The sequence below is a fragment of the Phaseolus vulgaris genome, chromosome 1, assembly GCF_000499845.2.
Source record: "Phaseolus vulgaris cultivar G19833 chromosome 1, P. vulgaris v2.0, whole genome shotgun sequence".
NCBI lineage: Eukaryota > Viridiplantae > Streptophyta > Magnoliopsida > Fabales > Fabaceae > Phaseolus > Phaseolus vulgaris.
In genome coordinates, this window is record NC_023759.2 from 6,186,497 (window position 1) to 6,258,585 (window position 72,089).

The following is a 72,089-nucleotide window of genomic DNA, read 5'->3' on the forward strand; positions in this document are numbered from 1 at the left end:
AGGTGGTCTTTTTATTCTTGTGCTCATTCAAACAGATGGCTCTGATACCATATTACGAAGTCGACTTAAGCCTAACTCAACCCCATAAAACCGGCTCATGAGGTTGAGGTTTGCACTCACTTATATACAATGAAAGGCTCTAATCTCTAGTCGATGTGAGATCTCCAACACACCCCCTCACGCCGAGACTGCCAACTTGTGCGCGGGACTATATATTATGGATGGTCCGATAGCGACCCGATAGCGGGTGGCCTGATAAGCCCAACAAATACTCACTAGGATAGGCTCGAAATGGCTCTGATACCATATTACAAAATAGAACAGAGATGAATAAAAGAGAACAAAAGATGAACAAAAGAGTAAAAGGAAGGTAAAAGATATGAGAATGAATATCTCTCTTTTCTTGTTATTTAAATCAAAACAAATGGTATGAATATATACAAGTAGTACACTCATTCTAGGTTTTACTAAAAAAAAAGAATTAATTGACAAAATAAAGGTTATTCACCTCTATAAAGAGAAACAACTAATAATTAGAAAAGACACTCAATTAATATTAGGATCCTTCTATAACTTTAGTATCTGTATCCTTTAATAATGTTACTAGCACTTATAGGTTATTATTATAAAATTCATCTACATCTCATAGTTACAATTTATAACTTCTTAATAGTCTGAATTCAATAAGACCTATAAATAAATTATAATTCTCACGAAGTACTAACTCAATTCTTCATACTTTCTTATCTCTTATACTCACAAATATTCTATTTGACTTTAGCATCAAAAAGTCTTTTGCAAGTGGACATTTTTTTTCTCTTCCTATGATCGATCAACACTACAAATCTCGATTTATAAAGAAGTCATTTCTTTTTCACCTCAAAACTCTTATAATCCATCTTTGTTAAAAATAAATAGTTTTACCAATTTGTGTATAATTTTATTTTAGTTTATTATGAAACTTATTTCGTTTTTCCATTTGTAAAAATGTTTATGAAGGAACTTATCTAAAAGATACTATATGAGTTTGATTGAATGACCTTCTCTATAAGCATTCTAGGAAAAAGAATAAAAAGTATATTTTTCTACAAATAAAACCTAATTCATAAGAAAATTAAAAGTAAGAATTTTGTAAAAATTGATATAAATTAACTTATAAATAAAGTAATTTTAATTCACAAATCCTTTATTTTATGTTTTCTAATAATAAGAATGGGTAGGTAGTCGGTACCGACGCTCTGTCTCTGTCTATATATTGGTCCAGCTCTTACAAACAAACACAGCTATGTGTATGTGAATATACGATCATGTTTACATAACTGGATAATGACTTTTCATTTTTCTGCATTCTCTTCATTAAAAGCTTTTTCTTCATTATTTTATTTTTTAGATTTTGAACTTCAAATGAAAATTGTGTTATTATTTTAAATTTTTGGTTTTACATTTTCAATTTGACTAAACCCACTTATAAAGCAGAGGCAGTCGGTACCGACTCTCTTGACTCAGGAGGTCATGGAGACATAATATCTATTGGAAAAAATTAAATATAATTTTATTATTGAAATATAATCATTAAAATATTAGTTTTGCATCACTATCTTTGAAATACTTCAAATTAGAGTATATTCTAATTCTTATACATATTCAACTTGAATTTAGTAGTTTGATACTTAAGAGGTATTTAGAAAGCCTTTTGGTAATTTTAATATCTATCCTCTTCTTGAAACTAAGTAGGTATTGTGTTTTGGATTTAAATTTATCTTTTCTCTCTATCTCTCTATGTAGAAGAAAATGACAGTAGTTTGAATAAAACAATAATTTTTTTTATTATAGGAATTTTGAAAATTATGCTTAAAATTGTATTGAAGAAAGAGGTATAAATGGTAAATATAGGGTCATGTTAATTTTGATTTAATAAGGTCTAACTGACTTCAGAGTTGTGTTTGAGTTGATCGATTTGTTTGTTGTGACGAGTACAACAAATAAATATTTACATACAATTTGAAGGCTTTCAAAAAGCCTAAATATAATGTTTTTGAATGTGATATTTTAGGAGTAATTAATTTTTTTTTTTTGAGAATTTGAAATGCATTATGATAAAATATGTTTATTAGATAGAAAATTTTAAATGAAATTAAAATTATAGAATTTTATTAAAGTAATATTAGATTACTTAAAATTAAAGAATTTAAATTTTTACCTAAAAGTAAGAATTTAAATTCTTCATATTCTTAAATTTGTATTTTGAGTCGATCAAGGTTCATGCTGATTTCACTTAAACTGGGTGTGGATAGACTTGGTTTGACTTGATGTAGGATCAACCCAACTTAGTTTGACAAGACCCGACCTGATGTCTCGATCAAGCAAAAGCCTAACTTGCGCCTTAGGCGAACCTAACTCAATTTGTCTTAGTCCCACATAGAACCAACCCGACTTGGGCCGACCTAAGCTGAACTCGATCAAACTTGACTTGACATGGGTCTAACATAAATGGACTAAACGTGATCCTGTCCCAACTAGGCTTGACTTGGACTCGAATCGATATGGGCTCGGGCCTAGGTCGACTTAGCTCAAACTGAGCCTGGACTGACCCGACTCAATCAGGCACAACCGATTCTTCTCAACCTAAGCTCAACTTGACCTAGTCTTGATCAAGTTATGCTCGACCTGGTCTTGATCACACTAGGACCCACTTAGGTCTAGCCCAACTTAATTGAACGTAGGTTGACCTTAACTCGTATGAATGTGGACTCACCCCCGACTCAAGTGAATACGAGCTTGCCCTAACTCGGCTAGACCTGAGCCCTAACTAACTCAACTCAACTTTGGTGAAGGTTGACTTGACTCGCCAGGGCTGAATAAACAATACTCATCTCACTTAGACATAATTAACTTGACCGGATGACAAGTGTCAAATTGTTGTAAAATTCATATCAAACTAGGCAAGCATAATGAGTATATTACATGGAAGAATAACCTAAAAAGCATACATTTTTTCCCAAAACAAGGTTGACTCGAAAGAAGAAGAGAAGAAAAAGAATTTGAAGAGTAATGCAAAAAACGAAGGAAAAATAACAAACAAACAAAAGTATTAGAATGATCAATTCGCTCAACGCATAAAGAAAGGACTAAGAGGATTGACTCTAGGGAGCATGATTTGAAAAACTTCAAGAATGCTGAGTGCCAAGACATGCATCGAGTGAACTAATGTCATAGATGGATCAAATTTATCGGGTTTATAAGGGTAAACGAATCCAAAAAGGCTGAGTGAAAAGAGTCATTCGTACTTAGGAGAAAGGCTTGGAGCTCACTTGGGCCAAAACGAGGTTTTAGATTCACTGGCCTTGATTTAAAACGAATCCTAAGCTTAAGAATTCTTCATGCTTAAAAATGGATTTCGTTGAACCAAGCTTGAAGCGAATCCCTGTAAAAATAAGAAACCTCGGAATCTACTAAAGCCCGAAAAAGGGGCATGAAGCCAAAAGGTTCCTTCAAATGAAGAAAGTCAATCCGCATTGGCTCTATGCTTTGTGAATATTGAATATGATGGAGCTCCTCACTAAACTGTATAAATAGAGATGTCTTGGTACTTCATTGGGGAGGTTGAAACGAGGAAACTTAAAGGCAGAAGGCAAATCTAAGTTGACCAACAACATTCAAGGATACATGTTTGATGTTCTTAGCTTCTCACCCTTGAGCTTTATTGTAAGAATTATCATGAGTTACTAAACTTGTCTTTTTTGGATATGGGGAGCAATGTAATATCTTTTGAGTTTTTTTCATTTATGAATGCTTAGTTTTATGATTAAGTTCTTTTAGTTTGATTGAATGCTTAATGCTTGATGGAGAGGAACAACCATTTATGCCTTTAGAACATGAATGATATCAAAAGGCACATTCATGTATCTGAACCCTTCCAAATCAACCAAGTATGTCAATATATTGGAATGAAATTGAGAATTGGGCTTGAACTGTTTCATCTTAATGCATAAACAAGTTATTGTAAGTTAAGGAATTGATTACAATAGTTTTTTGTTCTAGATAACCTTGATCAAGGAATTGATCTGGTTAGGCCATAAGGAATAATGAACTTGAATAAACATAGCATTTGTAAATAACAATATCAAAAGATATTTACAAAGTTACTTCAATCCCAACACTTCGTTTAATATAGTTAATTTTCTACTTTATTTTTGTCAAGTTTCAATCTTGCTAGATATTTTATTAGAATTATTATAGTTATTTCACAACATTTATGCAACCAACTTTATTCATATTTTCATTTTATTTTGAAAGTTATTACAATTCTCGTAATCTTTAGTGTTTGTGGTGTGATAACCCTCTTTCAGTTGTATTATAGTTCACCCTGTTCGCTTGTCGATATGATATTTAATAAACCACCCCATCACTAGACCCAGACTAACTCGACTCAATCAGGTCTAGGCCAACTTGACTCGATCTGGGCCCAAACAGACTCGGCTTGACCCGACTTGACACAGTTTTGATTGGACTAGACTTAACTTGGTCTTTATTAGACTAGGACTGACCTAAGCCTTGTCCAACTCGGCTAAAAGTTGGTCGGCCCCGACTCCGATGAAGGTGGACCCACCCTGACTAGGGTTGACTAGGGCTTGGGCCTACTCGGCTCGACCTGGATATAGGCCAAGTCAACTCGACCTAGACCTGGGCCTACTCGGTTCAACCTAGGCTCTAGTCCACACTTGGCTTGACTCTGACCCGGGATGACTCAGAACGACATTGCATGAGCCTGATCTAGTGCTAGCTTACGTAGGTCTAAACGGTAATATTTCTTAACTTGAAAATAATCTTGTTTAACATAAATTGAGAAAAAAAATCCCAAATATAAAATGAAAAACTCTTTCAAGAACTTTGACAAAAAAATAACAACAGTCAAGATCTATACAAAATATTATCGATATTGATATTTTTTAATTTTTAACAATTATTTGATATTTAAATAATTTTTTGAATTTTGTGGTAATTGAAATACTTTATCCAAACAAAAAAATTAAAATTTATTAAAATTGAATTGTCTTATCCAAACAATAAATTTGAAATTAGATTAATTCAAAATGAATATATTTAAATGTTTTACAAATTATAAAATTTCTTATCTAAAGGCAAGGTAATTGTTTGGATGGATGTCATGTTCAATAGACCATCTGACACTCTAACTTTAACAGAGGAAAAAATACATGAGTTCTTTAAATAAGTACTCGTACAAAAGAAAGGTAAAGTTGGTACCATCTAGTGGAGCTTTCTTATATAACCTATCATCATTAGAGCATGTCTCGACAATTATGAGTCTAACATCATTGTCAATATATATACTAAAAGACTTCAAAAACTCTTGAACATAATCTCCCTATGTATACTCAAGTGTGTAGAAAACAACTTCGCTGACTACCTGTATAAACTCGAGATGAAGAATAAGGGAAATTTTCTATCCTTCTACCTCTTAATATGATTCCAAGGAGGCTACAATCATGAGAAGAATTAGAAAGAAAAAAAACAAAGCAAAGGCATGGAGAGTGTGTAGAGAATGCAAATGAAGAAAATATATTTGCCAAAATGCTCTAAGTGAAATTCCAAAGAAGTATAAATGAAAAGGTTGAGGGATATGAAACTTTATATAACTAGAATTTAAGGCCTTTTTTTTCACAATGCTCATTCCAAAATGTTACCTCATGGAGTAACAAGTTGGAAAAAATTATGCAACTATCGTTCAAATGTTGTGACATTTCATAACCTTCAAAAATATTCATTAAGGAACATTAAAAACACATTTCTCCACATGATTGCTCATACATATGAGCATTATAGACATAGATGATCGCTTATAAATGCATAAATTTTTATACTCGACAAAGTATAATATAATTTTAAATTGGTTGTAAAAGGTTGGCTCTTAGTAAATCAGTGGTAATAAGTTGATGTTCATCTTCATAAAAGAGAAAAATCATCCACCTGCTTATTTTGTCACTTCTAAGATACTTAGATGTGGAGTTATCTCAATTCTAATTGATATTAAAACTGAATTCAACAATACTCAACAACCTCAAAGCTTTAGTATTGGACTTAGCATCAAGTTGAATAATAAAGTATTTATATATACTTATTAGTAGTTAAGTTTAAATAGTGGAACTAAATATATATTTTTGTTTAACTTCATTCATTGATGTCCAAAAATCAATAAATACACATCACAATCATAGTAAATGCATATTCTTGTTTACTCAACTCTATTATATTCATTATATTCAAAGTTTTGATTAACTTGAGCTTTAAAGATTTTTCTACAAGAAAATCTTCATTTAATCCTTAACATTTTCATTGGAGCTCACCGTGAAAGAACTCACAAGCTAAAAAAGAACACACTCCTACCACATCTAATCCCAATACTCAACCTTCCATTAGTAAAAAATTTAGTTTGATTTAATTAACGTAAAATGAGAGTTGTTTTGATTTTCATTTTTATACATTATTTTAATCATAACATTAAAACATAATTTAAAACTACTTAATGTATAAAACCAAGTTAAGATAACTAACTTATAGATTTTATATTATACATCGTTATTAAAGTGTACTTACTATTGAATTATAATAAAAGTAAATCTTTTCGAATGGGTTAGGTTCACACATTCAATAAAAAATGTGAGATTTTACATGCATTAGTCAACACCTCTATTACCATTATAGAACACACACATGGATCCAAATTAGACACAACGTAATACCAACAGTAGTGGTGATGGAGTAAAGTTTATGTGTTTGTGATTGATTGTTTGAACGAGAGAAAATTGTATGTTAACGATCAGGAACCACCTTCTATGTGACGAGTTTCTACGATTTTATACAACTTGGACATGACTTGGTGAATTATTACATTTACCAAGTTCGTACCCAAGAATATGTTCAGTCCACAATGGATGATACAGTGGATGATGATCGATTGAAGGACTTGATTCGTGATGTTGGAGCTAAGTCTTTTTGCATAAGCACATGGATATGTCAACTAATGTAGAGACTCCATTGTATCTTAGATCAACTAACTTCACACGGTTGTCAGTAGTGAATTTGAAGGCAATAAATGGATGGACAAATACAAGATTCACAAAATTACTTATGTTATTGAAGGAAATGCTTCTAGAGGGAAATACTCTACCTAATAGTAATTATGAGGCCAAAAAGATTCTTTGTCTAATGGGTATAGAGTATAAAAAGATACATGCATGTTCTAATGATTGCATATTATACAAGGAGTATGAATTGTTGAAAAAATGTTTGAGGTGTGGGTTATCATGCTACAAGTTGAAAGAAAAAGATGAATATAGTATTAAAGAGATTACAAACCATAGACCCCCAATCAAGGTTGTGTGGCATCTTCCAATCATTCTAGAGATTAAGTGTTTGTTTGGAAATCCAAATGATGTTAAAAATCTCAGATGACATGCAGATGAGAGGAAATATGATGGCATGTACTTCTATCCAGCTAATTCTATTCAATGGAAGAAATTTGATGACGAGTTTCCTGAGTTTGGTAAGGAGTTAAGAAATATTTGACTTGGTTTAGCTACAGATGGAATGAACATGTTTGGTAATTTGAGTACGAATCACAGTTCATGGCTTGTTTTACTAATTGTGCATGAAGCAAAAATACATGTTGTTTATGATGATATCTAGTCCAAGACAACCAGAAAATGACACAAATGTTTATTTAAGTCTTCTAATTGAAGATTTAAAATTGTTGTGGGATCAGGGTATTGAAGTCTCTGAGTCGATGCAATTTTTCATTTCAAAAGATGAGAATCCTATAGTGGGATCAATATCATACTAGTGGAGGCTACTGATAAGGAATTATATAATATTGAAACTAGTGACTCCCGTTCATTTATACCAATGATAATGAATCAAGATGATGATGTAGTTGATGATGTACATGCAACCTATAAAGACCACAACGAGGGAATATACAAATTAACATTAAATCCAATATGTATGAATTTAGTAATTATGATAACTTTTTATATATTTGTTCTATTATGAATTTCTTTTTTTCAATTTTATTAATGTTTGTTACCTTTTTTTTTTTTACACAGATATAGCTGACGATCAGACTTCATACCCTTCTTACCACAACTTCAGCAAATCTAGTAGAGAGCCTACTAGACTCAAGCATTTATCACTGAGACGTGCTAGTGGTGATAGGACATGATTACTGGTGTGGCATTAGGTCCTAATGATGATATGCTCAACAACTATCTTGGAGTCTTGGCACGTTAGAAGATCTCCATCTTACTATCTTCGTGGGATCATGCTTCTGACGTTGACCAGATCATGATCTGGGAAGATATCCTGGCAATGTATACATTATTATTGTTATCATATATTGCTTTTTCATATTAATTCATTAAATATAACTTCATGGTATTTTCTTGTAGACACATTTTGATATCCCTAATTTGGAGACCTTGAGTTCAAAGGTTCTATCTCGGTCACCATTATATTCCGTCAGTTTAAGTCAAAGTTTACGTCAAAATGTGTTTTTGGATCTTAAAAGGGTAAAAATTATTGTCCAAGGTATGCCAATATTGATGAGGAAACTTGGTATATATTTATAGAAAGTTGTGAAGCTAACCACTGGGCGATAAGTACAGTTAGTTATTCATTTTATATATTTTTCATAGTTGAAATTATTTATTCTTATATGATTTAATTTTTATTTTATTTTTGTTCCATTTGTCATAAGATGTTAGGAAAAAATCTCAAGGCATAACAACCCAAAATGTGACCTTGTACCTACTGCCTCGTGGGGGTTATCATATTCTTGAAGAGACAATGATAAAGGATGGAGAATGAGAAAGCATGACTGATGATTACTTCTAAGGATGATATAGGGGTCAGTTAACCTCTATCACCACCTACCCACCACCAAAAATGAAAGCAAGCTCGTATCAAAAGATCGGGTCCATATAGTTCTGAGCAATCACGAATAGTGTAAAAAAATTGTAAGTTATTTTCTTATTGTCATATTTTACGGTATTACTTATATAAAAAGCTTATATTATTTTGGGGGTCTTGTAGGATTCCTTGGTTGAGAAAAAACCCCAGGGTACTTTTATCCCTCATGGTCGTGAAGATATACTTGTTGTAGCTATTTGACCATGTGCACACCCTGGTCATGTGCGTGCTGCAAGATCAGGGTTCGCATTCATCAATTCTTTGGAACTACACCACGACATTCATCCTTCTCTGAGCTCAGCCAAAAGTGATAAGTGAATTATGATAGCAGATCATCAACAAGTAATAGAGGATGTGACCGACAATGTTACTTAGAGGGTAACTTAGCCAATTACTAAGCAAGTAACTGAGAGAGTAACTGAGCGTTTGACTCAGCCATTGAGGCAGGAGTTCAGGAGCAGCTCTAGACCTTAAGTCTATCACAATAGATGGCTCATGTCCAGCCATTTGTGGCTCCCACTAACAGAAGCACAAAGGGGAGTTGGGCAGCTCCTATTGGATCAAGGGAAGACATTGGCGAGATAAGTCAATGTGAGCTACTTCTACCCTTAGGAAAAGTTTTCAAAGGCACCACTACCTTACATAATGTGGTTCTCCCCCTTAATGTGGTAAAGTTCAGGGTAAAGAAAGTAAAGAAAGCATTCATAGCTTGACCCAAAAACCTAGTTCGACTTATTCCTAAACTCACAGTAAGAAATTAATATGTAATAATTAGTTATTTATGTATTATATTTAATTTAATGAAAATGTTCTTTATTTTGTAGCAGAAATGTTAGAAACCAAATCTGCAAAGAAATAACCAATCAGTTTCCATCGAAGATCCTATAGCTACATTATTAGAGATTGATTCGACTATAGGTAAAAATCTAGCAGAGGTTTCGTCGGATGCCACTATTTTTGGAAGAAACAGTAACATCCCTTTATACATATGCATGACTGATGTGTTAGATCTTGCAATTGGCAACCAGGAGCTGAATATATTTGTCATTCAGTTATGGATAATGTAAGTCACTTGCATTATAAATCAATTTATTTTATATAATTAAATATTGATTATTCTCTAACTAATTATATGTCTAGGTATTTGTCTAGACTTTATATTAATGAGGGAAAACATGATATTTATGGAGTTATGGATCCTAATTTAATTAATCCAACAGGAAATAAGAAAGTTGAAACTCAAACATACCTCACCAATTCTCTTCATACAAGAGGGAAAAAATGAAAAAAAAAATATTTTTCCCTTATATTAATGAGTAAGTTCATTTAATAATAACACTGTTGTGTGGTTCTGCTCATTGTAGAAGAAGTCACCCACATATCTCAAGCAAATAGTGGACAGTTAATTACATTATCAACTTACATGCGTATAATACTTAAACGTCTCCTGACAAGTTGTTTTTTAATTCATTAGTTCATACCATATATAGCATACTGAGAGGTCGACAGAGTTCAAAGTGTCATAAGCTTACAAGGTGGATCCTAAAGATTTGGGATTTTCATCAATTAATTTTTTGTCTTCCTCTATTACCAATATTCACTTTTAATTATTATTTAATTGTAGTGTAAGAAACAATCGAGAGAGTATGAATGTGAATACTATGTTATGCAATGGATGACAATCATTATAAGAATTGACATTAATAGAGGTTGAGAGCAGATAATCATACTTAAATTAATTTTATAATAAACTATGTGTACTTTAAACACTTAAATTAATTTTATAATAAACTATGTGTACTTTAAACACTAATTATTATTTCAATTTATTTTGTATTGTGGTATTCGAAAATGATAGTTTGACAACTCTTAGAGTTGTATACAACTCTTGATGTGATAAATTTTTTAATTCATTAACTCATACCATATATAGCATACTGAGAGGTCGACAAAGTTCAAAGTGTCATAAGCTTACATGGTGGATCCTAAAGATTTGTGATTTTCATCAATTAATTTTGTGCCTTCCTCTCTTACCAATATTAACTTTTAATTATTATTTAATTGTAGTGTAATAAACAATCGAGAGAGTATGAATGTGAATACTATGTTATGCAATGGATGACAGTCATTATAAGAATTGACATTAATAGAGGTTGGGAGCAGATAATCATACTTAAATTAATTTTATAATAAACTATGTGTACTTTAAACACTAATTATAATTTCAACTTATTTTGTATTGTGGTATTCGAAAATGATAGTTTGACAACTCTTAGAGTTGTATATAACTCTTGATGTGATCAATTTAGAAATAAATATATATAATAAAGGATAAATTTGTAATTAAATGATATAAATATTAAGGAAATAATAATTATCAAATTATATGCAATTATTGTATGCAATATTGTACGATATTGTACCCAATTATATGCAATTAATTTAATAATGATAGAATCTCATTATTAGTATCCCTACCTAATTAGATTGTAATTTGGAGAGAGAAACTCCCTATATATTTACTATAACCATATACACACGAATAAGAAACATCTCTTCTTCTTACCATTTTTTATCATTTTCTTATATGGTATCAGAGCACCAATCTTGGTGCCTGGCAGCCTCTCCATTTTTATCCCCTAAATAAAAAATCATGTTTGGCAAAGAAGGCATCAGTAACGAGTCTGATAGAAACCTCGTACAAGGCTTCAGTGCCGAGCAAATTCAGCAATTGGCAAAGGCTATTTACTCGCTCAACAATAACGGTAAAAGTGACACGTTTGTTAGCTCTGCAGGTCTGCTTGCTCATAACTCCTCTTCTAATTCTGCTTTTACGAAACCATGGATTTTGGATAGCGGAGCAACCGATCACATTGCATCTGATTCACAATTTTTCACACACACTTCATCATCATTTATTTCAAATGTTAATCTGCCCACGGGCTCAACTGCGCCCATCTCATCTACAGGCACAATTAAATTCAATGACAAAATCACTCTCAAAGATGTTCTTTGTGTTCCTTCTTTTAATTTAAATCTCATGTCCATTAGTAAGATAACCAATTCATTAAATTGTTGTGTCGTTTTTACTCCACATGGTAGCGTTTTTACAGGACTTGGCTACAGAGAGGATGATTGGCTCGGGTAAACAACACACAGGCTTATACTACATGTCCCCTCTTCCAAACCAAGTCCACGCATCTCAAATATTGACCGACCCTGATTTATGGCACAAGCGCCTCGGACATCCTTCTTCGGCGTGTCTACAAATTGTATCTTCCTTACTACCTATCCCTATCAGTAAAAATCTCATTCTCATTCATAATAATTGTAGTATTTGTCCCAAAGCTAAACGGACAACGCTACCATTTCCTTTAAGCACAATAAAATCTCATTCTCCATTTAATCTATTGCATTGTGACATTTGGGGTCCTCATAAAACCCCAACTCATTTTGGAAAACGTTTTTTTCTCACTATAGTCGATGACTATACTAGATGTACTTGGTTATTTCTTATGAATCACAAATCTGAAACCCAACATCTCTTAGAGTCATTCATTACATTTGCACAAAATCAATTTCAGACATCTATTAAAACCATCCGCGTTGACAACGGACTGGAATTTATTTCAATGTATGATTTTTTTTCTCAAAAAGGGTATTGAATGTCAACGCACTTGCGTCTACACTCCTCGACAAAATGGAGTAGTAGAACGCAAACATAGACACGTTTTAAACACAGCACGAGCCCTCCTATTTCAGTCCAATTTACTATTAGAATTTTTGGGGAGAATGCGTTTTAACCGCCACATATATCATTAATCGTTTGTCATCACCTTTACTGAAAAATAAATCACCTTTTGAGCTACTATATAATCAACCACCTTCACTTTCTCACCTAAAAACTTTTGGTTGCCTCTGTTACGCAACTGTTGTTTCACCTAAGCAAAAATTTGATCCGCGTGCCCGACAATGCATCTTCATTGGTTATCCTCACAGTCAAAAAGCATACAAATTATTTGATATAGATGCAGGCACTTTTTTTACAAGTCGGGATGTCATCTTCCATAGAAAGTGTTTTCCCATTCTGTCAACAGTCACAGACACAATCCTCACCTCCATTACAAGGTATTTTGCCCACTATTGATATTGACTTACCCACTTTTGTCCAACATTCACTCGATCAACCTTTTTCTCTTACTCATCACAATGCACCTGAACCTCCATCAAACCAACCTTCTTCTCCTACTCGTCACAATACACCCGAATCTCCATCAAACCAACTCTCTTCTCCTACTCATCAGAATGCACCTGAACCTCCATCAAACCAACCTTCTTCTCCTACTCGTCATAATACACTTGAACCTCTAGTAGACCAACCTTCTTCTCCCATGCCAAGAAGTCTAACACCCATTACCAAACCTTCTACAACCGACCTTCCTGTTCGACGATCCAGTCGCACATCAACCCCACCTTCCTGGCTTCAAAACTACGTAACGGGATCCCAAGCCAATCATTCAACCACTGCCCAAGACCGACCGAATGGAACCAGGTATCCTATGCATCATTTTCTTTCTAATTTACGATTTTCTTCTACACATAGTGCATATCTTGCTAACATAACAGCCACTAAAGAACCTCACACTTATGCTCAAGCTATCCTTGATCCAAATTGGCAAAAAGCAATGGACGAAGAGCTTTCCGCCTTGCAGCTAAATCAAACGTGGACCTTGACACCGTTACCTGCTGGGCAGAAACCCATCGGATGCAAATGGGTCTATAAAATAAAGTACAACTCAGATGGCAACGTTGACAGATATAAGGTGCGCCTTGTCGCAAAGGGGTACACTCAGATTGAAGGTGTCAACTATTCTGAAACTTTTTCACCAACAGCAAAATTAACAACTTTGAGGTGTCTCCTCACCATTGCAGCGGCCAGAAATTGGTTTACTCACCAGCTAGATGTGCAAAATGCCTTCTTACATGGCACATTGCATGAAATTATTTACATGGACTTGCCACCCGGGCATCATCGAAAGGGGGAGAACATTGTATGTCGACTCAACAAATCCATTTATGGTCTCAAACAAGCATCTTGAACATGGTTTTCAACATTTTCTCATGTGATTAAATCTATAGGATTTCAACAGTCCAAGACAGATTACTCTCTATTCACAAGACAGAATAATTCATCATTTACTGCCCTTTTGATTTATGTGGATGATATTCTTTTGACAGGAAATGATTTGACAGAAATTCAGCGTGTTAAAGATTGTCTATTACAACAATTTCGCATTAAAGATCTTGGAGAACTAAAATATTTTCTAGGGATTGAATTTTCCCGTTCCAAAGCTGGTATTTACATGTCCCAAAGAAAATATGCGCTTGATATTTTGCAGGATACGGGACTCACAGGTGCTCGTCTAGACAAATTTCCAATGGAATAATACCTAAAACTCACACCAGACGAGTACAGGCGACTCGTGGGACGACTTATATATCTTACGGTTACTCGGCCTAACATAGCATTTTCAGTTCGGACCCTAAGTCAATATATACAGTATCCACGAAAACCTCATTGGGATGTCGCAATTCGAGTCCTAAAGTACATCAAAGGATCACAGCTTATTGTGACTCAAACTGGGAGGTTGTCAGACAACTCGGAGATCAGTATATGAGTATTGCATTTTTCTTGGTTCTTCTATTATCTCATGGAAGTCAAAAAAACAGACAAACGTATCAAGATCATCAGCGGAAGCAGAATACCGCGCGATGGCCAATACTTGTTTGGAGATAGTTTGGTTGTGATATTTGTTGCAGGATTTAAAGGTGTCATGTAACTTGCCAGCTCAACTTTTCTGTGACAATCAAGCGACATTACATATAGCAGCAAACCCAGTATTTCATGAACGCACAAAACACATTGAGATAGATTGTCACATTGTGCGAGAAAAATTACAAGTTGGGATAATCAGTCATTCATATGTACTGACACAGTATCAGCTCGCATATATTTTTACAAAGGCACTAGGGAAGGAACGATTTTTGACGATACGACACAAGTTAGGGGTTTATGATCTTCACCTACCAACTTGAGGGGGACTATTAAGGAAATAATAATTATCAAATTATATGCAATTATTGTATGCAATATTGTACGATATTGTACCCAATTATATGCAATTAATTTAATAATGATAGAATCTCATGATTAGTATCCCTACCTAATTAGATTGTAATTTGGAGAGAGAAACTCCCTATATATTTACTATACATGAGTGATGTAACCATATACACATAAGAATAAGAAACATCTCTTCTTCTTACCATTTTTTATCATTTTCTTATAATAAAAAAATATTAAAATAATAGTATTGGGAGTTGTAATGTGGTTGTATAAAAAATTGAAGTTGCCAATGTATCATTATCCTTGTGGTATTTTATGGATGTTGAACCACGAAATTCGACCTCATTGGACTATGTGAGGAATGATTGGGCCACATATTTCATTAGGCTCGGTAACACTCTAGGATAAATGATGAATAATATAAGTTTAGTTTATATCTTCTTAAACAATATGTTGTATTACATGGTTCTAATGTTAAGAGACTAGACAAATAGATAGGAGTAGACAAAAATATATATTGATGAATGTAAATGATTTATCAAAATATATATATATATATATATATATATATGATTGTTTGAATAAATGTGAATATGGTTGTATGATTGGTTAGACTTTTAAAATAAGTTAACTAAGAGAAGGAAACATATTAAACAAATTGAACTAAAAGAAAAAAAAAAATCATCATAGACTACGGTTATAACTAAAATCGTAATTGTCGTCTATAGTGTCTCATACAGTACGATTTTGATTATAACCGTAATTTATGATGACTCCATATAAGTAAACATAGAAGATCTAGAAAATGGTATAAACGATGGTTTTGTTCATAATTGTCGTATATACCTTCTCTGAACTTCTCTGGAAGATCTTCTATGTTTTTGTTTCACTTACAATACAAACACTGGTTCTATTAATAATCTGGTTGTTGTGTTATAAACTGTGTTTTTCTCCATTAATACAAGTGGTGTGACAAAGACAACATACAAAATTTCTTCCATGTTTTCAAGTCATAGAAACTATGATAGTTTAAGGCGAAATACACATATTTAGTTTGTTTATAAAGTCATAATTAATTATAACAATTCTTAGATAAGTCACAATCACATGAGAAACGAAGGAATCCTGAGTAAGAAGACCCATCATGAAGGAGATGACCAAAATTTGTAGAAACCCTAAAGGAATGCAGTGGCTTTTAGTTGGCATGCATCTAAATTCGTGTCGGTTAAGCCAACCAACAACAATTGGTGTATCTTAAAAAATCGAGAATTTAATCATTAAATATTGTCGGTTTAAATATTTTAGATGATTAATCAATAAAAATATTATTAATTTAATATACATAGTTTTAAGATAATGTAATTAATAAACTTATTAATTATTATTAGTTGTTAAATGATATTCTAAAACTATTTTATAATTATCTAGACCATATTTAAAAAATTAAAAACTTGTTATCATTAGGGTTTAAAAATATCCACAGAAATAGTAAACCAACTCAAACTCACCTTAACCCAAATTATTTTATCCAAACTTATTTTATTGAGTTTTAGACATGTAAATATAAGGTGTAAGTATTTTTGTAAATATTTTAAACATATGTGGTTGGATATCTTAAAGGTCAAACCTAAATATTAATATTTATTTTGAACGCTTAAGATATTGGTTTTACGCTGATATCCTAAGGTTCGAAACAAAACTGTTTTTTCTTCCAAAAAGTTTTCATGTTAGACATCACTGTGGTACTTGACATCTTAGATAGGCTAACATTTCTAGTAACAACAATCATTTGTCATCACATGAAAAAAAGTATTATTAAAAAAAGAAAAAGAAAGAAAATACAAAAATATGGGGGGACTAAACCAAAACTCATATGTTAACAAAAATGATACATAGGTAGACTATACCTATTAATAAAGAATTCTAAGAACAGACTAGATGGAAACATTTTATACCAATGAAATGATTCTTTATGAATAAATCCTAAATTAACCAATTTATCAACACACGCATTCCCTTCACGAAAAATATGAATAACCCTAAACCTGATTTTTTCACAATAATTAAGACAAATATTTCATCGATTACAAAGCATCCAATGAACATTTGTCCTAGCAGTAAACGCAACACAAATCAAGGTAGAATCACATTCCAGTCAAACATTAGTAAGTCTCAACTTTTGAACTTCCTCCAAAGCATATATATACAACTTGATTGTCATTAAATTAACCGAATCTAACGTAATATTGATGAATTGGTTCAATCTAGATTTAGTAGACACATGACATAGATTCGACCTCATTGAATCTAACCTAAACTATTTTAATTAAGCTTGGTGACGGTTTGGAAAGAATCCAACCTAACCCTACCCATGTAAATAAATAAATAAATACTATACACCCTAGCTATATGAATTATGTATTCTCCTTCACCCTTTAAATGATAAAACTATCAAAATATCATAACTCTACTCAAATGGGGTCTCTAATAAAAAAAAGTATTTGTTATATTTTAATATATATATATATATATATATATATATATATATATACTTATAATAATTTGAAGAACTGAATATTACCTAAGAATTTTTTTTTCATATTTATCGTGGCACATGGGAAATGAGATATTTGTACAGGAATGTAGAAAAATCAAGAGATGACAATCATTCATATTTTAAAAATAGTTATGGAAGTAGAAGGATGTCGCAAAAACCGTGTTTTAAAACATAATCTAAACGTTCAAATTATGTTTCACAAACTTCTTACCCATTTATTTATATATTTTAAATCTATCCATTTCTGTAAATTTGGAAAATAAAACCATTTATGTTAATTTTCCGTTGAAAGACCTTCATGTATTATAGGATATATATATCAAATAGGCCCCTTTAGACAGTAAATACTAAAAATTATTGAAAACACAGAACAAAATTACACAAAAGGAGAGGATTATACACAGTAGTCGTCAGAATTGTAGAAAGGTCTAAAGTATTCTAATAAATAAAGAAAACCTTCTACACAAACTATATCATTGTGTTCTTGTCTTTAGAACTGGGATTTGCAGCTTGAACCAGATTTTCTTGTATCCTTAGCTCCAACACTTCCTTGATGTGCCCCTACAAGGCTACAACTAGTTGTTAAGCAATTAATAACAAACTGAACAATAAAAACCAATTAAACTTCAATGCCAAAGAACAAAAGGCTTTTTTAATGAAAGGTCAGGGTCAGCAAAAGTCAAAAATATCAAATATAATCCATAATTATCTAAATATATATTAATTTAAGTATATTTAAATTGATTTATGTTAAATTCAAATATCCAAATTTTTAGATTTTAAGTCCAATCCATTAATTGGATTTAGATTTTAAGTCGAGGCAAGCCCAGATTCAGTCAAGTCGCGACAGGTCCACATTCATTTGAGTCCTAGGGATCCACATTTAGCCAAATTGGGCAAGGCCTAGGTTGATCCTAGTCCAATCAAGATCAGATCAAGCATAGCCCAATCAAGCCAAGTCAAGTTGGGTCAACTCGAACCCAGGTTGAGCTAAGTCAGGTACGACCTAGGTCGAGTAGAGTCAAGTCGGCCCGAGACTAATTCTAGTTGAGTCGACCCTAGCCCAAGTTGAGTCAAGTCGGCACGACCCAAGTTGAGCCAAGTCAACCTAGACTCAGGTTGACCCAAACCCACGTCAAGCAAAATCAACCCGTGCACAAGTCCAGCCGAGTCACTTTAGGCCCAGGTTGAGCCAAGTCAGCTCAGTCCAAGTCAAACAGAGTAAGTCCAAGAATAGGTCAAGTCCAGTGAATCAATTTAGCTCGAGCCCAGGTCAAGCCAAGTAGGCATTGGCCATACCTAAGTCAAGTAATGTCGAACCAACCCTAAGTCGAGCCAAGACGGCTCGGGCCAAAGTTGATTAAAGTTAGTCCAAGTCTATGTCAAGCACAGTCAGCTCGGGCATAGGTCAAGTCAAATCAACCCGAACCAACTATAGTTAGAATTGGCTCAGACACATGTCAAGTCAACTAGGCCCGAGCACTAATCGAGTTCTATCAACCTAAGTCGATTGTGTCGACCCAAGCAAGATTCGAATTGAGTTGACCCATGTTGACATCAAGTTGAGCTGGTCGGGCTTGGCCCAGCTAAAGTCGACTCAACCCAGGCCTAGGTCGAGCCAGGTTGGCCTAAACCCAAGTCAAACCGAGTTGGCCCGAACCCAAGTTAACACAGGCCTAGGTTGCGCTGAGTCAGCCCATTCCTAGGTTGAGCCCAATCTTCTCGAGCCGGGTCGAGATGAGTTGGCCAGGTTTGGCCTACCTCAAGTCGAGTTGGCCTCAGGCTTAGGTCGAGTTGAGTTGGCTCGAACCTAGGTCAAGTTGAGTCAGTTGAGCCTAAGTCAAGTCAAGTAGGCCAAGACCTAGGTAGCGTTGAGTCAGTTTAGGTCCAAGTTAAATGGAGTCAGCCCGGGCTCAAGTCAAGTCAGCCCATGCTCAGATCGAGTTGAATCGGTGTTAGCCTAAGCTTAGGTCAAGTTGAGTCAATCTAGACTAGGTCGAGTTGAGTAGGCTTAGGCATAGGTCAAGTCGAGTTGGCCTAGGCCAAGGTCAAGACAAGTTGACCCCAAGCACAGGTTGAGCTAAGTTAGCCAGAGCCTAGGCCAAGACAAGTCAATCCGGACCCATGTCGAGTTGAGTCGACCCAAGCCCAAGTCGAGTTAAGTTAGCCCGAGGAGATTTCAAGCTGAGTCAGGGCGAGACCATGTTCAGTCGTGTTGGGCTAGGCCCATGTGAGTCTAGGTGGGAGCAAGATAGACTGGATCAGGTCTGACCAAGTCAAGTTAGGCTTGTGTTGGGCCGAGACATTGTTCCTACATCGGATCAGGGTCATGTCAAACTAAGTTAGGTTGATCCCACATCAGGCCAACCTAAGTCAACCTATGACCAAGTTTATCCGAGTCGGGATAGGCCGACCATCAATTGAGTTGGGCTAGACCCAAGTCAGGTCGAGTCTAATCGGGAGCTGAGTCTAAGTGGGTCAAGGTCGAGTAGAGCCCAAGTAGGATCGAGATGGATTGAGCCAAGTCAGGCATATGTTGGGCCGAGACATTAGGCCCACATCGAGTTATGGCCATGTTGAGTTGAGTTGAGTCAATCCCACGTCAGGCCGAGCTGAATCGACCAAAACCCAAGTTGAGCTGAGTCAACTTGGTCCCATGTTCAATCGAGTTATGTGACTGTTCCGTCCGATTGACCGGGACGTCTTCGTGCGCGACCTCAACCGTCAGCCAAGGACTCCTTCCCACTGATTGCCTGTGTATTCCTGCAAAAAAGAGGACAAAGAGGCGCCCTAGCGGCCGTTTGCACTCCGACGCTCAAGTCAGCCAACAAGAAACACCAAAACTGTTCACCTCCGTCTCTGAGCGCCGCTTATGGCACTCTGAAGGTGGTAAGAAATAACTATGTGTAGTGTGTCTGTGTTCTCTCTCTCTGGCAAAAATATTCTCAATCCCTTGTTCGTAACCGTTGAAGTACGAGCAAGCAACTAGAGAGCTCTGGTAAATTTGCAGAAAGTTCGAACCCTCTTTCCAACATTCTCCGCGCTATTTAAACTACCTAAGCATTTAAAGCGCCTTAAAACGCCTTTAATTACAAACGTAACGCACTCAATCAGCGTATTTAATCAGAAAACGTAGCGCATTTAAGACGTTGAAACGCTTGGGAGCCATTATAGCACCTGAATGCTCGAAAGGAAAACTGTATTGAAGGACTTTAATTACCTGGCACCTGACTAAAGGGTGTTTCTATTCTGGCATGGCTGTCGTACACGTGGAGGTCCTCACGACGCCATGACCCCATCTGGGGGCGTTTCTACCCATCTGGGGACGTTTCTACGTGTGAGTCCTCCTGCTTGAGACTCCTCACTCTCCTTTACCCATCGCCGTTGTTCCCCTAGCCGCGGCCTCGTCACCGGCTCCAACCCCCCCTGACAAAGGGAAACGGGTTTTGGAGATTCTATCAGATGATGAGGACTCAGAAGGCGTGGCACCCTTCAGAAGAAGAAAATCTGCGCGGGTTCCTCTTTTGGTAGAGGCGTCGCCTCAGGGAGGGAACCCCTTCAGGGATGACCCCCCGAGTGCGACCTCACTCCCTCCCATGACACTCCAAGAGGAAAGGGGCAAAGGCGCTGAATCTGCCCCGCCTCCGAGAAGACATTCTTTAACAAGATCAGGGGTTTCAAGGGTGTAGGGACTGCCAGAAATGCAAGAGTCGAGCGAGGGGAGCGGATGCTGAAACAACCCTTCGTGAGAAAGAAAGGGTGCAAGAAGAGAGAACGTAAGTAGGTTATGAAGAGTGGGAAAATGATGAGGATAGTTTCAGAGTTTGAAGAGTTAAATAAAGCGGTTAGAGCGCCAAGCGACGCGAATGGGTGCACCGCACGATTGATCCACGTGGCATAAATGAAAAGATGACCCTGGCACCGCTGGTGAAGATCTGAAAGCGTCGTATCAATAGAGTATCCAGTGGTACGATGCGCCGTCGAAAGTGGGTCAGGGGCACAACAGGAGTCAGAACTCAGTGAAATGACTGAATGTCCCATCAGCCATACAGAAAGCGACACGTGGATCAAGTTGAATGACTGAACGTCTCGTCAGCTGTACAGGGAGCGCCTCGTGGAAGATACGGGAAGGGCCTTGAGCTCTTCGCTGCCCCCCAGGCATCGACCAAGCCCAAGGTCAAAGTCAATGTCAAGTTGGGGACGACGCCCAAGGCGACATTAATATGAGACGCCTGAGGCGTCGCCTGGAATCATGAAGGACAACGCCAGCATGAGACGTCGCGGGCGTCGCCAACCCAAATATCAGCAGGGTCGCCTCCCCGATACCCACAGGTAGGAAAGACTGTGGAGGGAGACGAAATTGAAGGAGGCAGAGTTAGTTGCTGACGTTGCCTCCCCGATACCCACAGGTAGGAAAGACTGTGGAGGGAGACGAAATTGAAGGAGGCAGAGTTAGTTGCTGGCGTTATCTCCCCGATACCCACGGGTAGGAAAGACTGTGGAGGGAGATAAGATCGCCAAACGCCAGCGAATTGTTGGCAGGGTGTTCCCCGATACCTATGGGAAGGAAAGACCATAGAGGGAACGACCCCCCCCCCCAAAGCACTCGACGTTTTAGACACCCGGGGACGATACGGTGTTGTTGTAGCAGGCCTCTCCTTAGGTGTGGGCGCCGGGGGCTAAGGATCAAGGAGAGAACCGTTTCGGTGTTAGAAACACCTCGTGGACGATACGGCGTCACTAGGTGAGCCTCCCCACGGGCGTGAGGGTTGGCACGCGACCTTTTCCGGTCATACAAAGCCGCCCAGCGAAGCGAAAGAAGCAAGTATAATGCAAACAAAGCAATCGAAGCATAAGAAGGCAAAAGATGAGAATGAGATCGCACAAGCAGAATCGTATATGGCGAAGACACAAAAGCGATCATACGAACACCCAAATTTGTAGCAAGAGTACAGATGGTTTAAAGAGTTACAAGTTTAAACAGAGAGGGTCAAAGGCAAGCGTAAAGAATAAAGGAATTAAGCTCGAAGGTGAAGGTGGCGGGTGAGAGACAGCGGTTCAGTCATCCAAGTCCATGGGCACGACCTTCCCGTCGACGACATGGTGCGTGGGGTCGCAGTTCGAAATGTTGATGCCAGGGTTCTCGCAGGACGCCTGGGTCAGAGCCTCTTGGAACCCCTCCTCAAAAGTACCCGCCATCTCCTGGATAAGGGACTTTTTCTCCTTCTCTAGCTCCTCAACGGCGGCATCCCCAGAGGTCACCTGCTTCTCCAGAGCCTCTTTCTCAACGCGAAGTCGACTGACCTCGACCTGTAGTTTGTCGTAGTCAGCCCGGAGAAGGTCCATAGCTTTGGCCTGGGTGGCCATTTCCCCCTCCATCCGCTCCGTCTTGTCAGCCTGCTCACGGCAACGGTCCTTCAGGTCCTTTTGAATTTCTGCATCAGCTTTGAGCGATTCCTGAAGGCCCGTTACCTGGACTTGGAGGGCGACTTCACGAGTATAAAAGCCAGCCTGGAGCTCCAATGCCTCTGCCAGTTGCCTCTCAGTTTCTGCTTTGGACTCTTGCGCTTGCTTCAGAGAGGTTTGGTAGGTTTCGTTCTGGCGCCCCAGGGTCCTCATTTCCTCCTCCAGAGTAGTCGCCTTTGTTTCCAAGGCCTGGAGAGTTTGAGCTTGCATGACCGCGTTTCTGGCCTGGGCGCGCCATTCGAGGGCCACCGCCAAGAAGGCCCCCAAGTAGAAGGGCATGCCTTCCTTCCTGTCGGTGCCCTCTGGCAGAGTCCCGCCACTGAAGCCCCTCATTAGATGCATAATCAGAGGAGGGATGGCGATGAAATCAGGGGCGGCAGCGGCGGAAGCAGGAGAAGCAATGGCTTCTGCCGGCGGCAGAGGCGGGGCAGATTCGGTGCCTTCGCCCCTTTCCTCTTGGAGTGTCATGGGAGGGAGTGAGGTCGCACTCAGGGGGTCATCCCTGAAGGGGTTCCCTCCCTGAGGCGACGCCTCTACCAAAAGAGGAACCCGCGCAGATTTTCTTCTTCTGAAGGGTGCCACGCCTTCTGAGTCCTCATCATCTGATAGAATCTCCAAAACCCGTTTCCCTTTGTCAGGGGGGGTTGGAGCCGGTGACGAGGCCGCGGCCAGGGGAACAGCGGCGATGGGTAAAGGAGAGTGAGGAGTCTGAAGTGCTGTAAGGCTGTGTGGAGATGACGGAGGCGAACTCAGGGGAGCTTCGGCAGTGATCGGAGGAGGCGGTGACAGAGTCGGTGGGAGAACCGGATCAGCAGCAGGGGTGGAGGAGGCGCCCGCCTTGGCGGCACGTGCCTCCTTCATTGCCTTTGCCAGCATCATTCTCTTAGAAGCGCCCATCACCGATCCTACATCAAGACAGACCAAACAGCAAGAATTAGGACCAAAGCAGCTATGCAAATTTACAACACACAGGGAGGCGTGAAATGCAAGTAACATGGCACGATATAAAGCGAGAATAACAGTCTGGGGGAACAAACGTTCGATAGCAGGCTGTCCACAACAAGAAAGATGAGGGGTGAGCCCCTTACCAAAGTAGGTGGTCAGGGCGTGAGCATTGTACTCGCTAGCGACCAGCTTCAAGGTATCAAAAACGATCCCCAACTCGGCCAAGGCTTTGCTTACCTCCCTATCGGTGGGAGATAGCTCTTCCAGGGTTTTGGCCCTGAGCAGTTTAGGGCGCTCCATCCAGTAAAGGGGAAAGCCATCCAGAGCTGTGGGATCGTGCTTGGCGCCGCACACCCTGAAGAACTTCCCTTTCCATTTCTTGTAGGAATTTTGGAAGAGGGAGAGGAGGATCCTGCCCGCGATTCCAGAAAAGCTCACCTAGAAGCTCTTCCCCTGCTTCTTCACCTCAAAGAAATGCAGGAAGACATCTACAGAAGGGGTGATACCCAGGTGTCCACAAAGAATTTGAAACCCCCTCACGAATGCCCAGCTGTTGGGATGGAGTTGGGCGGGGGCTGTATTGATTTCAGTGAGAAGTTCCCGTTCGAAGGGGGTGAACGGGAGACGCACTCCTACGCGTTTGAACACGGTCTGGTACATGAAGAAGAAGGGTTTCCCCTTTCTAGGTCTGTCGTCCAAACAAACAGGTTCGTCAGGCCTGCCGGGACGGACGGATATGTGGGCGTCGTCTGTGCGGCAGAAGGCGTTAAAGTTGTATAAGTGGGGATCCCCACGGTGAGCTTCCAGGTCCTGAAAGGAAGTCAGGCTGGTGCATTCGCTCAGGAGTTCGTCGGGGGCCCAGGGGTAGAAGGCTTTGTAGTTGGACTTGGGGGTCGTGGGAGAGGAATCAGGCTCCGCGTTCGCGCGCGTCATGATGTAAACAAATAGCTGGAGAAAGAAGAGAGGAAAAAGGGTTTAGCAAGCGTAGCCATGGCAGGGAGGGGAGAGAGCCCCAGGAAACATCACCCACGCGAGAAAACTCAGAGGAGGAAGAAGAAGTGGAGAAACGTAGTAATGCATGAATAACAACAGTCCCAGGCAGTTCAATAAATCCTATAATGCGACGAAAGGGAAGAGTCGTGAGTACTCGAAACCGTACCTTTGCTATTGGAATGGAGGCAGTAGAAGAGCGCAGGAAGGAGAGAATTGCAGTTGCAGAGAAAAAAGGGTTTTGAAGGCGATGAACAGTGCGGAGATACAGAGAGAATGAATGTAACAGTAGGGTGAGCGCGGGGTTTGGAGTAACTTAAATGTTACATTTCGCGACTCAAGAGGCGCTAACTGAGGGACGTGGGATCGTGCCACGCGTCAGAGGATCAATTGCCTAAGGGAAACGCAAAGGTCTCTGGAGGATGGCCGCGCGATGGGCCACGTGGCGCGCGATCAAGGGTAGCCCAAAAGGTGTTATCATCGTCGTTTCAGAGGAGGTCAAATCAATCAGTAAGAGCGCTCCTAGGGTTCAGAGAGCGTCACGTCAACAATTCGAGAATTGTTGAGTCAGCAGGGAATGACACGTCATCAGGATGGCACGTGGACGGCGTGGGCGAGGCTTTAGTCTTTACGCTGAAGACAAGTATTCAGCTTAAGACTGGGGGGCTTGTGTACCGTCCCGTATCCGGGCGTTGACTAAGTCAAGGTCAAAGTCAACGGCTGGAGAGTCAAAGTCAACACAAGGCGTCGCCTAGGTGGAGAGACGCCAAGTGCCAGCATCGCCAAGAGGAAGCGTCGCCAAGGCAAGGCATCGCCTAGGTGAAGGCGTCGCCCAACCAGGGCGTCGCCAGATCAAACAGTGCTAAAGCAAGGCAATCACGGTGTGGTTCCCCGATACCCATGGGTAGGAAAGACCATGGAGGGAGCGACGCCGTGGGGAGGCCTCAGGTCCCGATAACCCGGGGCAGTGAAAAAGATAAGGAAAAGGTGGCTTCAAGGCCATAGTAATAGTACCAGTGTAGGGCAGCCTGACTCGTGAAGTGCTCCTGACGCCCCAAAGACGCCTGTGGGACAGATACGACTCGAGAGGAAGGTCACGCCCAGGGCAGCCGGGTGCAGGGTACAAGAGGAAGGCAGATACGCTCTCAAAGTAAGTGACTAGATAATTGGGGGCATGAGTTGGCACCCCAAAAAGTCACCCCTACCGCAGTAGCACTCCCAAGCAGGAGGACTCACACGTAGAAACGTCCCCAGATGGGCAGAAACACCCCAGATGGGGTCATGGCGTCGTGAGGACCTCCACGTGTACGACAGCCATGCCAGAATAGAAACACCCTTTAGTCAGGTGCCAGGTAATTAAAGTCCTTCAATACAGTTTCCCTTTCGAGCATTCAGGTGCTATAATGGCTCCCAAGCATTTCAACGTCTTAAATGCGCTACGTTTTCTGATTAAATACGCTGATTGAGTGCGTTACGTTTGTAATTAAAGGCGCTTTAAGGCGCTTTAAATGCTTGGGTAGTTTAAATAGCGCGGAGAATGTTGGAAAGAGGGTTCGAACTTTCTGCAAATTTACCAGAGCTCTCTAGTTGCTTGCTCGTACTTCAACGGTTACGAACAAGGGACTGGGAATATTTTTGCCAGAGAGAGAGAACACAGACACACTACACACAGTTATTTCTTACCACCTTCAGAGTGCCATACGCGGTGCTCAGAGACGGAGGTGAACAGTTTTGGTGTTTCTTGCTAGCTGACTTGAGCGTCGGAGTGCAAACGGCCGCTAGGGCGCCTCTTTGTCCTCTTTTTTGCAGGAATACACAGGCAATCAGTGGGAAGGAGTCCCTGGCTGACGGTTGAGGTCGCGCACGAAGACGTCCTGGTCAACCGGACGGAACAGTGACAAAATTAGTTTTTATTTTTCTGTTAATTAGTTCTTATTTCAGTTTTAGTTTTCTTATCTGTTTTGGGTTTGGGTTTGGGTTTGGGCTTTGGCTTGGGCCTTATTGTTTTTTCTGTTATTCGTTTTTCCTTTTTTGCACCTATTGTATATAAAGCTTCTGCTCACATCAATAATACACAATTTTCGTTTCTCATACTAGTGATTTCTCTCTTCTCTTTCTTTCCTCTCTTATCTCAGACCTCCATAGCTTTATCTATGCCTATGTAAATGTCTCTGATACATTTTGTGCATTGTTCTGTAATATTATGTTGGGTCCAAGTCAAGCCAAGTTCAATCAGAATTAGATTAGGTTGTGCCTAGATCGAGCCAAGTTCAAAATAGTCCAAGTCCAAACGAGCCTAACTGGAATCGAGACGAACTGGGCCAGGTTGGGCCAAGTCAAGTTGGCCCCATGACCATGTCAAACTGAGTTGGGTTGAACCCACATCAGTTCGATTACGCCGATCCCCCATCAGATTTAATCTAATTGATAAAGTGAATTTAATCTAGATTTAATCCAATTTAAATTGAATTGAAAAAACTCAAATCAATTTGATTTAGTTAAAATGAATCTGGATTTTAGATCCAATCTATTTTATTGGAACTTTTAAAAAATCCAATCCATGACCACCCAAGTGTGGACAGGGTACTTGTTAAGGAACACAAAATAAATACTATTTTGAAAAGTATTCCCTCCATTTCACTTTATTTATCATCAAAGCTTTTTGATAATTTTTCAAATAGATTGACATTTATATTTTTCAATCCAATATTTACTCAAATACATACTTACACAATAGTTCAACAATCATAAATATATCAAATATGTATAAAAACATGTACTGTCAAAGTATACTGATAGAAAAATGTAATCATTATATATAATAAATGTTTTACTTTTCAATAAATAAATAAATCAATTTTTATTTCCTTAGCCAGTGGCGTCAGTATCTGCCTTTAAGGAATCATGCCACAACCAAAATCATGAAATTTCAACCAGATTTGACCTATAAGAAATAAGATTTTGTATTTTGTCAACACCATCTTCATGAAGTATGATATGATATGATGCATACCTGTTGTAGAAGTTAGTCCATGACCTGGTTCAGTGGCATGACTAGAATTTCTTTGCGAGTTGCTATCATGGTGTAGCTTTACAGAAGATTTGGACGAGAATGTTGTGGTCCAAGATCCACCATTTGACCCAGCTAAAGCCATTATAACATCAGCCTGCATTCATCAGAGAACATGCAGAAGTTATAAAGCTACTTGAACATGCATAGATAACACTATACACTGATAGTCTAAAAGATTAATAGTAAGCTCATTGACTTTCATAATAATTACCTTAAAAATCATATAAACAATTATTTGATTGATCAACAGTGAAAGTTTTTTCTATGCATAAATATTAAACTCTATCATAACTAACTATGCTTCATATTAAAACTTAGCTATTATGCAAACCATGTCAATGTATTTAGTATTTTCAATACTTGTACACTCCTCATGGTTTACAGCACAAGTCTAATTAACAGCTGTACAAAAAAGTAAACCAGGTATCAATCTAGAATATACAATCTAATAGATCCTCACATGATTTGGAATTAATAGTAAAACTAAGAGATAAATTGTCTGAAAGGATATTTGCTCAAAATCAACAATTCAAGAAATATGAACACTAGGGAAAAGATTGATTGCTGCTAACACTTTAGAATTACCAAGTTGCATCTCTCAAGCAATACATTTTCAGCACTTGGAAGGACTGCTTGCAGGTGCCATTTTCATTTCATGATATTTGACCGGTGACTGGTGCCCATTTCAGTTATGTTTCTTACACTCAGACTATCACTATACCATACTGTTTGTATGGGGTATGTAGTTACCTTTAACAGTAACAATTTACCAGTTATCATTTTGAGGTTTGAAAACACTATGAGCTGTTATTGCATAACATCATTCAGTTCCCATTTTATGATCTGAAAGCTGTTAAAGTGCGTGACAAACATCATTAAGTCTCCTCTATTGTGAAGGCAATGGTTACACACATACAAAAAAGCAACACAAATGCAACTGGCATAAGAAGAAGGAAGTAGAAAATATAAAAAAGAAATAACAAATTTGAGCTTCTAAAAACCTGCTATGACAAAATCGTTACATTGAAGTTAACAATAAATATATCTGAAAAGAAAAACAGATTTCTGACTTAATAATAATAATAATAATAATATAAAAAAAAAAAAAACTAAGCATAACCACACAGATGACTAAACTTAGCTCTGAATCACCATTCATTCCCAAAGATCATAATTTGCAAACTTCCAAAACTAAGCAACATTTTGAAAATTTAATTGCAAACTGACTTTAACAGTAAAACAAAATATGCACTTTTGAACACTAAATTGAAAAACTTGCATGAATAGGTATTCTATCTCATTAAGTGTAAGAGGCTGATTAACGGTAGCCTCCAGGGCACCAAAGCATGTATTGATAGTACCTCTAATAACTATAACGAAGAAGGAATAGGTTGGCAGCAAAGACTCAATAGACATTATTCAATAATTTACAGAATATTATAGTTAGGCAAGTAACTAACCAAAGGGAGGGAAACCAAGATAGGAGGATAGCTTGTTTAGGGAATAAGAATTGGTTTGTTGGGAGAGATCAGGGTCTCTCAAATACCCAGAGAAACTAACCATTGTGTCATCTTCTACCTCTGCATCATATTGATCGGAGAGTAGCCATTGAAAAATGCAGTGCAATTTCATTTCTGTTCTAACATTTTCAATCACTGGTCCAGTATTTATCATATATACTATAGGTCAATAGCTTTTTTCCAGCAAGAATTGTAACTTGAGCACATGCAGCATTGAAGACATGAATCTCAACTGAAATCAGAATGGCAGTTAACTTCCCTAAGAAATAAAAGTTCTTGAAGAAAAAGGCTGCTTCCACAGTTTAATTAGTAAAGGAAGAGTGGTCGTTAGTCCTCACACACAAGTAAATCAAAGACTAAATTTCAAGACACAAATTTTCATTCCTAGATGATTACAAATTATAAATAAAAACTAATTTCAGTCCACATTTCACTAAATTCAGAAAACAGATAAGCCTCACTAACATAAAGAACTGACCTTATTAGGCTGTACATCATCAAACACATGAGCTTGACCTCCATAAAAAATAGTCATCTGACAGCTGGCAGATGATGAGCCACCTTGACTGCAGCCATTACCCAAATGCATAAAATCCATTTCCAAGGTAAAATCATAGAGGGCATGTAAAAATAGAAGGGCAATTCAGAAACTATATTAATAGATTTACTTGAGAATTGTGGAAGATTCTGGGTCTACTATGTCTGTCACAGGCTTTGGTCTGCTGCCACCAAGAATGGAAGAAGTCTTATCAGTGACAGCATTGATTGTGTTCATGGAACTCAAAAGCCCAGGGCCCTTGATTCCGGTTCTAGACCCTTCATCAGCAGCTAACTGAGAGATAAATGAAGGACCAGCACTGGTATCACTCTTCTTGTTTGAAGTTATTTGGTCCATAAGAGGCGCTAATTGACCAACATGAGGTGGATGCTGCATGAAAGGACCAAAATTCATGAGAATGGATCGATCCCATTTATTTGCATCAGACATAGTTCCAGTGGGAGTCTGCAATTTCTGAGAACCACTGGTTGGCTTCAGTGACTGCACAGGAAGAAACACAGCATCATCATTAGACCTTCTAAGGCAATCAGCTGTAGCTGCATTCCGGAGCATCTGTATCCAAGCCAAGTTCAAGTATTAACCAACAGAAGGCAAAAGCAAAACGTGTTTCCATTTTGGTCATATGAATGAAACAGATGAAGAATTATGTGAGACCTTCATCGACTGTGAGTTTTGAAGGGAATGAGGGACCATTTGGAAGGAATCTCTGGAGGAACCGATAAAAGTGGTATCAGAATTAGTTCTATTGTTCCTCACTACTCTGTTACCTATCTCAGTGCCACAGAAATCACTCTTTGGACCATAGAATGGAACTCCCACGAGATGATTCCCTGTGTGTCTTTCTATCAAATTGATGAAGAAAAAAAGGCATTACACTCAACTGAAAATCGAAAACACTTAAAACATCCATTTTTAATTTTCAACAATATAGTTTAAATATTTTAAAAAATAAATATCGGACTAAGAACACCAATGTATTCAACGAAAAATCCAAGAATTACAACAGAAAAAAGCAATAGAAATCGGCATCACCATTATGAAAAGAAGACTAAAAGTTGATATCATCAGTTTTTGTTATCCAGTGCACAAGGTTAAACAACAGAAACACCTAGAGTAGATTCAGATATCTTGCTCAATTTTAAATCAAAAGATTTTTATACAAGTATGAACTATTATGCAGAAAATATAACCAGCATATACCTACTAAAAAATTTAAATAAATAACAAAAAAAAGTAAAAACTTACAAGATAATGATCCTACCACATAAATACACACTGGGTGAATGGTTAACAGTGGAGAAGGAAATTTTCTAAATAAAAACAAATACTCACACTCAAACAACTTTGTTGAGAAAAGAAAGAACAACACAACCTACCAAATTCACCCAACTCATAAACTTCTCAACAATTCCAGGATATAATAATTTGCAGAATTTTCATTATTTAGTTTTTTCAAAAAAGAAAAAATTATGTATTATGAGTAAAGTTTAATTTTAGTTTTGGCATTCTCTTTTCATCAAGTCCTTACTAAAATAATATTTTTTTTTCCAAACTGAGGATAGAGAACAACACAAGTGCAAATGAAAACAGACACGAGAAACTGAAGTCACAAGCGAACAAGTAGCATCCACTGAGAAATCCAAACTCGACCCATGAAAATGCAGCAGATGGGGTTTGCGGGAAGAAGAAAAGATCGAGCTTTGAAGCAAATGGGGGTGGAACCGGCTCACCAGAAGCGAGGTCGGAGGTGGCAGCGCCGCTGAACACGGTGGTGGAAGACAGGGAGGAGGCGGTGACGTAAAGATGAGGGGTTTTGGGGCCATAAAGGACATTGGAGTGAATGGGGTTGCAGTTCTTGGTGCCAAGGAAGTCATGGAACATGGGCTTCCCGAGCTGTTGATGTTGTTGTTGGGTCACAATGTTGTTGTTGCCATTGTTTTTCTGAGCCATTCTCTCAACAAAGCCATTCCATATTCGTGTTACTCCTTCATGGCTGCTTCAGGTTCTTCTCCGCACTGAAGAGAGAGAGAAGAACAGAACACAGAAGAGCAGAAGAAAAGGAGAATAAGCGTGTGTGTGTGTGTGTGAGAGAGAGAGAGAGAGAGAGGAAGGAAAAAGAAGGGAGTATTTTAATTTAATGGAGCATGATTTGCTGGTTTTTTTTTCTTACTTTTTATTAGTAAAATATAGACAAATCTAGGTATTGTATTTTGGTATTGTTATAATTCTCCAATTATATTTGGAATATTATGAATTCATATTTAAATTAAGTGTATTACATAAAATTTACTTTGATAAAATAATATGTATTTAAATTGATAAAAGTTCAAAAACATTAAAGTTGTATTTAAATTGATAAAAGTTCAAAAACATTAAAGTTATTATTTCTCTAACCTGGAAAGTTTTTTATAAAAAAAAATTAATAAAAGTTTTATATTTAATTTTAATTGTTTATATTCTTTGTTAGGAAAATTACAAACGATAAATGATAAATGTAGGACTCAAAGATAATGTAAGAATCTTAATATTAAAAGGTTTTTCTAATTAAATAGTTAAATTACAAAAAAAATTATATTGTTTCACGTTATTATTTGGTTGCTAAATTCGTTAAGGTAAAGATGAGTTAAAGTTTTTATAAGATGAAAGTTTTAATATTTTAAGTGTTGTCATTTTACATTCAAATTTTGATCTAATAAAGTATATTTATTGTATTTAAAATACTTTTATTTAATATACAATAGACAAAAGTTCAAGTGTAAGTTCAAAATATCATTATCAAAATATATGGAGATATTATAAACGTTATTACAATGAAATATATAAGGGCTAATAAGATGAGACAAGCTTTCAAGAAAGAAGTGTTGAATGTATGTTATAAAGAAAATAAGATGATGCAACTCAGTTCTTGAGTTTTGGAAGGGATTGATGGAGGCAGCGGAAGACTTGTAGGAGATGGAGGAAAGCACCGAATAGGTTTGGAAAAGGAGGAGAGGAATGGGCGATTTTAGGTGTAAGAGGCCAAGAAAGAGGTTAGGGCAACTTCCTTGAATTTTCTATTATGCTTGGGAGCATTTTAGAAAGAGAGAGTTTGAGGGAGTTTTGCTAAAAATTCAGAAAACAATTTCATTAATCCAAGTCTAAGGAATACAATGAGGAAAACCTTTTATTTATAGGCTAAAGGAACTCATAATCATGCCTCTTTGTTAAGGCAACTTTGTGGTTCTCCTAAAGGTGCTCTAGAAACCTTTACTCAAAGGCTAAGTGAAGGTTTCTAGAGTGCCTTGGAATTATTTTCTATTGAATTTAAAGTTTTGATGTCTCCAAATCCATGAAAATTGTTTGAAGTCTAGGTTGTTGCGTGTGGGCATGGGTTATGGGTAGATTAGAATTTGTCAATCCACTCTTAACTTAATCCAAAACTAAATCAATCAAGTCCTTTCAAAAGAAAAGTGTTTTTCAAAGTAGTGAAAAACAACCTATTGATTTATCGTTTCAATCGGTTGTTTTACACTTGGTGGTTTTGCAAAGGATTTGAAAAAGCTGAAATTGGTTGACCTCACAGTCAAGGTCAATTCAATCGGTTGAATCGAGTTTTCAATTGATTGTTTTTTAAAAATCTTAACAAAATTAGTTAAGTCTGGCAAATCTATTTTCCATTATTCAAAATTGTTTTGGTCCTTGATTGAAAGTCTAAAACGGCTATTTTTTAGGCTATATAACTGGTGTTTACATCTCTAAAATATAAGAGGGATCAGATTACCAAAAAGATTAAAAAGTTTTTCAAGATTGTAAGATTGCTTTAGGCTTTGCTTTGGTTAAGAGTGGAATAGGAATTGTTGTAATCCTTTTGTATCAGGTGTGATCTTTCTTGTTCTTACTTGTATTTCATTTCATATTTGTTAAACTTATAAGGTATTGGTGTTTACAGTCAGAGGGTGTTTTGACTTGTAGTGTTTGTGTTTCAATGAGGGTGAGTGTTCTTGAAGGGTTCAAGATCACCTATTTGGTGTTTGTGTTGTGTAATATGTGGTTGATTACCTAGTGGAATACCTAGGGGTTTTTGGGAATTGGATGTAGCTCAGGTTAAGAGTGAACCAGTATAAACATTGTGTGTGAATCTCTATATACCTCACTACTTTAAAACTGTTTGATCTGTGTTTTTGTAAATTGCTGATAAAAACAATTGGTTGATTCGCATAAACAACTGATTGATTTTCTGGAATCAATTTAAAGCAATTTTGTTTCTTGGCTGATCTGATTGCTTCTTCTGTGATTCTGCATTAATCTTCATTCTTGTCCAGTATTTTCGAAAATCTTTCATCAAACAATTCACCTCCCCTCTTTGTTTAAAGCCTTTAATTCTAACATTTTCAACTTATTCTACTATTTACAAATTTATACAAGCTAAGGCAGATATTTCTTTTGTATATTTATGTGTTTGATCTTCTGCTCTTAGCTGGGAGTATGGTGGCTTGAAAGTGAAGATGGTCCTCCATCACAAGAAGTGTTAGATGACCACAATATCAATAGACAATGTTATTTGGTATACATCTCATCAATAAACGACCATATCATTTGTGACCTTAAAAGTTAATCCTTATGACATAAATATGCATCTTACAAGACAAGGAAAATAAAGGTCCATGAAGATATTATCAAAGCAATCTTTTATTAAGAAGCTTAAAGAGAACACAAAACAAAGATAAAATGAAGATACTTTTAGCCTAAATAGACACATGTGACACCAAAGGCTAGGAATAAAGAGCATAGAACTCTATGAAGAGAACTGAGAGTAGACGACTTTGTTGAAGAGGCCAAGAACAAGTGACCCAATTCAAGTAGAATAGACGCTTGATGAAAATGTTTAGTATTAGATGTATTCTTGGAATGTTGTATTGTCTAATGTCTACAATTGACTTAGAAGGAATCTCCATGAAGATTCTGAAGATTCTGACACAAGTACTAAATCATAATCAATGTGTAAAAAATTGTATTGTTAGTGATAGAAACATAAAGAGTGTGATCTAATCACTTCATCATACTACAAGTTAGAGGATGTCAACAATTATTCATCAACATTTGGAAAAGCTTTGAGTCAAAATGCTCTTATGCATGCAACCTTCAACGATTCTTTTCAAACACCTATGTAAGGAAGTACTACGATGAAAAAAAAACTAAGGTCCCAAGATATAATAAACAATCTTACGTGCATGCGAAAATGTGCGAAAAGATTTCCAATGCTACAATTAGTTAATCTTCTAAATGACAGGAAAAAAAGATCACTTAATTGTAAACTCTTCATAATTACAGAGGAGTATTCTCTAAAGTAAGGAACACGTCAATCATATTCACTTGTACATCTTATTATTGTATAGCCTGAAGAGACTATACTTTGTTCAAAGAACCCTTGTGTACTCTCATTTTGAACTTAGAGGAACTTTAAGGGGATAACTTGAAGAGATTTTGTGTAGTTATCCTGGAGAGACTTCATGTACTCAGATAGTCAGGAATAGTTTTAGATACTTATTAAGCAAGAAGTGGCAATAATAATACTTGTAACTTGTTTTATATAGTAGAACCTGTTAGAGAAAAAGTCGAACATCACATGATTTTGATTAAGGGTTAAAAACAACAAAATATAAAGCATGGTCATGATTCGTTTGTTAAAAGATTGTCTTTTGTTAAGGCAATATACGTCTAATCATTGTTAGACGGCCTAATACCCCACTAGGTGGTCTTATGAGGATAATTATGTCTATGAAGCTTTTGATGAAGCTTTTGATGATAACAAACGCTATAAGGTGAGCTAAATTTTATAACAAATTTACTTCATATGCATATTTAAATATAAATATATTAAATGATATATTGAGATTACACATGTTAGACGGTCTCTCAGAGTAAAACTCATTAGACGGTCTCACTGTGTTCAAAAGAGTTAGACAGGTCTACAATTTTAACATGTTAGACGATCTCACTATGTTAAACATGTTGGACGGTGTCTTTATGTTGAACTTCCTAGATGGTCTAAGGGGAGCTCAATTCACTTGATGATCTCAAGGAACAAAATATGTTAGATGATCCAGTCTTCTTATACATGTTAGACGGTTTGTTGTTCATCTTTGCATTAGACGATTTCGTCTTTGTTTTCGGAATAGATGATATAACACATCAGAGAGTTTTTGTACTCAATTTTTATGTTCTGAAAATGTTTACTAATGATTTTGGAATTTTTTTTAAACTCATTTTCATATCATAAATCAAAGTTTTCAGATAAACGTCCTAATTAAATTTTTCAGGAAAGTTTTCAAAGTACAAAACTAAAGTCAAGGCTCTCAAAAACTTAATATATATTCTTGATTATATTTTAATGAAATATATCTTCCAAATGAAATATATTCTATTTTAAAATATTGATATGCTTCAACCTTAAAAAGTTATGTCAGTTTGAAAGGTTTTCGAAAACACAGTTTTAATAAAGAAAGTTTTTTTTAAATAGGAGATAGATTCAATTCCAATTTGAAATTATGTTTTGATAAAATAAATCTCATATTAAGACTGGTATAATTCAACATTTTAATTTATAGTGAGAAAGAAATATTTTTAAATATTTTACCATATGGTTACAAAGTTTTCAAGTGAAGATTTTAAACTTAAATCTCTGATTCAGATTAAACATAATTGTTTCAATGTTGATTATTATTGTGAATCACATTAAAATTGTTTTCAAAAGTGGTTTCACCACTTAAGACGCGCAAAAAATATTAGAGAATTTTTTTTCTTTTGGAACGTCTAATGGAAAAATGAAGAAGCTACAATGTGAGATTTGCACAGACTTCAAGTATAGAAGAATCAAGCTCCAACATTAAAAAATATTCTAGTATAGAAGGATTTTGAAGTTCAACATTAATAGATAAACACTCAAGACGCACAATAAATCTTCATATAAGAAGTTTTCATTTAAACCGTCTAATGGCAAAAGGATGAAGTGTAGAGTGAGATTTGTGTTGTCTTTAAGTCTTACTATTAACAAGCTTCAACGATATCATTTCTGAAGATTGTATAAAGGCTTACAAGTTGAAGAAGAAAAGGAACCAAATTTAGAAAACCATTTTGTACCAAAAAAAAAAGTTTGAGCATACAAGTTCATATTTGATGCATAAAGTGTATAGTCATATGGGTTGTACACTAAACATTGTAAATCCTTCACACTGTGAAATATACCTATTAGTTTTCATTGTTCTCTCTTTAAGAGTGTTTTTAATCACATCTTCATATATCTTGATCTGAATGAAAGATTAGTATAAATTTATGTCTTGTTTTTTCATATATTTGCTTGTTAGATGCTATCCTTGTATGTTTTTTATCTGTTGCAAATTGAGTTGGGCCTCCATTCAACCCCCTTTCTGAAGTCAATTTTTCTTATATCTTTTCTCAACAACAAATAATGCAAGATGCAAGTGTTTCATCTGACAGATGATACAACATTGATGCAATCCTAGCTTGCATTGCTATGAGTCTTTTGTTTTGTATTTTGGGATTTGGAATTTAGTGAGATTTGGTGGCTAAAATGAGTGAAAGAAACTGTGAAGTATTGGTTATGGAGAATGATAATGAAGCTTAAGAGAGGTTAGGCCAACTCTTAAAAGGTTCCTTGCTAAAACACTTAAAAATAAGGTTAGCAAAGAGTGTGAGCTAAGAGACTAGTTGAGACTGAAATTTTGGCTGCAATTCAATAGTCTATTCAAACATAATTTAAAGAGGGCTATCACTTTATAGTGCTATGGGCACCCAAGGTGCAAGCTTTAACCCTAAAAACTCTCCACCCATAGAAGGACAAGTGATTGTCTCTAATTGGAGCAAATCCTCTCAAATTAGAGTTTGACAAGTGTCCTCCTCTAACTAGAGAGAATCCTCTCCATTCCCATGAAGACAAATGGCCTTTTGACATTGGTGAGAATCCTCTCCATTAAGGAGATGACATGTGGACCTTCATGTCTTCCTTGTCACTCCATGTTTTTTATTTGCACTCTAATAATTTATTTATGCACCCTAGATGGTCTAGAGTTGCATTGGGTCCAAGGAGGCCCAATTGTAACTCTAGCTAGAGTTTTTTTTTCTATTTACACCCTACTCAAATTAGCTCAATACATGACCCATGAAAATTGACCCAAAACATAGTCCAAGGAAATGACCCAAATATAAGTCCAAAATAAAGTCTATACTACTTTATACAATGTTTATAAAACTAGAGAGAAAAAATGGAAGAGCATATAACAATTAATTCTTCCTAAAATAAGGGTCTTTTGAGATTTTTTTTTTCTTTTCCTAAAATGTTTTGAGGACAGATGGATTTTCATCAAACACTATGCAATTTCTTTTTACGTAATTTCTTTTTACATTTGTTAAGCAATGTTTTTGCTTAAATGATATGTGAATAGTCTTAAGCTAACATCTTTTAGGAATATCTATATGTTTATTTTATATTGGAGGAAATATCTTAAGAAGATTCGTATAGAGTTTTTTTTATCAAATCAACGATTTCTTTCTTGAAAAGTGAGCTAAAATTGCTTGTTTTTCTAGGAGGTCAATAATAACTCTGATTTAATTTAAATTACAGCTTTTATAATCTATTTCGACATACTTTACATATTGTTTGGTTATGCCAATGACTTCAAGATGTTATTCTATGATATTACACTTTTTTATCAAAAAATGAAAAAAAGAAAGTTGTATAATTTTAAACAATTTAACCCTGAACATTAAAGAAAACAATATTCTCACTGTGCCACTTTCATATACATATGATAGATTGGTTTTGTTTTTATCTTTTAAAATCCAAATCAATAATCCTAAAGAAATTGAAGATATGTCTTTTTTATAATACAATGACCCCAATAAAAATTGGATCTAAGACTTTCTATAAATCCAAAATTCCATACACTAGATCTACATAGTGTGTTGAACATGAATGACTAAAAGAATATCCAAGACATTGAACTTCATTCTACAAAAAGTATTTTTGATGAATAAATATAATATACATTAAATAAATGCAATATCTATTATCACAATATCTTGTTGATAGAAGCTTTTGAAGTCTGATGACCTTCTGAGCAGACCCCGTGAGAGGCTGGTGGAAGCAATTGTCTGACTCAACAATTGATGACATTTTCCTGCATACAATAAAATAACCACGATTTGCGATTTCTTGAAGCGATCAGTTAGCCTTCTTATCTAGTGTGTAATTGGGATAAGTCATGTTCTTCCAAGAAACAATAATGTATGATCTGCTAGCATTCAGTTGATGCCATCTTCATTCATAAATTACCCACAATGTGGCTCAGAAGAAGCTACTTTTTGTATTACTCGTTTTGCACTTGTTAATGTAGTTATGACAGCAGGAAACCAGTTCACTGAACTCATATTAACCTTGTTGTCATGCCTCCAAATTGCATAGGGAAGTACACCAGAATGTTTTTTAACAAACGTGAATAAATGCAAACTGAATCCCATGTGTTTCAAACTGTCCATAATTGCTCCCTGCTAAGTGCTTACTGAGATCATACAAGCTTCTACTGTATTTCATTTTCCCTCAATATCCTCTATCATAGAATTTGCGCTTGAGACAGCATTTTCTGATGAATTTTTCCACTGACGAAGTTCACTTGGATCCTTACAGTCCTTCAGCATATCAGAAAATGCTTTGGCTTTCCGAATTATAGATTTTCTTCGTGTAAGAGCATCTTCTCTGTCTCCACCATAAGTATTTGGCAAGTTGTCAGAATAGGGAACCGAAGACATCAACTTACAAAGCTTTTGAGCCATTTCAGTCATACCTTGTTTCTTTAACTCAGCTTTCATTCCCTGGAAAGTGAGATACTGAGGAACTATACCCCTTCTTATCATGTCCTCAAATTCAGCAAAAGCCTCTTCCAACCTATGCATTTTGCAAAGCAAATGAATTAACATGGTACTGGTAGCCAAGTCCATGTCATATCCATTATGCCTCATTTCCTTGCTAACTTGAACTGCCAAGTCTAACTTCCCCTCTTCACATAACATCTTCACCAAAAGATGGTATGTTAACCGATCTGGGGTATAACCAGACTCAATCATCTTCCTATACAGGTTCATCCCCTCCTCAATTTTTCCACATCTTGAAAAGTACCGAAAAAAGTAGTTATAGGTAGTGGGACTTGGGATGAAACCCCTACTTATCATCATTTTAAGAATCTTACTAGCACCTGCAAGATCTGCTGCCTTACAATACCCTTTTATGAGAGAATTGTATGTTGAATCAGTAGGGCCAATTTCCAAAATATGAAATCGTTCCAACATACCCAAAGCCTCTTTGAATCTTCCAGCTTCTGCTAGTGCATCAATTATTGGGTTGTATACAATTACATTTGGTGCAATTCCTTCTTTGGTCATATCACCAACCATTTCAAGTGCTTTCTCAACACGACGCATCCGACAATATCCTTCCACAAGGGTACCATATGTCACAACACTTGGTCTCACATTCTCCTTCTTCATCTCTTCCCAAAGTCTCTCGCCCTGCTTGAGTTTCCTTGATCGAAACCATCCATTCAACATTATGTTATAAACCCGAATAGAAGGAACCCAACTTAAGTCCAACTCCTTTCTCCAAAGGAAATACTCTGATGCTTCCCTCACAGATCCTTCTTTACAAAGTGAATCCATCAATATCTCAAATAAACTCATTTCTGAGCCAGAATCCACAATTGACTTGTTATTTCTAGCAAATTCATAAGTTCTAATTGCAAGTTTGGACATACCTGATTTTTTTTTTCAAAAGGAAAAAGCATTCATCGTTAGAAAGAAACAGAACAATTTTGGACAACACTAAACACATAATTTGAGTAATGAAAATTCGTAAAACATATTGGCTAAACTACACCGTCACTTGCAGTATACCAACTTAAAATTCAACAATTTAAAAAAAAACTAAAATTTCCGATGAATTTTGACCTATTTTCCAACTATAAGAGCAACAAATAAAGAATAAAAATAGACTTTCCAGAACCAATTCCAGTACATTAAATTGGCATGAACAAATTAGCAAAGGGTTCATTAGGGTAATTACCTTTTTTTTTCAATTGAGTTTATTTGGGAAAAACATTCAGGAGGAGTACGATGAAAAAAATTCTTAGGTTCTAATCCTTTTATACTTGAAATGCATAGAAATGACACTGATAAGTCTAAGATGATTTTCATCAATGAATCCAAAGAATGTCGCCTTAACAAAATCTACATTCTAAAACTTATGTTTTACTTTTTTTCACAGCAAATTTACTTTCAAAATTAAAAATTCAAAAGTTTATAAACCCTCTTTTCAAGTCATGAAAACCAACTTCAATTAAATCCTACTTCGCAAATCCAACCCCAACCCCAAACACACACACACACACAACGCACTCAATTTGAGTTCTGAAAACTCTCAAAGCACATTGGCGAAACCGAAACTGAAATTGAACAATCGAAACCCTAAATCCAAGAACATAATCCGTTTACCTGCACGCGCATAGCGTCGAATCATGATGGCAAAGGTCCCAACAGAAACCAAGCTTTCGTTTTCCTCTTCCCCATCTCCATCGACGTTATCGAGAACGAGTTTCCACGCGGCGTCAAACTCCTTTGCCTTCGCGAGAGCATTGACGACGGCGTCAAACAGCTTCGGGCCGGGCCTGAAGCCGGGTCGGGTCTGGGCCCAGAGGAAGAGCGAGTGTAGGAGCTTGGGGGACGAGCCGAAGCGGTCGAAGAGGGCGAGAAGGAGAGCCGGGTCCGGTTCGATGGCAGAGCGGTCGAGTTTGGCGTGGAGGACCGGACCGGGCGAGACGGAAGGGTCCGTGAAGAGGTTGGAAATGAGGGAGAATGCGTTTAGGTTTGGAGAGGTAGGGTCGGGTGTAGGCTTGGGGTTGGGATGGGGAGGAGGGTTTGGGGTGGGTAGTGATGGCCATTGGATGATTGGATTTCCCGGTTCGGATAGCCATGAAGAAGAGAAGAGACGGTGTCGGGAGGGTCGGATTGAAGGGTTTAGGTTAGGAATTGGGTTTGGAACGAGAAATGAACGGAGGGAGAAGAGTGAGTAAGGGAGTTTGAGAGAACGAGAGAGCATTGAGTTGAGTTTGGAATGGAATTGTAGCGGTAACACAAAATTCGTTTCACTCTTTCTCACAATTTACACCAATTTTGCATACCAAACATCACCATTTATTTACTAATCTTTTTCTACAAACAATATATAAACAAGTTGTTTGGCAGAACATCCCAATTCAGATATAAGGAAATAACAATTATTACATTTGAGTTATAGTCTTTTTTTGAAATTTCATCACGATTTTGTCCTTAAAAGACACCTCAAATGGTTAAGGGAGGAAGGAGTATATAAACCTCGACTTCTAAGCGATGTGTGACTATTATGCATACCAGAATAGAATGAGAGTTAAATTGTGATTTTAATTTGTTTTTCTTTGAAATCTTTTCTTTTACTTTAAAATGATATATAAGATAATAAGGAACATTTTAAGAAAAAAGGGGTACTAAAGAGACACTAATAGATGTTATAGTTGTAGAAACTAATTGAAGAAAATAACAGAAGACAAAAGGTTGTAGAAACTAATTAAACGTAATTGCACAAAATTGTAAATTGCAAAACTGCTAAATTGATCTTATTCATTTTGATTTACTTCAATAATATATATAATAAAATTACTGGAAGCTAACAGCCTTGTAAACTGACCATTAATGCAATAATAACGGTAGTTTAAGGGTAATAAAATCAGAATTAATAATCAACATCCTCCCTTAATTTTGATTTGGGACAACTTTCATGCCCAACAAATGTCTTAACTTGATGAAAGCATTGATCTTTAATGGCTTAGTGAAAATATTTGCAATCTGATCTTCTGATCTGCATTGTTCCATTTTGATCATGTTCTTCCCAACTTGATCTCGCAGAAAGTGATATCGAATATCAATGTGTTTACTTCTTTGATGAAAAACTGGATTCTTTGCAAGATTAATTGCAGAGACATTGTCAACATAAATCTTAATTGGAACATCTAGATTAAAAAAAACAATTTGAGTCATGATATTGTTTTTCTCAATCGCCATCAATTCTTCATTCATAGCTTCTTGCCATTTGGGTGTTGAATGGCATCTGCAAGTCTCACGGGTTCTGAATCTGCAAGAAAAGCAAAGTGAACCAAATCTCCATTGTCATCAACTTCATCAAGATTTACTTCGCAATCTTGAAGGTGTACAGGTTGTCGTTGTTGCCTTCTTGGTCGCTCCATCATAGTTGCAATTGGAGCTGCAACTTCAGGTTGAATTACAGCTTCAGGTTGAATTGCAGGTGCTTCAGGTTGAACTGCAGGTGCTTCAAGAGTGACTCCATCTTCCACATCATCGTTCAAAACGTAAATATATCGTCTTTTTTAATCCATTTCAGTTGTTGCATTCCATTGTCATTCCTCATCTTCGGCAAATGTAACATCACGACTGATAACCACCTTCTTTGTCATTGGATTGTACAGTTTGTATCCCCATGCTTATATCCAATGAAAATGTTCTTCATTACCTTATCATCCAACTTCGATCTTGTTGCCTTAGGGACATGAGCATAAGTAATTGACCCAAATACCTTCAAGTGTTGCACATTGGGTTTGAATCCGCTCCATGCCTCAATCGGAGTTGTGTTAGGAACACTCTGAGTGGGTGATTTGTTTATCAAATATACCGCACATGTTACGGCCTCAGCCCAAAAATAATTTGGCATACCTTTCGCTTTAAGCATGCTCTTCACCATGTCCATGATTGTTCTATTCTTTCTCTCGGCAACTCCGTTGTGTTGAGGTATGTAGGGACATGTTATGTTATGTTATGTTGCAATCCAAGTTCTTCACAGTGCCTCTTGAACTCATTAGATTTGTACTCACCTCCTCCATCACTACGCACCATCTTAATTTGTCTGTCACTCTATCTTTCAACAACTGCTTTAAATATTTTAAAGCAGTGGAATACCTCATCCTTGCTTTTTCAATAGATAAATCCAGGTTTTCCTTGAAAAACCATCAATAAAGGTTAAAAAATACTTATTACCTCCAATTGATGATATGTTCATCGGGCCACAAACATTTGTATGAACAAGCTTCAAAGGAAATTTTGCACGCCAAGGCTCCTTAACGAATGGTATCCTATGATTCTTTCCAAAAATGCAAGCCTCACACAATTGATCAGGGTGAATATGGGGTAAACCATTCACTAAATTTCGTTTGGAGAGATTTTCCACACTTTGAAAATTTAAGTGCCCAAAGCGTAAATGCCATAACCACGATTCATTATTCACTATTGCATTCAAGCACTTGAAATCACCCATATGAATATCTATTGGAAACATGCGGTTTTTTGATAAAAAGGTTTTAAGAATCAAATTACCTTTTTTATCAAAAATTGAGAATTTATTTTCAACTATGTGCATCACGTAACCCTTCTCGGCCAGTTGTCCCATACTCAACAGATTACCTTTTCATATCAGGTACATAGAAAACATCATAGATGTACCTGTGATCACCATTCTTCAATGTGATAAGAATTCGCCCTTTTCCAGTCACCGGAACGAACTTGCCATCACCGAATTTCACTTTTGTGCGAAATGAGTCATCCAAATCTGCAAACAACTCTCCTTCTGACAACACATATGATTTGTGCAACCTGTATCCAAATACCAAGTCTGATTGTTTGGGGTTTCATTTGATGTGGCTGCCATTAGTATTGCATGATCCTCTTTATTTTGTATGTGATTACTGTCTTCTTGAGCACAATTGGCAGCATGATTATCACCTTTTGATTTGCACTCATTTGTATAATGGTCACATTTATGGCAGTTATAACATTCCACATTTGATTTATTATAAATGTCTCCTCGTCCTCCACGACCATGTTCTCCGCACCAAGAGTTATTTGAACATGGAATGTGATTGAAACCAGTGTTGTTTTGCTCAGCGCCTCCATGATTCTGGCCACCACGACCTTTGCTGGAATAACTACCACCATGTCCCCGTCCTCTACCTCGTGAACTACCGTGTTTATGATAGGAGCTACCAATTGAGGCTTGTGCTTGTAAAGCCTGTTCAATTGGTTTTTCAATATTATTTTCATTCATCCGCTGCTCATGCGCTCGTAGGGAACCAGACAATAACCTGTCATTTTTTAAATGTCATTGGCCTCTTCAATTGCAGCAACAACATGTTCAAATCTGGGAGTTAAAGATCTCAAAAAAATTTCCACCTTTGCCTGCTCCAAATGTGTTTCACCATTGGTCTTCATCTGATTTTTCAACACAAGAACTTTATTTATATAGACATCAACAGTCTCTGTGGTTTCCATTTGCAACAGTTCATATTAGCGTCTTAGGGTTTGAAGACACACCCTCTTGATCTTGTCATCACCTTTATAATTAGTTGACAAAATGGTCTAAGCCTCACTTGCAGTTGTTGCTCCTTCTATCTGTTCAAACGTCTCGTCATTCATCCCTTGATGGATGAGATACAAAGCCTTATTGTCCTTCTTCTTCTAATCACGATGTGCTACTCATTGCGCCTTAGTTGCATTAGCAGTTAATGCAGACACTCCACTCTCAACGACATCCCAACTCATGATAATCAAACAAAACTCTCATTTGCACACACCATCTATTGTAATTTTTTCCATCAAGGATAGGGACTGATAATTGGGTAGAGTTCATGATAACAGACTAGCTCTTAATACCAATTGTAGGAACTAATTGAAAAAAATAACAGAAGGAAAAATGTTGTAGAAATTAATTGAACGTAATTACACAAAATTGCAAAACTGTTGAACTGATCTTATTCATTTTGATTTACTTCAAGAATATATATAATAAAATTACAATTACTGTAAGCTATAAACTATGAATACTAACAGTAATGTAAACTGACAATTAATGCAATAATAACGGTAAAATAGTTTAAGGATAATAAAATCAGAATTAACAATAATAAAATATGAATTAATAACCAACAATAATAGTGAAACTAAGTTTAATTAATTAAACATCAAATTGTTATTTTTTTAATGCTTCTCTAAGTAGCTCCCTAGGTAATTTTAAGTCTCTTTAAACTTTTACACTATCCAAAGATAAAATAAAGTATTATAATTCAAAGCATTTTAAGTAAATGAATACAAAGGTTAAACTTAAACTTGTAACAGTCAAAGAAAGACTATTACTTTTTTATGAATATACTTTGTTTCAAAGATCATTAATATACGTGTTTTCTTGTAGTAAAGTTTTCAAATAGTAGTTGTCGAAAGACGTTGATGGTCTTACTTGAGAGATAGTATTGTCTCCTTTTGATGATGATTGAGAAGATTGTCATTAGCATTAAATTCCATTAGTAAAAAAATTAAAGACCTTATTTCAATGATAAAGATATAAATAAATTTGTTGCAAAATATTAAAACATTTAAGGTTTTAACTTTAGTCGATACATTGTTATGCATTGTGATACATGATATATTTTCCTTCAATCAATGTTTTAACTTTAGTTGCAAAATATTAAACATCTAAGGTTTTAACTTTAGACCTTATTTCAATGATGCAATATAAACTTTATTCGATACATGGTTTTAACCTCTTTCCAACACATTTAATCAATAAAAATTCTATTTTAAATCACAAAAAAAAACTTAGAAAAACTATTATATGCTAATTTTAATTTTAATTAAAAAAAGTAAAAGTTATTATTGATTTGATTGGGTTTTATAAAATTTTCAAATCACAAATTCAATATACAAATTGTTACGTAACTAAACAAAGAGACAACGACACACATCATCGAATTACTGTGATTCTGCGGTCAAGGAGGTATTAACACATAGGATCAAATCTATTGAAGGTCGAACACAGGTCGGTCACTTAAAGATAATTCTTGTTTAAGACAACCGATTAACCATAACACACGTGTACGAAACCCTCCCTTAATCATAAGATTAATTCAGTAAGTTGTGTCAAACACTAACCCATCTGCACAGGTATCCTGTAAATACACGTCCAAGGATGAGACAAAGATACGTATTTAATAACAATTAATACTTCAACCACAGTATACCAAACCATAACTTGAACATCTCAGTACCTTTTACAATTATTTAACCTCTAATCAAGACTAAGAATCGAGTCAAAGATGGAAACCACCAACAATTATTCAAGGAGACGATTTATTTTAGGTATCATGTAAAAACATGTCCAAGGATGAGACAAAGATATGTATTTAATAACAATTAATACTTCAACCACATTATACCGAACAATAACTTGAACATCTCAATACCTTTTACAATTATTTAATCTCTAATCAAGACTAAAAGTTGAGTCAAAGATGGACACCAACAACAATTATTCAAGGAGACGACTTATTACCCGTCTATGTAAGAACACAAACCAATAAACACCCTTGTTAAAAATTTATAATACTTTGCTTTTGTGAAAAAATAAAAAAACTATTTTCTTTGTGGTAAGCAAACAAAAATAAAATTCTGAATAATCATCTACTTAACACATGAAATTCATATACATACACACTTATTTAAGAACGAGCGAGTTCTAGAGCATCACATATAAATACAAAACGTAGCATAGAGTAAGAAATCACACACACACAAACACCACTTCATTGGCCATTGCACTTTACATCACAAAAACAGAGAGAAGTCGTGTTTGCGCGAACCATCAATAACAGAAAACAGAATGGCCTCCATGAATTTATTCACCACCATTCCCCTCACCGCCGACGGCCGGAATCCAACCGCCTATTTTCCCCGGAGGCGGACCAACTCCGTCGCTCTCGCCGCCACTTCGCAGGAATCTCCTCCGGAAATAGAGCTGGAGTTCATCGCGGTATCGTTCAGTTAATCCCATTTCTACCTAACTTCAATTTAATTAAAAAAATTGGATGTGTGTTCTCTCCTTGTTCTAAATAATTTAGCATATGCGAATAGAGTTAGTTAGGGTTAGTGAATTCGGAATGAAAAATGTGGAAATGGTTTGTTGCAGCCGAAAGCGGAGAGTGAGGGGAGGTATGCGGTGGAGAAAGCAAAAGCGATAAGCGGAGAGAAGCTGTTGAGGAACATCATGTCCGATAACAAGATCGAGCTTTACGCCACCTATGTATGTCTCATACCACATGATTTTCAATCCACCACAACCACTATCTCCTTTTGCACCACATTTTCAATGCCTATAAAATTTGATTACTCATACTATAGTTATATAAAAGGCATTTTAAACATTTAATCAAACAAAAAATTACCATTTTAATGTGTATATATATATATATATATATTATTTTAGTTTTAAAATATCTCTAGTATAGAAACTTGACCAGAATATTAAATTTAAAATCTAAATCTTGTAAAAAATATTAAATTAATTTTAAATTATAAGAAACAAAGTACTATTAAAATGTGAGTTTTATAGTTAAAGTAAAATTTGGAAGAATCTTAAAATGTGACTAACATAAAATAAAACTTGATGAGCGAGTGTCTAAATTCATAAGATTTAAAAGAAATTAAATTAATTTGTAAAAGTGCTGGAATAAATTATTTTTATATATAGAGAGTGAGATAAATTTTTTATTACAATGGCACCAATTGAATGATCACATTTATATATATTATTACATGTTAAGAAAAGAAATGTTCTTCAAAGAATTCAAGATGTGCTGTGTAGAAAAAGTGGTTCTTATAATAAATATTTTCAAAGACTGAGGTAGACGACTAAAGTAAAATTTTCTGACTAACGTTGTTTTGATTTTTTGTGTAAACTCATTATTAAATGACAACGTGTCATTTAACTAAACTTATAATATTAAATTAAACTTAAATTTTGTTATAAAAATAGGTAAATAATTAAAGTAAAATAATTTATTAAAAATATATCATATAATGTTATCAATGTATTTTTGTTATTATTTTTAATAAAAAAATCTTTCATATATTAATTTATTATCCATTGTTTTTAGAACATCTTTAAAAGAAATAAGAAACGTAAATTTAAAACTCAAACCTAATATGAATTAAATCAAATTCAAAATTAGCAAATATGATTAAGTACTTATTTAAATAAAATTTATGTAGCTGTTAAATTTTAACTTCATGAAGAGCAGGGGAAACTGATGAATTGTGGAGGAGGTGGTAGCTGTGGAACTTGCATCGTAGAGGTAAAAACTTTGGTTGTTGTCATGATAACAAGTTCCTATCTTCGCTTTCATTATTCATTGCTTTATAAGATATGTTTTCCCTTTTTTTCTGTCAAATCGGAAGATGTTTGTGAACAACTTATAAGATCTGTTTTGCTGATAAAAATAAAACCCCTTATAAGATGTTTTTTAAACAATGTGTAAATTGTCTGATTTATTAATCATGTAATTGAAAATTAACTTTCTCAATTCTGTAGACAGTGTTAACTTTTAACTAAATAGTTCTATGTTGTGTTGGTCAATGAGTTGGCATAACATTTACGAAGTATGAACCTTCTCTCTTTTTCGAGTTTTTCAAGAGACATGTATAGTTCAAGGTTTTTTACAAGGTATATACTGCATACTCATTAATCTCTAATTGCAAGTAATATTGATTCTTTTGTTGCAGATTATTGAAGGAAAAGATCTTTTAAATGAAAGAACCAATACTGAACTCAGATATCTTAAGAAGGCATGTTTCCTCTCCCTCTCAAAGTCACCACACAAGAACGTTTTGTTCAAGTCATGGTTCAATTTTAACTGGTTAAATTTATAGTTGAATTGAATAATATTAGAAGGAATGTAAGGTTTAACTGATTGGAAATCTCCTATCCTAAGTCAGTGTAGAAATTTCATATTCTGAGAAAGTAATTTGATATTAGGTCATTGAATTGAATGCACTTCCATCTTATCCAATGGAACAGACTGGTGATTTATAACCCCTTTTATACTGTAATACAAATTTCTTAGAAAGGTCATCTTACTCTTTGAGGGTGATATGATGGTAAGTTTTGAATTTTCTGGATCTTCTAATTCTAAGCTTTGGCCATTTTCAACAGAAACCTGAATCTTGGAGGCTGGCTTGTCAAACTATTGTTGGAAACAAAGAAAACTCTGGCAAGGTAGGTGTGTCTTTCAAAATCAAGGTTCACTTTACATATCTATTTTTTGTTTTGTTTTTTCTCTGCTACAATTAGGTGTTCTGTGTAGCGAGAGTGGTATCACGAGTGTAAGAGAACAGCATATACCATGATCATGATCTACATATTGGATATTTTAATTAAAAGTTATTTGATTTTATAATAATTTAATCTGATTGAGTGCCATATTTCATAAAGTTTCAATATCTGCTATTCCAATTCACTACAAGCACCATTCAAATGTCTATTCCTATATGAAGTCTACAATAGGACCCTCAATGAGAAAGACAACAGTAGAAAATATGCATATGCTAGTCTCTTTCACCTTAAAGTAAACGAAATTTAATAGAGTGGGGAATCTTTATCTTTTTGTATAGATGTCTTAAAGAATGAGACATAAAAATATTGAGTGATTACTTTCAAAATTAAGATTTAGTTTCCTTCATGTGCAATAGATCTAGTGGATTAATATATTTACTATGATGGCCTTTTAGGTTGTTGTTCAAAGGATTCCTCAGTGGAAGAAGTAATAGACCATAGCAAGCAGGATTTCCATGTGTTCCTCCTCGATTTAACAGGGTTAGAAGCACAGTACAAATCAGTGAAGCTTGCATCATAAATTCATGAAAAACTTTTGGTTTGATTCTTAATGTAAACTTGCAGATATCTATAATGTATAATTTCCCTTCATGTCTTTTAATGCTTGCCACTTAGTTTGAATTCTTTAGGTTAGTGTACAAACCTTGCTGTACAATAGCACTGTATGCTTTATCCAAAACAACGAGCCATGTGCAGAATATTTTCAAAGAATATTGCAGAAAAGTGAAAAAAACACCAGCCAGAACAATTTTGAACTTTGCAAACAAACTAAGATTCGTTATATATTATGAAATATTTTTGTCTCTTTATTACTTTGTTGTATAATCAGAGTTTACGACACTAATCGTTTTGAGTAAAAAAAAGGAGATAAATTATGATAGATAGAAGTTACAGAGGATAAGAATTATAGTACAATTCTTCTATTCATAATGTTTCTTTATTTTGTCATCTTTCAATAAGCCAAGTTATACCTGTACTATTTTATTCTTCCCTAATATTAATATTTTTCATTCTCTACATTTATTATAGAGCACTTTTTTTTCTTTTTGTAGCATTTTATTTTTGAAAAAGAGGTAATGTTAATAAAAAGATAAAAAAATATAATGAGACAGGAGATAGATCCTTCAAAAATGGTCGTAGAGTAAAATTTATTGAGTCATGACCTTTTTGTTAATTTTTTTATAATAGGATCTATGATAATTAAGGTAAATTTAAAATAAGCATGCATACAGAATGAATAGTGATATTTTATCTAACACTTTTTACTTAAAAGAGCATATCACTTCAAATGTTACAATTTGATTATAATCTACCTAGTACATAATCTTTATTATAGATTGATATCACCTATAATATTATATAATAGGTATAAATATAAATACTTTTAATACTTAATATAAAACACTTCTATATAATAATACATACCAATAAAAGTAATTAATTCAGTTTATTTTATGAAATTTTCAAAGCAATGTTACTAGTGTATCTAATTTGCTCTCATTATTAATGAATTCTAGAACTCTCTTCTCATTATTATCTGTTGATAAAAAAAAAACACATGCTCATAATATTTAATAGGGGCAAAGAAGAAAAATAAAATTGAACCCTTCATAGAAATTTAAACAATGTCTTATAAAAGAATCATTGATCTCTTTTAAACTACATCCTATATTAAGGACTTGAAAGATTTTTTTTTTCTCATTAATGTTCTCTCTTTGTTTTACTCTTGTTGATATTGATTCATTTACAAAGTAAAGAAGTAATATTTACACATAAATTTTGCACATATTTTTTCTATTATTTTACTTGTTCCTTTTTTTTATTGTTTTTCCTTTACTTCTCTTAGTATTAAAACAATTGTGAGTTGTTGATCGATTCCAAAATCTCCTACCTAATGATTCATTTTAATGTGTCTTCATACCTAGATTAATAAAACAACCTTATTCTATTTGTTACTCTTGCATGCAATTGAAGTTGAACACAAATTTAGTTTCAATGGTTATTATCTTTGTCAAAGACTTCTATTATATTCTTAGTACTCCTTTGAATCTTTCTCAATGTTAATGCAAAGTTAGTGTTTCTTATGACTTAAAACCATTTACATATATAGTTATTAGTTATCATATGAACCAGTCATAACAAGAAACTTTTGTTGCTTATATTTTAATATAAATAAATGCATATGATTGTAACAAAAAACCAAGCAGAAAAGTGAAAACAATCCTTAGTTTTGTTCTTTTCCTAATAGCAGAAAAGAAATGAAAGAAAAGGAGAAGAGAAAGAAAGGAGAGAAAAGGATAAAGAAAATTATGAATATTTTTTTACTCTTATCTTAACTCTTTAGTTTTTTTGTAAAAATTATCCTAAAGGAAGTAGATTATAAGCTTTCAAATCCGTAACACTATAGAGAGAATAACATAATAACTTATATTATCTAAACCTTATGATTTAATTTTTGGCACAATGAGCTAATAAAAAATATACTTGTGGATTGCATGTTGCTTTTGGTATGTAATATTATTTTATGAGGTGATGTCAAAGTACTTTATACTTGAAAAAATAAAAATAAAATAAAATATATATATATATATATATATATATAGTGTGGACTTGAATGATCATGATTAAACACTCATCATTGCGTGTTGTTGATGATGAAAATAAGTTTTGTAGACATGAAAAACATATGTTGAAAATGTTACTCTAATGTGCCTAATCTTTATTGCTTGATTATTTTATTAATAGAGCTCACAGTGAAAGTTTAGTAATAAATAAACATTTATTTTGAAGTTATAGGTGAATTGAGCAAAAGATGAATAAATTTAGAGTTTCTATTTTTTATTTAAAAATTATATTAATTTTTCATTATTTGGAGTTGATAGAATTAGTTATAAAAAATTTTATTAGTTTTTTAATTTTGGCATTATTTAATGTTTTCTATGGATTGCAACTTAATCTCCTAAAATTAGTTTATTTCATGTTTTTGTTGTAGTATAAGATATTTATCTTTCAATGATTCAAAACTTTATATAAAAAAAAATTTGTTTGTTTAAATTATTTTAAATTTGATTTGACCTAAAATTCAAGATTAAATTCTCTCCAAAATAAAAACACACTCGAAAGTCAAGAGGAGGTTTGATATTATATTGTGAATTACCTTATTAGATAACTTGTTGAATAAACCTTAGTAGTCATTGAATAGTCTCAACCTCATAGTATAGTATGAAACTAAGAATTTGTTGATTTTTGTAATTAATTTTGAGTCACATTTTGACGAAATGTATTATTTTTTAGAGAGAAAAATCATTCTAAGTCATTCTTAAAAAAATTATTCTTATTTTTAAATTATTATTTTAAGATAATGATTTTTTCTGAAATTATGAATCAATCTTGATTAGTGTGTGATCTTCCTATTACATTTCCTTTCACATTTTCCTTCTTTTGTCCATTTTATTGAATTTGTAAAATAGTAATTGTTTTTCCCAATTTATAATTAGACATTCATCAAGTTCTTCTATATTAGTTTATCTCAAATTAATCTTTTAAGTAATGCATCAACTAATTTTAATTTATGGATTTTTTTTTCTATTTAAAGTTTTTGTGAAACATTTCCTTGAGTATGATGGAGAAAATAGTAAATAGTGTAGCACATAGGTCAAAGTAGAGAGTTCTACCAAATGTTAGTGAAGAACAGCTGTTGTATTGACTGTGATTTATTTTGCTTAGTGGCTTTGCCAAACTTTGAAACTTGGTTGTTCTACCTGCCATTGAATAGGTTTCTTCATTCTCTTCATAAGCAACTTCAATTACACTCTTCTACTCTCTTCAAACTTCACTTTTTAAGTGATTTTTATTATTATTTAGTAATTTTAAGATAATGCACATTATACCAATAAATAGTAATACTTTTTTTTTAATAATTCACAACCAAACCAAACACCTTTTTTGAAAACTAGAACTAAATTTTCTCATGTTTACAAGTAACAAAAACACATCAAATCCTATTTTGATTTGGAGATTGAATTATTGAAGAAAAAAGTGAAACATTCACATGACATATGCTAAGGGTACTCTTTTTTTCTCCTCTTTTTTTTTGTGTATTGTGGAAATATAGTTGTGGTCTTCTAGACCCTATAGTTGAAGCTCCCAAATTTAGAATTGCTTTTGAAATTTAAATGTTGGGTTGTGACTTAAGTGTTTGAGTCTTGAAAGAAAAAGAAAATAAAAATATCCAAGATTGGTTGTACTCAACAACTAGATAGAGCCAAAAAAGTGGGAACCCTCAAATTCTTGATCTTTTATTATGTGGGGATGCATTTGTATCCTTTTCTCTTCCCTTTCTCAAACAACACACAAGATGCCAATGTGTGGCTTTGCAGACAGGGAATCATGTATCCATGGACCCTAACATTTCCATGCTAGCTAGAAATTACCTTTTGTTGGAATTATATATATGTAATGTGTTAAAATATTTTGAATTTGTCTAAAAATGCCTTTTTTTAATTTAACTAATTTTGAAGTACACAAGTTTTGGTCTCCAAGTAGTTTGGATAGGTTTTACATATGGACAAAAGTTGTTTAGATAGAGCTTGAAAGATAAAAACAAATGGTACATTTCAAAATTGAAAAAAATACCAAAAAAGCATTAAAATTTGAAGAAGAAAAACTAAAACTAAAGAGATTTGAACAAAGTGAAAAAAAGGAGAAACTTGTGTTGATTAGTGGTGGATTTATAATATGATTGAATAAACCTTTTAGGAGAAAAAAATAAAATAAGAAAGTAATTTTTTTTCATAAATTTGAAAAAGCCCATTCATTAAAAAAAATCATGAAATAAAAACAAATTTTAGAAACCAAAAATAGTTAGCGGTTATAGTGACTAAATTAGAGACCATCTTAGAAACTAAAAAAAAATGGTTTCTAAATTAGTTTCTATTACTGTTAAATAGCTTCTAAATTGGTATATAATTAGCTACCAAGGTTTTAACTATCAATTATTTAGATTCTAAATTTGGTAGCAAAAACATTTGTTGCTAATTAGATACTAATTTAGAAATCATTAACAATAATAAAAACTAATTTATAAAAATTAGTTTCTATTTCATGATTTTTATAAAAATTAGTTTCTATTTCATGATTTTTTTTAGCAGTGATTAGACTAAATAAGTTAATTTAAATTTTTAGAGAAGTTATCTAACCATGTGATTAGAATGCAATTAGGGTGTTATGATATATTAAATAAAAAGGGTGTAGAAAGATTATGTGAAGTGAGAGAAGATAATGATTGTGATGAGATGGCCCTTAACTTTTAGGGTGGTGGACAATAAGCATCTCATATTTTTTATCCTTGGAGGGTTGAGAAATGCAGATAGGACATATGGGGAGCGGGGAATGAAGGAGACCCCTAGAGTGGTGGGTCATTCCACAACTACTATCATATTTGTATGGTCAATGTGTCTACATATACTTGTGTTATTCCAACAATTTTAAGCTTAATCTATTGCTGCAGTTGGGGTAGTTGAATCCACCCATTTTCCAATGTCCTTCTGTGAACCCTTCAATAATTGAACTACCATGAATGAAATCACTTCAACTGCACACATCAAACACCCAATTCTTACTAACCTTAATGTCACTCTCCAAAGGGCTAAGTACAAGAATCATGTCATAAATTAACCCTAAATCTTTTTTACATTCTTTCCAAGATTCACTACTAATCATTCTTCAACAAATTTATATCAAAGATTAGCTTTTAACTCACTTTAAATTATAAGTTTATAAGTATTCACTACAAGAAAATCATCAAATAAAAATTATTTTTTAGAGACCAAAATAATTAGTTGCTATAGTGATTAGATTAGAGACCATTTCAGGGACTAAATAAATTTTTGTTTCTAAATTTGTTTCTATTATTATTAAATGGTTTCTAAATTGGTATTTAATTAGTTATCAAGGTTTTAACTACCAATTGTTTAGTTTCTAAATTTGGTAGCAAAAATATTGGTGGCTAATGAGATACCAATTTAGAAATCATCTAACAATAATAAAAACTAATTTAAAAACCAAAAATTTATTTAATCCCTAAAATGGTCTCTAATTTAGTCACTAGATAGCAAATAGTTATTTTTAGTTTCTAAATTTTTTTTCTATTTTATGATTTTCTTGTTGTGATATTTTTTATTTTAATTATTTTTATTCAATGTAATACTTCTAATTTATTGAATTTCTAAATATTTTATCCAGTGAGAATAAGGAAATGTTAAATATTATAGGACGGTTTTCATACATGTAATAATTTTTAATTTGATTTGTATTTGTATTAAATTATTATGTAAGTCCCGAAAAGTGTAGAATACTATCGTTTTGATTTTTACTGTTATGCCTTTGGTTTCTTAGTTTAATCCCTACATGAGCATGTGTGGAGAGGACATTTCAAAGAATTGTTAGAGATGAGGGAAGAGTGAAATAGTGAAAATCATCCTCAATTATTATAAGAAAATTGTTAAATAAAAATTAATTTAAAAAATAATAATTTTATAGACTAAATTATTAATATCTAAAATAATTTATACTATTAATAAAAAATCATGAATTAATTTTTAAATTGGTATTTAAAATAATTTATATTATATTAATAAAGACTTTATAAACTAGTTTATAGATTGATATTTAATTAGCTACCAAGTATCTAGTTACCAACTTTACTATTTCTAAATTGATATTTAATTAACTACCAAGTTTTAAATACCAATTACTTTAGATTCTAAAGTTGGTAACTAAATTCTTGGTAGCTAATTAGATATCAATTTAAAAACTATTTTATAAATTTTTATTAATAATAGAAACTATTTGAGATACCAATAATTTTTTTAGTCTATAAAATGGTATCTAATTTAGTTAATATAGTAACTAATTATTTTTTATCTCTAAAATTAGTTTTTATAATGATTTTTTTGTAGTGATATATTCTCGTTCACCCCTTAGACGATGTATGTGTCAGTCATAGGACGTCCTCTCCACCAAGTGTGCAAGATTAGTAGGAACAACTATTCTTTTACCAAAATTTTGGTATTCACTGAATCATGAAATACTAGGATTTATTTTCTAGCACCATACATTATCTCACAAACCAGTTTTCCAGTACTTAAATTGATCATATAAACACTTCTCAAGATAGGAAAACACCAAAAAATAAGATACATTCTCAATAGCAAAGGACAGATTAACTCATTGCTTGGTTGTCACTTTGAACTAGAACAAATTGGCACCCACCGTGGGCAAGTAAAATTCTTTCTGCCTCCACAAGAAACCATTCTAAATTTCCATATAGAATATCATACGAAATTATGAGAAAACCGTAGACAACCAGTTCAACCCGTAGAAGATGGTCATGCTCCAACTTTGCAGCAAATCCTAGAAACTGTTAGAGAGTTGTAATGGGACAATGCGGAAGCAAAAAGAGAGCAGAGGAAGCACAAGTAGAACAAGACCAATTGTGTGAAGAAGTAGAGCCATCATGTCACCTAATTGAGAAAGTTTTACGAGCACCTTAAGAATTTCAAAAAACCATTGAGAGTTGCAGCAGGCCATATGTAGAGAAATGTTTTGTCAAGTCGATTCACAACCATTCTCCTAGGCAATCATGGAGGAGCAAGTACATTGAGCTACATGGTACCCAAAATCATGCCATTTTCTAGGTCAAAAGATCCCGTAAACCACCTCAAAGCATTCTAATCTCAAATGTTAATCTTAGGGGCTTGAATGTTGTCTGATGCAAGATGTTCGTAAGAACCTTCACAGACACTGCTATATAGTGGTTTAGCGAAATTCCCGATGGAGTCATTACCTATTTCCAAACTTTTTAGCAAATGTTTGTGGAGCGATTTTCAACTAATAAAGTGAAGCCTCCTCGACTTGTTCATCTTTCTTATATCCAACAACAAGAGAATGAGCCTCTGAAGAACTACCTTAATAGTTTTTTAGACATCTTGAGATGTTTGTTGATGTTTTTGTCAAGGGACTCCGAACCAACCCTTTTAATGAGTCACTAATTTGGAATAACGCCAAATCCATGGTTGAAATTTGAAGTAGAGCATCGTCCCACATCGAGGCAGGGGGGGTAATGAAATGAAAGAGGTCATAAGAAAATCGTCAACAAGGACAACAATCATGAATGGAAGTCGAAGAGTGAAGTTGACCATCAACAGGGTAGATATGTGGATCAACGATATGTACTTAATGTGGCTCAGAGGTCACACAAGGAAAAAGAAAGAATGAAATTTTCAACTTTCACAATATCACGAAAATAGATCCTTGAGGATGATAAGGTATCCAACACAGTGCATTTTCCAAAAAGGAAATATCGACTTCTTGGTCATATCTGACATGCCTGGTGTGAATTTCATCAAGTCCATGGATATGATACATAAATATATTATGCCTTAGCAAATCAGCTCAACAAATTGGCAAAAAAATGTTACTTGAAGCATTATGAAGAGTCTCGTCCCTCGAGCAACAAAACCAGTCTTCAATCCTCTTCCACAAATTGCCACAGAGCATAAGACACCCATTCTAGGAGATTTCAACCCAATAATAGAAAGGGTCATGGAAGGGGGATGACCAACTCAAGACCTAAACGATATTCTCAAGTTGTTTTCTCCTTTATGATCAGGAAAGCTTCTCCAATATCAGTAATAAGCTTCTCAGATGACCACCTTAGTGATGTGACACCTCACGAGGATGATCCCATTTTCCTTTTGGTCATTATGATGGGGCACAATGTACATCGGTTCCTAATAGATCAAGAGAGCTCGATCAATGTCATGTTTTGGGATACGTTTATAGGACTTCAGATAGCATGAGACCAACTCAAACCTTTCAACTAGGTTTAGATATGCTTGTCAGGTAAGTAGGTTGAAGCTCATGCCACATTAAGTTATGCACTACCTTATCAAATGAATTATTGGCAAGTACTATTGTGGCTAGGCGCTAGAATTTTTAGCAAGCGACCTTTGAAACCCATAACTAGTAAGGAGAAAATTTGAACTAAAAAATATGGTTGAAGTTGGTATTGTATCGAATACATGCATACTATATGAAAGGAAAGAAGAAATGCTCAATTGTTAGGATGCAGCTAGGCGGGGTCGACATTCATCAAAGTAAGGACTTCTAAGGGTAGACAGATGTCGAGCTTAATATAAATGGTATCATAAAAAGAGAAAAAATTACCCTTTACGTCACCAGTTTCGTTCTTGCAAACTGGTTCATTTATTTCACAAGGTTGAATAGCCATGTATTTCTAGTTAGTCTTGCTAATTGTTTGAAGATTGTGAAAAACTTTAACCTTTTTCACAAACGTATATCCCAACATCTCCCTAAGGAATTCCATCTTAGCCCAGGAATAAGATGAGTCGTAGGCAACCATTTGTAAGGGCTTAGAACCTTAAACCCAGAAACTCAAAAATCAAACCACACCAAGACAGAGTGAACTCAAAACACAAAATGAAACTCAACAAAAGGAGAAAAGAGTAACTTAATCAACAAAGTGAAAATATGGAAAGAACAATACTTTTTTTAGGATACATGTGAAATAGAGAGAACTCAAAGAAGTGGATAATGGTAAATGAAATGTGGGTCTTTATATTTTAAATGAGGTGAAACAACACCAACTGAAACAATGCGAGAGGGAGCAAAATGTTTTAAGCTACTCGATCCAATGCAATAATCAGGGTGTTACACATGGTGTGTGAACAACTACGAGGTTTCGAAATGACTTGATGAAACATTTATGAAAGGATGTGATGCTTGAGGGACTCAGAGGATGCTTTTATAACACTTTTTCGAGCCTTTTCCCCCTATTTGGTTTAGGACAAGGGATTGTATACCATCTCAAATTTGTCTTAATAACCATGGCTGACTGAATACTTTGTTAAGCCTTTTCGTCCTATTCGACTCAAGGCTAGGGGGTTATCTCCACCCAGTCTAGCAAGATTAGCGAGAACAACTATTCTGTTACCAAAATTTTAGGAACCACTAAATCCCGGGATACCAAAATTCATTTTCTAGTTCCTCACATCTCCTACCACACGAATTAGTTTTCCAATACTTAAAAAAATAATCTCTGAATGCCCCTCAAGATGAGAGAACACCTATAAATATGATACATCCTCAATAGCAAAAGATATAAGAACTCATTGACTTAGTCACCATTTTGAACTAAAACACTTCTTATATATTTAATAAATTCCTATGTCTAGTAACTAAATTGACTTTTTTTTACATATATAGAAACTAAATTATATGTTTTAAAACAATTACATTATGACCTCTAATATGATTATTGATGTTTAATGGAAGTAGATTTCTCTTGGTAAATTTAGGTGTGAAAAGAAAAAAAGAAGTGTGATAAATAAACAAAAGCACGTTAACAACTATTATAATAATAATAATAATAATAATAATAGTTTCATTGATTTTTATAATAATTATTTTAAAAAATGACGCAAATATTTTTTATTAATTAACACTGTAAAAGATTATAATGAGAGTGTATAAAATTAATCTCTTTGTGAAGGTGAATAAATGTATTAGTTATTGATGCAAGTAGGGTTAATTTATTCTATGAAGTGTGGAGTGAAGTTTTGAATTTTAAGGTTAGAGATGGTGAGTTTTGAATTCAGATCTCACCCACTTCTAGTTAGTCAATGATTTTGAGATTCGTTGATAACAAGTAATTTGTTTGTTTAGAATGAGAAGATAGTTTTAACAACACTTGAATAAATGGTGATTATAAAACATAGTAGTTAAACCATTCCCTTCACTTTCACAAATCTCTACTTGCATTACATTTCCTTTGATGTCTTAGTTTCACCATTACTCATTGGACTTCAAATTGGTGCTTCTTGGGGTTTACTAAGAGCTCATCATTATAAATTATAAGAAGAATAAAGTTTTTTTAACATCACAAATTTAGTAAAAACAATTACTTTATAACCATTTTTTAGAATAAAATATTATATTATAACAAAATAATAATTTTTTTAAATGTTAAATGAATTTATTTATTGGTGAGGAGAATATTATCTCCATTGTAAGCTTCATACATTCATACATCCATACATCCATCTTAAGATTAAGATATAAGTTTATAAGATCCTTCTCTCTATTAATCATACAAATTTTAAGTTTATATAGGATCATATACTATATCATAAAATTAATTTAAAATTTAAGTCTCATAAAACATCAACATTAGAATATCTTAACATGACATAAAAAAAAATAAGATTCATAGTATTATATAAAGTTTATACAAAAATTAAATTTTATATAATGTCATACACTATATCACAAGATTAAGATTTGAAACAAAAACATGTCATTAAAATATGTTAACATTTATTACAAAGTGGACTTTAAGCCTAACTCAACCCCATAAAACCGGCTCAATGGGATGAGGTTTGCACCCACTTATATACAATGAAAAGCTCTAATCTCTAGTCGATGTGAGATCTCCAACAACATTAACATAAATTAAGGTCTTATATCTAAACCCTAAACTCTTGATAAAAAAAATAAAATTATTGCTTTATTTAAAAAATATATTTCTACCAACAATTAATTAAAACATTAATTCTAAGATTATTTCATTAGAGTAAAAATTATAAAAATATGTTGAAAATGATGTGGAACATTATAACCTAAACAAATTAAATTGAAACTTCTAAAATAGATAGCTCTGAAATTTAATTAAAAAACAGACAATTTTTCTAATGCAATTTACTTATTTATTACTTACAATTTAAGTAAGTGGATATCATTTTGTTAATATAATAATTCATCCCTTAAAGTTTTAAATAATTACAAAGATATTTGAGTTAATCTTATTAATTTTTTGGTGCTTCTGCAGCACACATAATTTATTTCACATAATCATGTCGTTAATGGGAGTATTCAATTTAAGAATAAAGGAAAAAAAATTCTAAAAATTGGACATTTTCTTAAGGCAATGTTTATTTTATGCCAAATTTGATCAAATTACATTGCATTCTCATCCATTTTCTAAAAGTAGAACTACATTATTTAACATTACCTAAAAAATTACATAATTAAAATGTTTTACAAGGAAAGATAACATGTATGTTGTATTTATTGTATTTTTTTTAAGTGGATAAAAAGAAAAAATAATAAATAATTGTAGTAGTTTTATTTAATTTTTTGATGATAATAGGAAAGGATTAATAAGTAAAATATTAATATAGTAATCATAATTACCATTACTATCTTGTTGGGAACATAAAAATTGGAAACAAATGTTTGATAATAAATAAATGTAGTAGTTTTTCTTTTTTTTTCTTTTTATGTTTTGATGATAATAGGAAAGGATAAATAAGTAAAATAATATCAATCACAGTAATAAAAAAAAATAATTAGTATTATTATATTTTTATCTTCAGAATATAAAAATTGAAAACAAATATTAAATATTAAATAATAAATAAATGCACTATAACAGAAAAAAAAAGAAAAATGAAATTAAAAGAATAAGATAAATTTTAAGTATAATTTTTTAATTAAAATTCTATGACTATTATAAATCTAAACCTAACTAGTATGAGTATAACTAACTTCAAATCACCATAGTAAAAGCTTTTAGAAATTAAAACTTAATGTGAAAAATGTAGTTAAATTTTAAATTACATTTAATAATAATATATTTTGTTTAACTAATATAAAAATATGTAGTTGTTATAATGAAAAGAAAGGAATAAAAATTGTTTATATTAATAAATATATTTGAATTTGTAGCACAAAACATTGGCCGATTAATATTACTTACTACAATTATAAATAAATAAATAAATGATATATTTTTTTTATATTTATTATTATTTTTTTTATAATATTTGATAACATTATATTGTTTTCCCTTATTATTATTAGTTTCCGTTCATCTTTGTACAATGATTCTACTAATGACAACTCTCGATGTCACTTTTAAATTATGACGAGAACATAAAATCTATCCTTAGTAAGCATAACAACATAAAGTCATTCCAAATTTTCTCATTTCTCTCTTTTAAAACAAAAATTTACATGTATTATTTTTACTAACTTACTTTTGTCTTTTACACATATTCTTTAAATGTCACATTTAAATACAACAACAAAAAGTTGTTTAAGTTATAAGGACTCTAAAAAAAAAAAGAGGATATAAAAAATAAACTCTTTCTTAGTAAAACTCTTATAAATATAATACATTCTCCCTATAGCATTTATAAAATATTTTATGATCTTGCTCCTAAAAGCTTGAGACAATAGTGCATGTAAAGTATGTTGATATTTTATGCATGATCATTGAGAGTCTTATATTTATAAGTCACTTGGATAAGATCATTGTAACTAGTGTGCAAATCTTTTGTTTGTTAGAGTTGTAGCATAAGTTGATAGTATTTGTAGCTTACAAGGATTCTCGATACACTCAATTTATTCTTCAAATTACCTTTAATTTTGAAAATTATTTTATTGTACTAACAAATACTATTTTGAACATACAATATTGTTAATGTTTTGTAAGATTTTTTGAAATTCAAAATTAACATATTGACAACTTTGTGATTTAACAAATTCAAACCAAAGTGTATTTTCCTTTAGAGTTTTGTAAGTCTTTCAATTTTTTAATGTATGATCTTATGGAAAGGTTGTTTAGAAATTGTCTCAGAAAAATAGTTTAATAACTTGACAAATATTAATCTTCTTATCATATTAATTTATAGTTTTTTTTATGAACATACTTAAAATACACATAAACATTATTTGTTATAATAAAAATTGTGAATCATTAGACTCTCTTTCCAGTGAAAACTAAACCGTCTTATTGTATAAAAATTAAATTGTCTTATATTAGAAAGTGAAAACAAAACCTTAAACCATATTATATGATGATTAGATATTTAGGTTTAATTCTATCTTCCTCCAACCATTAAGCTTAAGTTGTTGACACACATTAAACTTATATATGTGATCACAAAGCCAATTTGCATTGAAAGATGAAGGAAGTTGAGAAGTGAAAGATGCTCAGAATTTTATGAACAAAAAAAGTCATTTTTACTACTTCAACTACCTTCAAATTTCACCGCACTGTAAGTTCAGCTAATAATATCCATATAACAAACAACAACATTGACTAAGAAAAACAGAGAGAGAGGAATATTCAATAAAAAAAAAATGCTTATGACAGTATCATAAAATCTATCCATGGACATTAAAAAAAAAATCTCCCATACATCATCACATTCAACCATAGTATTAATAAAAAAAAATCCAAACATTTAATGGAGTGACAAAAATAAATTTATGATTTGAATGGAAGAAAAAACCCTACAAAATCTAAGAAAAAATGATAATCTGGTGGCGTTTAGATTTTGGAAGAGTTCAAACCGTGTTTGTCTCTCCCGCTCGCACTCACGCTCCGCTTTTATTACTACTCACTGTTATCTGCTTCTCACTCTCTCTTCTTCAATTTCCTCCTTTCTCTCTCACTCTTTCAATCTCATGAGAGCAGAGTAAGCACAGCTTTCAACTCTCTCTAACAAACTTCTTCCAGAACCTTCCTTCACTCTTTCAGCTATTTCTCACGATTCTCATGCACAGATCTAACCACCATTGCCGTCACTGCTTGCCGTTATCACAATTTAACCTATAATTTTAATTTCCACGCGCACATATAGAATCACCACACTCTTTCTGCAAAGCTGCCTGAATTTCTAGTACGGTAGATTAGAGATAAGCTTAGCTTTTCACGAGGTTTTGTTTGAATTATTGTTCGTGTTTGTTACGACCGTGTTTTGTTGTTGATTTTCAGGCTGGTGTTGGTCTCCGAGGCATGAATGATGGATAAAGAGAATGCTGTAATAGGTGGTCGAGTGACGCGAGCAATGGCTAGAGCTTTGAGAGAGGTCTCTGCCTCTTCGAGACCGTGCTTTAAGAAACAACGCAAAAGCAAATTGGAGAAGAGCAGTAGAGCCGCACTGACGGATGTAACCAATGAATACAGAAAACCGCAGCTCAATAACAGTGCTGCTTCCAATTCTCAGGTATAATGTACAAGTTCAATTGTGGTTTTGGAGTTGCAATTTTGTTTTATGTTGTTATAGTTGAGGCGGCTTACGCCCTACAAATCTTAGCATTGTGCCCAAATCGCAGTCTTGAAATGTAATTTTTTAAACCTATGATCTACTGCTTTTATTTTATGTTTTTTTTTTTTTCTTCACTTCACATGTATTTTTTTTAATTGTGTAAAGTCATCCATTGCAACTTTAAATTCAAATCACATGTCATGCGTAGCAGTGAAAACCACAGCTGGACCCAACTGCGACTTTTTTTGTAAAAAAAAATTCAATAAAGATTAAAAGTTAGATTTTTCTACTGTATCTCTTTGTGGTTGAGTAAGTGGGTAATGTGTGATATTTTAAAGGGAATGCGGAAGGCATCTGGTGAGGTGGAAAACTATACATGGTCTTTAAAAAATAAAAATCTATCCAACTTTACAAAGAAAAGATGCAAGTAATTGGAATAACTATGTAATTATTTTCTGCATTTGTCTCATGCTATGCTTTTGAGTAGTTTTATCTTGCTAAAACAATAATTAGCAAGACTTTATCTGATTAGTCTGAAATGAAACTGAAACATTAAGATATTTGTGCCTAAAGAATATAATAATTTCATACCACGATTCACATTGCAGTTGCAGCTGCCATACTTGTAACTGCAGTGGTTACCATTGAAACTGCAATTTTTATAACTATTAATTGTGCATGAGATAGTTTTGAATTTGTAATGCTCCAGCAATTCGATTTAACTATTAATTGTGTATATGATTGTTTTGAATTTGTAATGCTCCAACATTTCGATTCTAATAAAAAAGTAGCTCTACAGGATTGTATAAATGTTAGGAATGACTAGGTTATAAAAAATAAAGTCAGAGATTGGCAAGGTTATTTTTAAGTTGCCTGACACTTTATATTGCGCGTTATATAGACAAGAGGAGGCCATAGGAAGCCAAACACAAAGGGAGCTTCCAATGTCTCCATGCAAGTTTTGTCAACTCGAGATGTTCGAGCAAAGTCAGCAAAAGATTTATCCGCAGTATCGATGGTACAGTCACATGACGTTGTTTTTGCTGAAAGGCTGGAAGACAGAGAGCTAGTGCAACCTTCTATGTCTGTCATGGCAGGTCCCCTGCTTTCAATGCAGGACTCTGTGGAATCTGATGAACTCCTTGGCTCTCCGAACAAAGGTTTTTTTTCAATAATTTCGTGTCACTGCTAGTATGCATTTCTGCTGTCTATGAGGTTTCTTATGCTATTTATGAGATGATGATTGTAAAATTGACATTTATAATCGTACTTGTCTTCTTGGAATGAGGTAACTGTTTCTTTGTAACAGTCTGTACATTTTTCTTCTTGTGTCTTCATTTTTAATTGTTTACTCACATGTGTAACTTTTTCCGCAGTCTATTAAAATATCATCTTAAATATTCCACCATATCTATTATTTCCTAGAAGCAGTGAATGCTATCTGATTACGGGCCTTAATATAGAAGCTGTTTATCACTTTACCTTATGGCTGTTTATGTATTTTATTCTTATAATATGGATTTAATTTAAATATAACTGTCATCCACTCATAGACTGTCATGCATAGCAATTGACTTTTGTAACAACTACTTTAAACGTCATACCTAGTGTTTTTTTTTTTTAATCGGTTGACATTGTAAAATCTTACTCCGACACCATACAAAAATTAAACTCTGTAGAAGGAACTTCAAGTTCTTAAGATTTACAAATTATGTGATTGCCCACATTATATTTTTTACAAGAAAGATAGCATGCAAGTTAGCTTTTCATAAGTTCCTGATTTCATTAATTATATGTTGATTGGATGATGCAGATATTGATATGATTTCAGAGAAACTAAAACATTCGGATGGTTTGGGCATTGTGGACATTGATTCAGTGGAGTTAAAGGATCCTCAAGTTTGGAGTTCATATGCCCCTGATATATACAATAATATATTTGTCAGAGAGGTTAGTGTTGTAGACATGTCATTTTATATTTGGATTGTTTAGTTCACTGGTAAAATTGTAACTAGCTTCTCTTTAACACTGTTATGATCGACAGCTTATATTCTTAACAATATAGACTATATGAAACTTAGGAAAAACTGGATAAGTTTCACTGGAAAAAATTGATAATAAATTTTGGTTAAATATTTCCAGTTTGAAAAGAGACTAACCGATTACATGGGCGAGCTGCAAAAAGATATCACTCCGAGCATGCGCGCAATTCTGATTGATTGGCTTGTGGAGGTTAGTCTCATGGCAGTTTTTAAATCTTGACTACTTGTCAACTTAAGTTTTTTTCCCTTGTTGTCACTTGTTGCTCAACTGCCTGAATGTAATGATTGGTCTTTGTATAATTTTGACGGTTGCACTTCTTCGATTGTTCCTCTGGTTTATTGCAGAGAAGCTTTTAAAATAATCAATTAGACAGTACCAACCCATGTTTTTTTTCTTCACGGTTAAACTTTTCAATACTCTCCAACCATGTTACCTTTTCAGTTAAGCTCAAATTTCTAACCCAAGTTTCCTTTTCTTCTACATGTAATAGTTATAATTTCACAAAACCTGGTGTTAAATTTCAGTACTCGACTTCAATGTCATCTCAAGCATTATCAATTTGTCACCATGCCTTTGGAAATTATGAACAAAAAATATTGTTAATGCAATCTCATGGACAGCTTTCAATGGAAACCGTTATTAATTATCCATGATAAAGGCACATTAGAAATAAAGTACAAAGAAATCTTTCAATGCTGTTACCTGAGTTCGGTGAATCTTTGGCTGCTGAATGGGTTATAGCTGAAGATTTTTTATATCCTCTTTTCAGGTTTCTGAGGAATATAAGTTAGTTCCAGATACTCTTTACCTTACTGTGAATCTCATTGATCGGTTTCTTTCTCAAAGTTTGATTCAGAAACAGGGACTCCAGTTGCTGGGTGTTACTTGCATGCTGATTGCATCGTAAGTACAATACTTTATAAATGTCCAGTTGGCCCTGATTAAGTAATATGAAAGTACCACGCGTTCTTCTTTAATCTTATTTATGCTTATCTCTGAACTCAGACCTATGAATACTGAGGCACTTTATAATGAGGTTGGTATCGTAATATACTTTACATCCTCAATTCAGTGTGACGATGAATTGATGATTATTACTTAATTGTATATCTTTGAATTTTATATGTTTTTTCATCAACAGGTTTCACATGGTCTAAATTTTATTCTCATGTTTCTCTATGATAATGTTGACAAGGTTGTATGAAATTTTTATTTGGATTTCCGTTAATAAATCTGCAACTCACAGCGAATGTATATGTGCTTGTACTGGGATTGAGTCCCACAATCGAAAAATAGAATTCTAGTGAGGGCCTTGGAAATGTAGAACTCTAGATTGCGGTTTTTAAAGTGTTGGGCTCTACAACCGATATTTGTGGTGTGATTATCGCAGGGATTATAATTACTTTGGAAAGGGGTGGCATTTTTCTTGCTTTGCTTTGCTATTTTTACATAGGAGTGAAGAGTTTGAATGTAGCAAAATTGCTGTAATATAATTTATTCTAGACGATGTTGATCTGACGACGACAATCGATACTATAAGATATGATCCCAAATTTTTCAAAAGTTATGAGGAAATTCTAAATTGCTTGTCGTGTTTTTTTTCATGGATATTTAAGAAAGTATGAAGAGATTTGTGCTCCTCGAGTGGAAGAATTTTGCTTCATCACAGATAATACGTACACAAAGGCAGAGGTATAGCATTTGGTAGTATTGTCTGAACCTTCGTCTTTTCAAATTGTAATCATTACGGCTGATAGTGACATATAAAACACCTCGTTGGCACTTGATAGGTATTGAGAATGGAGAGTGAGGTTCTAAATCTGTTGCATTTTCAATTATCTGTTCCCACCGCTAAAACATTTCTCAGGTGCGTATTATATATGCAATCTCTCATGATGCATGCCTTTAGCAGATGATATAGTATGGTTTTCTTTTTCACGTTTCTCACTTTCCTAGTAATGTTGCATGTCATTATACTCACGTTGGCAATTGAATGGATACTCGAACACACTAATACTTGTGGTTGAAGAGCTTAGAGAAAATATGGGAAGTTAGAAATGTGAAGATAAGCTTTGGAAGTACACGATGTTGTTAAATAGAAATAAGACAGAGTAGTCAAGCTTAATGGAAAATTTTAATGCACGAAGGATGAATTCTAAGAATAAACACCCTGGAAGTGTGGAACAAAAATTGGGGTAGTAAAAGCCAACGAGAATAAACTCGATGTAGTAGAATTGAAATCGTTGCGTTGGATGAGCAGACATACTAAACAATATATGATTTCGAATGAAGCGTTATAATGTTGGCGTAGCATTTATTATTGAGACGATGAAAGAAGCTTAGGCTTGATTGAAGAAGGGCTGTTAAGGCCCAGTGAAGAGAGTATATCATGTAGAGGCTGACTCAATCACCATAGCAAACGAGGACAAAACTAATATGAAAATCATTAAGAAACACTTTTAAGGTTAAGTCATTAAGAAACTAATATGACTTAGTTATTATTGTTTTTGTTTTTCATTTAGTTAAAGTATAACTGCTATGATCATCTTGTCTGTCTTTCAGGAGGTTCATCCTTGCAGCACAATATTCTTGTAAGGTACCGTAGACTGCAGTTGCAATTTAACACCCACAATTTATCTTTTTATTGTGCTCAAAATTAAAAGGGTAACAAACAAAGCCCACTTTGTTGTAAATTTTCCATGTTTTACAGGTTTCTTATGTTGAAGTGGAATTTCTGGCAAATTATTTAGCAGAACTCACTCTTGTTGAATACAGCTTCTCGCAGTTTCGACCTTCCTTGGTAGCTGCCTCTGCTGTATTAATAGCCAGATGGACCCTCAACCAGTCAGAACATCCATGGGTCTGTACTTTAATATGACTATTTGCAAGTTGGCAAATTTACCTTGTTTGGATGTAAATAAATATAAATAAATGACTCACCTGTGCATTTACTTTCAGAATTCAACTATGGAACACTATACAAATTACAGAGTGTCAGAACTTAAAACTACTGTCCTTGCACTGGCAGATTTGCAACTTAATACCAAAGGCTGTCCTCTGAATGCTATACGTGACAAATATAAACAGCAGAAGGTAGAAAATACACAGCCGAAAGATGAACTTGTCACGTGCTACACATTTATTTACTTTTACTTTCTTTAACCTACTTTCTTTGTGATTAAAAACAAGTGAGTTTTAGCCGAAGATGCTAATGACAGTGAATTTTGCTTCCTGTGACAGTTCATGAGTGTGGCAAATTTGTCTCCAAAACCAGTGCAGTCACTTTTTGAGGCCGAAGTATAAAACTGTAAATGATGGTATCCCGGAAGACTAAATATTGACTTTTGGAATTTCAGATACAAGAAAGGTGTATTACCCTTGGTTGTAATTATTTATTTGACCATCTAATTCCCAATTACAGTCTGATCAATAGCTGTAACTTGTAGGAAGGTACCCAACTCTGGTACTTGCAGATATTGTACTGAGAAATTGTTACATCCTGATACAATTAAAGCAGAGAGAATTGTACTTAGTGGCATCTACTTTAAACTTCATTTTCAGGTAGCCATTAGGCAGTAAGCTTTGCAAGTGCTTCATGAGTAGTTTTGTGTCCTACCAACCATCCGCGGTAATAAAAATTGTCTCAAACTGCTTTACGTTTATTTTTTATCTTTTATTTTATACGACTGCATCTTATTTGAAAGGGCAACGACAGCAACTTATTTAAGAGGGCATCACAATCTTACCAAGAATATAAAATCAGACCAGGCAAATCTTATTAGATCATCATGTATGAATGATCTTTAAATAATACATAAATATTTGTCTTATTATGTGAATTGGATCGCCCATTCTTTTCATCATCAAAATTATATCATAAAACGTATTTTCAACCAATAGAAATTTTGCTTAATTGAATAATGCTTGGGACTGTCCATCAATTTGCATATTTAATAAAGAAATTACAGAATCCAAGGACTGAATTATTCAATTTTTTTTGTTATTATAACTAGTTCATACCTAATATCATATCAGGTGATACAGGAGAGCATGAGCCCTTGATTTGGAATGAAGACTTGCGCCTGATGACTGTAATGTAAGTACAAGTACGACATACACAGAAGATTTTGGAAATGAAGTTACACAGAAAATGGGTTAATTCACTGCATGGTCCTCATCATGTACCACAGTACCAAAGAAAACCCCTCTCACTTCTTCATGGCTACCAGAAGCATCATAGAACATAGGATTCAAAAACAAAACGCCAATCCCTATTACCAGCTATTCCACATTTCTTATAATTTTCTACCATAGAACGAGATAAGTGAAAAGAGGATTGAGAATGCAGGTCAGGAGACTAACACTGCAGTATTTCCAATAACAGG

At 34.2% G+C, this 72,089-nt stretch overlaps 5 protein-coding genes across 11 annotated transcripts in view; 2 read left to right on the top strand and 3 right to left on the bottom strand.

The window, feature by feature from the left end:
• Positions 1-17,937: 17,937 nt before the first annotated feature.
• LOC137813360 (protein TIFY 8-like) lies at positions 17,938-32,333 on the bottom strand. 4 transcript variants are annotated; one of them, XM_068615546.1, is made up of 6 exons: positions 31,953-32,333; positions 30,877-31,064; positions 30,332-30,774; positions 30,142-30,229; positions 28,084-28,237; positions 17,938-18,230 (listed from the first exon to the last, which is right to left on the bottom strand). In XM_068615546.1, exons 1-6 carry the CDS (start codon positions 32,170-32,172, stop codon positions 18,160-18,162), a joined length of 1,164 nt encoding a protein of 387 aa, XP_068471647.1. In that variant the 5' UTR covers positions 32,173-32,333; the 3' UTR covers positions 17,938-18,159. The 4 variants fall into 4 exon arrangements, with proteins under 4 accessions (XP_068471647.1, XP_068471648.1, XP_068471649.1 ...); XM_068615547.1 differs by having other exon boundaries at positions 17,938-18,238; positions 31,953-32,329; XM_068615548.1 differs by having other exon boundaries at positions 30,332-30,702; positions 31,953-32,311.
• A 6,865-nt stretch (positions 32,334-39,198) lies between these two features.
• Positions 39,199-42,460, bottom strand: LOC137813361 (pentatricopeptide repeat-containing protein At5g11310, mitochondrial). The gene is made up of 2 exons (XM_068615550.1): positions 41,761-42,460; positions 39,199-41,024 (listed from the first exon to the last, which is right to left on the bottom strand). Exons 1-2 carry the CDS (start codon positions 42,362-42,364, stop codon positions 39,808-39,810), a joined length of 1,821 nt encoding a protein of 606 aa, XP_068471651.1. The 5' UTR covers positions 42,365-42,460; the 3' UTR covers positions 39,199-39,807.
• Positions 42,461-47,849: 5,389 nt separating this feature from the next.
• LOC137813364 (photosynthetic NDH subunit of subcomplex B 3, chloroplastic) lies at positions 47,850-51,292 on the top strand. Its single transcript, XM_068615556.1, has 6 exons — positions 47,850-48,166; positions 48,323-48,436; positions 49,434-49,487; positions 49,915-49,977; positions 50,345-50,407; positions 50,920-51,292. The coding sequence occupies exons 1-6, from the start codon at positions 48,017-48,019 to the stop codon at positions 50,953-50,955; spliced, it is 480 nt and encodes a 159-aa protein (XP_068471657.1). The 5' UTR covers positions 47,850-48,016; the 3' UTR covers positions 50,956-51,292.
• A 13,567-nt stretch (positions 51,293-64,859) lies between these two features.
• On the top strand, positions 64,860-71,236 carry LOC137813363 (cyclin-A2-2-like). Of its 4 annotated transcripts, none has more exons than XM_068615552.1 (12): positions 64,860-65,088; positions 65,388-65,619; positions 66,563-66,821; positions 67,475-67,611; positions 67,804-67,893; positions 68,474-68,607; positions 69,321-69,396; positions 69,495-69,571; positions 70,267-70,300; positions 70,415-70,564; positions 70,663-70,797; positions 70,945-71,236. In XM_068615552.1, the coding sequence occupies exons 2-12, from the start codon at positions 65,413-65,415 to the stop codon at positions 71,005-71,007; spliced, it is 1,362 nt and encodes a 453-aa protein (XP_068471653.1). In that variant the 5' UTR covers positions 64,860-65,088; positions 65,388-65,412; the 3' UTR covers positions 71,008-71,236. The 4 variants fall into 4 exon arrangements, with proteins under 4 accessions (XP_068471653.1, XP_068471656.1, XP_068471654.1 ...); XM_068615555.1 differs by having other exon boundaries at positions 64,865-65,088; positions 67,493-67,611; XM_068615553.1 differs by having other exon boundaries at positions 64,932-65,292.
• A 447-nt stretch (positions 71,237-71,683) lies between these two features.
• LOC137813362 (serine/threonine protein phosphatase 2A 57 kDa regulatory subunit B' kappa isoform-like) overlaps positions 71,684-72,089 on the bottom strand; it is a 3,210-nt gene continuing 2,804 nt past the window's right edge. Inside the window, exon 3 of the mRNA XM_068615551.1 lies at positions 71,684-72,089. This exon is cut by the window's right edge and continues 297 nt beyond it. Within this exon, the coding sequence (XP_068471652.1) occupies positions 72,054-72,089 (36 nt within the window). The 3' untranslated portion in view covers positions 71,684-72,053.

Coding starts and splice junctions, on each gene's coding strand:
- LOC137813361 (XM_068615550.1), bottom strand. CDS start 42,364: ATGCTCTCTCGTTCTCTCAAACTCCCTTACTCACTCTTCTCCCTCCGT. Junction 41,025..41,760: donor TCGACGCTATGCGCGTGCAG/GTAAACGGATTA, acceptor AAAAAAAATCAG/GTATGTCCAAACTTGCAATT.
- LOC137813363 (XM_068615552.1), top strand. CDS start 65,413: ATGATGGATAAAGAGAATGCTGTAATAGGTGGTCGAGTGACGCGAGCA. Junction 66,822..67,474: donor CCTTGGCTCTCCGAACAAAG/GTTTTTTTTCAA, acceptor TGGATGATGCAG/ATATTGATATGATTTCAGAG. Junction 67,612..67,803: donor ATAATATATTTGTCAGAGAG/GTTAGTGTTGTA, acceptor AAATATTTCCAG/TTTGAAAAGAGACTAACCGA.
- LOC137813360 (XM_068615546.1), bottom strand. CDS start 32,172: ATGGCTCAGAAAAACAATGGCAACAACAACATTGTGACCCAACAACAA. Junction 31,065..31,952: donor CACCTCCGACCTCGCTTCTG/GTGAGCCGGTTC, acceptor TCAATTTGATAG/AAAGACACACAGGGAATCAT. Junction 30,775..30,876: donor AAAACTCACAGTCGATGAAG/GTCTCACATAAT, acceptor GCTTGGATACAG/ATGCTCCGGAATGCAGCTAC.
- LOC137813364 (XM_068615556.1), top strand. CDS start 48,017: ATGGCCTCCATGAATTTATTCACCACCATTCCCCTCACCGCCGACGGC. Junction 49,488..49,914: donor GTGGAACTTGCATCGTAGAG/GTAAAAACTTTG, acceptor CTTTTGTTGCAG/ATTATTGAAGGAAAAGATCT. Junction 49,978..50,344: donor AACTCAGATATCTTAAGAAG/GCATGTTTCCTC, acceptor CATTTTCAACAG/AAACCTGAATCTTGGAGGCT.